Source organism: Aedes aegypti, chromosome 3 (assembly GCF_002204515.2).
Source record: "Aedes aegypti strain LVP_AGWG chromosome 3, AaegL5.0 Primary Assembly, whole genome shotgun sequence".
Classification (NCBI taxonomy): Eukaryota; Metazoa; Arthropoda; class Insecta; order Diptera; family Culicidae; genus Aedes; species Aedes aegypti.
In genome coordinates this window covers 77,674,246-77,746,334 of record NC_035109.1, presented here as the reverse complement: position 1 = coordinate 77,746,334, position 72,089 = coordinate 77,674,246, and the positions used below count along the sequence as shown (strand labels likewise).

Genomic DNA, 72,089 nt, shown 5'->3' with positions numbered 1-72,089 from the left:
GGAAATGCCTATTATGGACCCTCTTGCGTGGTTTCATTTACAAAACTGTTCAAATTTCTGTATTTTTGCACCTTAGACCAAATATTTTGCCTGAAACTGCTGACTAACAATGCAATCGAAGTTCCCCAGCACAGTGGTTCCATTTGGTCTACGAAGCGGTCATAAATCTTTTTACTCAATATCCGATGAAAAATACCATCAGAAATTGCCAAATTTATTATTTTTGACTGTTGAAACTCCATCGAGGTTGATGCCGTTATTGATATCACTTCAAAAATTCTAATTAGGATGTGGAGATCATATTGCGAATGCTCTGTTATATGAATTGTAATGCGTGTAAAAAAACTGACTTGCAATTATCTCTCTTTCCGTGTCCAAGATTAAAAATAGTATTTCATATTTTATTGATAAGTACCATTAAATCTATAGATTGAAAGCAATATATTAAGAACTACCGAAAAGCTAAACATTACATATAATTTGCAATTGGATTAGATGGACAAATTGATGTGAAGATTTGCGAAAAAGTTACACGTCTTCTCAGTGAGAATCGAACTCACGACTCCCCGATCTCTAGTTGGGGCGCGTTAACCACTACGCCATGAGAGGACTCATGAACGCAGAAGTTAACCTGAATTCGATTTCAGCTCAATAATCACGTGGTCCTCTTTCGCAAAGTGCACCTCTTTCGGAAGAATTAGATGCCCATCCAAACACAACGCTTTCTTCACAAATCTTCACATCAATTTGTCCATCTAATCCAATTGCAAATTATATGTAATGTTTAGCTTTTCGGTAGTTGTTAAACTTCCACTCGGCTGGTTGGCCGTAAACCACGATTCATAATTAAAACAAGTATTTATCGAGCAACGGACTCATGTTCCGTAACCGGTCGTTTGAGAACGTCGCGACCCATTGGAAGCCCACACAATAGAAACCTCAGCCAGCGCAGTTGCTGGCTAGTGTAGTGTGCTATTCCTATATCTAAAAAACAATGCGCTCTCGGGCTAGGCATTGGATATATATAGAAAGCGTTGTGTTTGGATGGGCATCTAATTCTTCCGAAAGAGGTGCACTTTGCGAAAGAGGACCACGTGATTATTGAGCTGAAATCGAATTCAGGTTAACTTCTGCGTTCATGAGTCCTCTCATGGCGTAGTGGTTAACGCGCCCCAACTAGAGATCGGGGAGTCGTGAGTTCGATTCTCACTGAGAAGACGTGTAACTTTTTCGCAAATCTTCACATCAATTTGTCCATCTAATCCAATTGCAAATTATATGTAATGTTTAGCTTTTCGGTAGTTGTTAAACTTCCACTCGGCTGGTTGGCCGTAAACCACGATTCATAATTAAAACAAGTATTTATCGAGCAACGGACTCATGTTCCGTAACCGGTCGTTTGAGAACGTCGCGACCCATTGGAAGCCCACACAATAGAAACCTCAGCCAGCGCAGTTGCTGGCTAGTGTAGTGTGCTATTCCTATATCTAAAAAACAATGCGCTCTCGGGCTAGGCATTGGATATATATAGAAAGCGTTGTGTTTGGATGGGCATCTAATTCTTCCGAAAGAGGTGCACTTTGCGAAAGAGGACCACGTGATTATTGAGCTGAAATCGAATTCAGGTTAACTTCTGCGTTCATGAGTCCTCTCATGGCGTAGTGGTTAACGCGCCCCAACTAGAGATCGGGGAGTCGTGAGTTCGATTCTCACTGAGAAGACGTGTAACTTTTTCGCAAATCTTCACATCAATTTGTCCATCTAATCCAATTGCAAATTATATGTAATGTTTAGCTTTTCGGTAGTTGTTAAACTTCCACTCGGCTGGTTGGCCGTAAACCACGATTCATAATTAAAACAAGTATTTATCGAGCAACGGACTCATGTTCCGTAACCGGTCGTTTGAGAACGTCGCGACCCATTGGAAGCCCACACAATAGAAACCTCAGCCAGCGCAGTTGCTGGCTAGTGTAGTGTGCTATTCCTATATCTAAAAAACAATGCGCTCTCGGGCTAGGCATTGGATATATATAGAAAGCGTTGTGTTTGGATGGGCATCTAATTCTTCCGAAAGAGGTGCACTTTGCGAAAGAGGACCACGTGATTATTGAGCTGAAATCGAATTCAGGTTAACTTCTGCGTTCATGAGTCCTCTCATGGCGTAGTGGTTAACGCGCCCCAACTAGAGATCGGGGAGTCGTGAGTTCGATTCTCACTGAGAAGACGTGTAACTTTTTCGCAAATCTTCACATCAATTTGTCCATCTAATCCAATTGCAAATTATATGTAATGTTTAGCTTTTCGGTAGTTGTTAAACTTCCACTCGGCTGGTTGGCCGTAAACCACGATTCATAATTAAAACAAGTATTTATCGAGCAACGGACTCATGTTCCGTAACCGGTCGTTTGAGAACGTCGCGACCCATTGGAAGCCCACACAATAGAAACCTCAGCCAGCGCAGTTGCTGGCTAGTGTAGTGTGCTATTCCTATATCTAAAAAACAATGCGCTCTCGGGCTAGGCATTGGATATATATAGAAAGCGTTGTGTTTGGATGGGCATCTAATTCTTCCGAAAGAGGTGCACTTTGCGAAAGAGGACCACGTGATTATTGAGCTGAAATCGAATTCAGGTTAACTTCTGCGTTCATGAGTCCTCTCATGGCGTAGTGGTTAACGCGCCCCAACTAGAGATCGGGGAGTCGTGAGTTCGATTCTCACTGAGAAGACGTGTAACTTTTTCGCAAATCTTCACATCAATTTGTCCATCTAATCCAATTGCAAATTATATGTAATGTTTAGCTTTTCGGTAGTTGTTAAACTTCCACTCGGCTGGTTGGCCGTAAACCACGATTCATAATTAAAACAAATATATTAAGATTATTCTTTGCGAACTTGAGAACCCAGTGAACCACGTATCGTATAAGAATGTGTGCCAAAAATCTCACATTCATACGTCAAAAATCAGAATTGCACAATATGCCAAATCAAAACGAATAAATGTTAACACAAATTGTATATAATTCTCCTCTACGATTCATTATCGACAAACTTTGTTGACAACAAACCATGCCGTATATAGTATTATCTAGAATCGCGTCAAGTTGTATAAACTGACAGATCATATATCAATGCAGACTAGCATCAAATGAAATCGCAATAACTTAGCAAAATTTGCCACCCGAGGTTGGTATCTCCTGGCGGTGGGCTTCAAAGAACAACAAAGCGTGTGTGTTGTAGAGCAAACTTCCTTTCATATTGGCAAATAATCACTCCCCTTTCATGAATTGGTCTGTGGTATAGTGGTATGGTACTGGATTAGGGATCCAAAGGTCTGATGTTCGAGTCTCACGTGAAACTGTTTTTTTTTAATTTATCGGAATTTTGTGGCATCGTATTGCTGACCATGGAAAGTCTGAAAAAGTCGTGGGATGTGCGTATATGGCCTCCACTTTGGTGTGTATATAGCGTTTTCATGCATTTTATACGAGTGATTTGATTCATATATAATGATGTATAGCAAAAAATATACCAGCCAAAATGTTAACTGGGAAGATTCCCCTTACAGAGTTGCTTTACATGCTCAGAAGCCTACTTTTTGGTATGTGAATGTAAAAAGCTAATGAACAGTTTTCTAAGTGCTTAGTTGTACATACCTAATAAATACTTGAAATACTTATTTATTGATAATGCCAATTTCACATCAAATATCGACCAAAACCAAGTAACGAACATGTCACTGAATGTAATTAACCTTTAGTTTCAAATATTTACAGCTAAAAAATAACTAATGAATTATTTGGTAATATTTTGTTGCTACTTAATATTTTTTATTTCTACAATTTTATTTTTTTTAGCACTAGTAGCAAGTATGGAAAACCACACCAAATCTTTTCCGATAATGCTACATGCTCAGTTTATATAGATGCTGGAATGTCGTGCAATATCTTGTTTTGATGCTCAAAATAAATACAAGAACAATTTTATGTCATTTCTCCCACACTTTGGGAAGTCATGTCATACATATCAGAATGGCTGTTATACCAATACTAATTTAAAAGGATTTTATTGTCTCAGCATCCTCACTAAAATTACAATGCTGCATGTGCATTCATATCGAATTGAAGTATGAGAAGTGAAAATTTCATTATTTTGTACACAGTTCGAACGAAACGTGTAAATTTCTGAGACATATAATGCACATAATTGGAGCGTGGAATATCATGGATATTTACGGTGGTAGGTCATTTGGCATAAAGTCGTTTGGCATAAAGCCGTTTGGCATAAAGTCGTTTGGCATAATGGTCATTTGGCATAAAGTCATTTGGCATAATGGTCGTTTGGCATAATGGTCGTTTGGCATAATGAGTCTGAAACCAAGAATTACTTAATATGACATTCGTGTTTACGTTTCTATTCAAACTTTCCGATGATCAGGCTTGTTTCGGAGTCAATGGATACAAAATCACACTTTAATCAATAATCATTCGCTCTTGAATAATCTTAAGCATATTAGGAAAGTTATTGCCAATATTATTTTATTATTTATCCAGAAATTACCCTTCTTTCAAATATTTGTTCTTCTTTTGAGTTTCACATTGGGATATTTTTTTGAACTGGAGGTTTTGATATATTCAGCACATATTTACCCTTTTTCAAACAATCTATGTGTTATTTTATTTTAATATGATGTAACAATAATTATAAACATAAAAACTGTTTACTTAAAATTTAAATAAATTGCACCTTCTTTTATACAAAGCAATTCTTATAACTATATTCTTTAGATAGTTTTTTTTTTTGTTTCCAACTCACCAAAAGGTGGCAATCAATAACATTGATCTGCTCTAGTTATCAGCGAAAAGAGAAATCAATTATTGCAGTTACTTCGAAGGGTTGTGCTACTTTTCCCCGAGTGTCGTTTTCCCGAACGCCAGTTTCTCGAAGTCAGTTTCTCGAAATCCAGTTCCCCGAATATCCCACTTTCCCGAAAAGTTTTTGGCATTCATAATTGTCGTAACTTTACACATTTCAGGGTGGTGAATGAACTGGCCATCTGATATGCATCCTTCTTTATTTAATTGGCGGTTCTTTCGAGTTTTACCGTCCTCATCATTTTTGCCAATATGTGTACAGACGAGAATGACAGAATATCTCCTTCTTTCGATTGCTTATCAATCTTTCGCGTTCACCATCAAGTCACTGAAGACTATTATAGCACCCATTTAAATTGCTCCCTTACGGGTCATTCGAGGAAATGGCATTTGGGGAAAAGGGTTATTCGGGGAACTGACATTCGGAGAAACGATATTCGGGGAAAAGTAGCACAATCACTACGATGATTCTAAACGCAATTTTTGATATCTCTCCGTTTTATTATGCCGCAACAAGTTTTGGCGTCCAATCTTCTATTGGTTTAATCATAAATTTTGCCTTCTTTTAAAAATAGGCTATTCTTTATATTTATACTGTTTCATCAATTCTTGCAAGACGTGCTGTTAGAATAATAATTATTTTAGAACCTGCCAACTTTTTTTTTGTAAACACATGGTCTACTTTCGAGATATGCTGGAAAAAAATCAATCACAACTTTTCCCTTCTTACGATAACAGACAGTGTTTAGATGTACACTTTATATTGAATTTATATTGAATCGTTATAACGTTTTGCCACAAATGTGTTATTCATTTGAGTTATGCTGCTAGACGATTTTGTTTTTGCGTTGGAGCTTTAAACATTTTATACGAGAAATTTGCAAACAAATTTTCCCATCTTTACCAAGTAATTTTCATCAAGTGTTACGTCTAAACTGGGACACAGCTTGATCTGCATCGAAATATTCTATGAGCGTTCTTTTCATTAATAACTGAGAACTTTCATTGTTCTTTCATTTTTTCTACTTCTTCTTCTTTCTTCTTCTTTCTGGCATTACGTCCCCACTGGGACAGAGCCTGCTTCTCAGCTTAGTGTGCTTATGAGCACTTCCACAGTTATTAACTAAGAGCTCACTGTGCCAATGACCATGTTTGCATTCGTATATCGTGTGGCAGGTACGAAGATATTCTATGCCCTGGGAAGTCGAGAAAATTTCCAACCCGTAAAGATCCTCGACCGGTGGGATTCGAACCCACGACCCTCAACTTGGTCTTGCTGAATAGCTGCGCGTTTACCGCTACGGCTATCTGGGACCCATTGTCAATTTACTATTTTCAAATATGTAAATCGCAACAAGCTCAAAAATACTCTATGTTTTGGGATGTAGAGAAAATTATTATTTCGAAAAGATCTTCCACCAGACTCGTCACGAGTTTTATTTAGTTATGCTCTCTAATGTCACAACAACTATTGACATTCATAGCTTGGAATATCTCTGAACAAACACCACGCTTGGTGAGAACCAAGCGTGGTGTTTGTACAAATTTTGATATGGGCTCGGTGGTGTTGATCTCGGTCAAAGCTTCGAAAATGACGATATCCGTTCATATCATTATGCCAAACGGCCATTATGCCAAACGACCATTATGCCAAATGACTTTATGCCAAACGGCTTTATGCCAAACGACCTTATGCCAAACGACTTTATGCCAAACGGGGTACAATCGATATTTACATGATATGGCATGTAAACTTCAATTATATGTCATGTAATCCAGCTGGATCCTGGGTGGTTACATGACATATAACACATTCTTACATGATTTCCGACTTAAATTTACATGACGACATGTTTACATCGCATGAATGAAGTTTACATGACGTGTAATCTTCATTATTTTGAACTGTGTATATTCATTTCATTTAGCTACAAATATACTGGAACGTAATCAATTCTATGAATATTTACCATTGACTTTATTGATAAAAACTCACAACTTTGAAGGCACGCTGCTAACTTATTTGCAAATATTTGCAGCTAGAACCTTCACATGATCATTTTCCTACTGAAACATGATCATTTGGTGGCAGAAGTTTGATTAAATGTGATTAAGAACGTATTTAAAAACATACTTCAAATAAAGTGATGTAGTTACGGAGTGAGTATATTTCTATCCTCATTACTCACACCAATTCTGACTCCTAGATGTCAAATAACACTCTAAAACGTATCGGAAGTGATAGATATACATCTGTAATAATGTTCTGTAATCTTAAATAAATGAAAAATCATTTGATTCTGATTTGCGAAGACAATAAACAAAGTGCTGAAATCGATTGATTTTTAACGTATTTTTCACATATGAAAAATACACTCAATCATTCATAGTAGTAAGGCTATACAGGAACGTATACAATGATTCTGTTTATACATTCTTGAGATAATTGATCCATGAAAAGGTAAAGGAGTGACAACCTAGACATTTTGTTTTTAGATTTATGACCTATGGGCGGTACTACTGTGCCCCGGTGGATTTTCATAGGAATAAGGTTGCTTTGAATGTTAATTTTATGTTTTTCTGTAGGGGGTCCACAATACGCACAGGGTCCATAACCGGCATCCACACTAAACTTAGATCTAAAATATTGAAAACAAGGGTTTCTTTTTGGACGAATTAAGCACAGTGTTGAAATCTGTTCAGTAATTCTGTACCCAATATTCTTTATAGATTTATCAAGCTTCCTTCATCGTTTCCTTTAAGAATTAATTTAGAAATTTTACTTAATTTTGTTTTTTTTTTCACAGTCCAAGACTTTCTACAACAAGAATGCCTCCAGGTAATCGACTCAGAATAAGGACTAATACTGGTGTTTTCCTAAAATCCTTCAGGAAACTAATTGGGAAAATAATCTGGCAATTCATGCAGAAGCAATTAGAACCATTTTTCCAGGAATAGCAGAAGTATTCATAAAGGATTCCTCATGTCCTTCAAAATTTTCTCCTGGAATTCCTAAAGAAAGTTTCCCCAAAATTGGGATGTTAAGCAATGAAAAAGTTATAGGTTTTAGTTCGAAAGAGCTAATTTTTCTAACATACACACTTTAAGCAGACTGGCGATCTCAGCTGTCCGTTAAAGTTCGTTTACTGACATCTCAGCGAAAGTGACGTTTTCTGCCAGCGGCACCCAAAGGTGCTGCAATAAACAAACTTGTTTTTTTTGGTGAAAAGGCATTCGAAACAAAGAAAAACAACCCGGATTAATCCACTTGAAAATTTCAGGTGGCTAAATTGATTTGCCTTCTCGTTTATGAAGGTTTCGTAGAAGAAGGATATATATAACAATCTTTTAAAGTATAACGAATTAGCATTTTGCAAATATGCAAATGGTTAGAAAAATATGCAACAGAGACTTACGTATCTGTAAAACGATTCCAATGGCTTTCAGTACTCATTAGTTTCAGCTGACTGCAACGAAAAAGAATCCACCAACGGAATTGAAAAAAAAAAACAAGTATTTTGGATGGAGGACTGGTACAAAATACTCTCATGGGATAAGCAGTTTATATTTTCATCTTTTCATTTTCAAGTGTAATAATATTTTTTTCTGAAATGAGCTAGCCTAGGGCTGAAATTCTCCTAGTTGAGATAATAATAATTATAAAAATAATAAAGATAATAATAAAAGCTACTTTCTGGAAGTTTTCTGATGAGGATGTAAAACATTTCGTGATCACCAGTGGCTTTCATTTCTTTTGAATATTTAATTATAAGTCTCATTTCTCGTGAATCAGTATCCCGATAAATGTCGAAAATGTTTTCTTGGTTGGAGATGCTTCAGAAATCCTGATCAACTCGATATTCAGTTGGACCAATGAGACCTTAATTAAAACTGTATAGCAAGCTATAGAGTTTTTAAAAAATTAAGCTATTGATTAAATATATGTTATTCTTCATCCTTAAAGCAGAATGGACTTCTATGTTTCACGAAAATATTCTATCCTTAAAGGTTTAGTTTCCAGTTGTGAGATTTTGTTCGATTTTTTTTTATTCATGGTAATAATTAACTTGTCATTTTTCATATTTTGAATGGCAAAAAATAGCCAATTTTACCCACTCTCCCCTTCCATCTTCTCCACTCAGACCCACCCGCAGCACACACAGTTCAACGAGAAAACAACTTACTGAGTGCATCAATGTGTGCGCCCAACAATTCAATTTTTATTAGCCTTTTTCACGGTAGAACGAAGGCCGCCTACGCGTCGATTGTCTCCTATTGTTCTCCGGAGAAAGGGAGAGTGTGAGTGCATCGAGAGAGCACCATAAACGGGAATGAAATCCATAAATAGTGACGGCATGGACATTGGCAAGAAGTTTTTTTTTGTCGCTGGTCTGCAAATGAATTCGTTCACTTTGGTTTATTTGGGTTTTCGTCCGCAGGAATAGTTTTGTGGCTGACCGATCAAACCGGCACTTGCAGGCATGGCGTTGTTCCCGTTTGTGTGTTGGAATGTGGTGACAATGCAATGGTTGAGTTCCTGATTTTAATTTGGTTTGTCATGTTGATTTTTAAAACAACACCAAGCATTCGGAGTGCAAGGAAACAAAAAGGGGGGAGGATTCTGATGCATTTTTAAATTTTAGCTTTAGATGTCGCGAACAACTGAGCTTATTCGGTTCGATAAAAACGGTATGTTGTTTGCTGGAAGCGTTGTTAAATCGATGAAACGATGGTCAATTTCTGGTGCATTTAGTCCCAAAATACGATGTTTCATGTGATTGATCTATTTAATCATTTTTTCCATATTTTTTTCATTTTTTTCTCGGGTGACCTTTATTAACTTATCAGAGTATATTTTAAGAATTTCTTCTGGTGATTTACACCAACAACACCATTTCGTCCACGTGGTAGTTGACCGCTGCTCGTCTCCGTCTATCGTAATATCTCTTCTGCTTGGCTTGATTCTCGCGCGTAGCGGTTTCCACACGATCACGTAACTCCTGTATTGATAGCTTTCTGCATGAACTTGACCTTCTCGTCCCATCGTCTATCCGCTTCATCGACCATCGTACGGAGAGCAGTGAGTATAGTGCGATTGCTTCTCTCGATCTTTCCATTTCCACGCGGTGTACCAGCGGCTACCAACACGTGCTCAACACTGTAATCTTCGCAAATCTTCGCGTTATTATTCAGACTGGGAGCCCGAACACACTGGATATCTCTTCCAACATTGTGCTAGTGGACTTCACCGGCTTGGCTAACAAGAATTTCGAGAACCCACAAATGATGGCCAGGATATGCTTATTTCCTTTAGACGACTTAGGAAAAGGCCCCAGATGGTCGATATGTACCGTATAGAACAGTATCGGTGTCTTCGGTATGTGATTTAGGAAACCTTCGGGTCTCCCCTGCTTCGCCTTGAAAAAGGCACATTTGGGGCAAGTAGCGCTGTAGGCTCGCACATATTTCCGTATTTTTGGGAACCAAAATATTTCGCCCATCATCGAAACCACCTTCTCTTCTCCAAAATGCCCCTTTTCATCATGATAGCTCCTCATCATTCTCCACCGTACGTTATTCGGTACCACCCAGCACTTTCCTCCTTCCACCTTGCGGTACAAGCGATGATTGTCCTACACATAGTTTCGTGAATCTTCTTATCTTCGTAACTTAGTGGATCACGAGAGAGTTTATTAACAATCTCCAATAACCGCTTATCTTGCCTCTGCATGCTCACTAGGAAGTCTGTATTCGAGATCTCCGCAACCGTTTTGATCTCGACTGGCTCCTCGATTGGCGATCGACTGAGAGCATCTACGTGCTGCATTTTAATTCCACTACGGTGCTCAATTTCGAAATCGTACTCCAACATCTTCAAAGAATATCGAGCAATTCTAAGGTTCATTTCCATCTTGGTGTAGATGTCACCACGTATTGCCGAACAATCCGTACGCAGTATGAAGAATCTCCCGATCAAATACTGCCAGAATCTCTCCACGCTCACACTTTTGCAGCAGTATTCCTGCCAACCCCACACTGGACGCATCGTTGTGGAGCTCGATCTGAGCCTTGGGATCATATAGTCGGCGTTAAGTCAGAGGGGACCAAGTACAAAACTTGAGAAAATTGAATTATTCTTTCATTAGATGCGACATTACCTTACCTCCATTTCACTTTGATCAGATTTGATGAATGCTGTAAACTGCGAGAGATATGTAATAAATTTATTTTGGATGATCAATAAAAATCGATAAAAGTATGCAGTCAGAGTGGACCAATTGCTTATTACCATAACAATGAACATGATTAGAGCGCTGAGGAATGCGAGGAAATGAAAAACATTTCAAGGCATTTGTCAGATATTTCGACATCGAATGATTCTTCTACTCATCCATCAATAGAAATTCATAAATATTGCTTAATTCGATGAATTAGATTCTTGTCCGTTTAACATATCTGGGTGGGTGAACAAAAATTGCAACAATTTCTGTGCAGACATAGCGGACCAAGTGTTGAAAAGCAATAAACTTGGCATTAACGTCCTTACTGGGACAGTGCCTGCTTCTCAGCTTAGTGTTCTTATGAGCACTTCCACACTTCGTATACATATCATGTGGCAGGTACGATTATACTAGTCAAAAAAATTTCCATTACGAAAAGTTCCTGGACCGACCGGGAATCGAACCCAGACGCCTTCAGCATGGCTTTGCCGCGGACTCTAACCACTCGGCTAAGGAAGGAATTTCGGACATGGGACCTTTAGTTGGAAGCATAATTGAACTCAAAAGTATAACCTTTGTTAACATTGCAACTCAAACGCACAAAGCTACTTTTTGAAGACTGATTCTGATACCAGATCAGAGTTTAAAGTGGACCAATTAACATATTGGTTTGAAGTGTCGATACGGCAAATGCAGCACTGACTGCTACGCAGTCCGAATCGATAATGAATGAGTAGTCCCGTTAATTTATTAAACATACATTCCATAACGAGTATTTATTCATCAAGTTGCATTTATGGATACGTAGAACGACCCCGCGGATGAACCACGCATTGAGGGTGGGAATGAGCCGACCAGCACAATATGTTGCATTGGCTGATGGCTACGAGTAAACCGGAAAATAATGCACCATATGAGCGTTTAATGACAAAACGAAGCACGTTTCGTAAATTAATTGAGCTCGCGGTAACACCTTTTCCAATGATTTACCTGATATTTAAGCCGTTTGAAGATTGTAGGAACATATAAAATCGGACAGTGTTACCAGAGTGTAACGAAGTTTTTATTAATTCCTTTATTAGTATAATTTCAAGTCTTACATCCTTCCTCATATCTTCCTTATATTCAGTGTTAACATAATACATTTCATTTGCCGTAGCGGTACAGAATTTTTACAGATGAGTTGATTTCATCTGCTTGTAAGAAAAAAAAAAACGCTTTCAACTAATTTAACCTGACCTAGCATTTTAAAACCTTAATATATAACGCATTTATCGTGACAATAGAAGGTGGCAACGATTTTGTCTAAAAATATTAATAATTTCATTCGAGATTTGTTCCAATGTTTCAACATTGGATATTCTATGTAACTCAATGATGCTATACCAGGCAAGAAGCTTCATAATCATTTTCATTTTTTTTTTTGGTTCATTAGCAAACCTTTCTTCCTGGTATTACAACAGCTAGTCCAGATCAAAGAAAAAGCTTGTTCTTAAGACATTTTCTGTTAATAAGTGGATTCAGATTTTTCACATATTTCTTACATTTTGGCTTGAATGCCCTCAATGTGATTTCCGAAAGTTAAATTATTATCTAGCATGAGTCCTAGATACTTAACTTCATCTGACCAATTTATTGGAACCCCTGACATCGTGACAACATCTACTTGAAGGTTTCAAATAAAGAGGTTACAAATGACACGCAGGCTTGTGTCATCCGCAAACAATGATTTTTGACATCCTTGAGGTAACTCATGTCAGCCAGATGTGAAAATATTGTATAATATTGCTCCCAAAATGCTGCCTTGAGGACCACCAGCTTCAGCACCAGGAAGTCTTCCAGACCTGGAGTTCTGTTAATTAACCTGAATTGTACGATTTTACAGATAACTTTGGATCATCCTAACTATGCGTGTTGGATAAATTAAGTTTTTTTTTATTTTACAATCAAGTCTTCATGACAAATGCTTTTTGTATGTCTAGAAGAGAAAGATCATTTGAATAGTTTTAAGATTTTTTTGAATGAACCATCATTCTGTTCATAATAACTTAGTAAAACTAAGAACTGTAGAAAGTAAACTGATTGGACGATAGCTAAAAGCTTCGTCAGAATTTTTGACATTTCTTCATCTTTCAGAAGGACTAACTTCCTTCGTTGATGTTCTGGATTCTGTGGAGGTCTATGTTTTTGCACTAAGCTCTTCGTGTATTATTGAAGCCATTTAAGGTGAAGATGAATCGAAGCCAAACCTCAAATTTTCAAGAGCACGGATCTGGAGAATCAAACATCCGTTTAAGCTGAAAACTTAATCCATTGGTCACTCGCTGGTGGTGACCAATCGATTAAGTTTTTAGCTTAAACGGGTGTTCGGTTCTTCAGATCCGTGCTATTGAAAATTTGAGGTTTGGCTTCGATTCATCTTCACCTTAACAATGATTCGTACATATTTACGCAACATTTTGAATTAAATTGTTTCTCTTCCCAATAATTTTCCCTTTCCTGTGATGTGTGCATAACTTGCCAGTTTTCATCCCGTAGAATGAAAACTATTCATACTCGTTAAGGTTATCTCACAAACAATTAAATGAATATCGGTGCCCCTGAAACCATTAACGAGCACTGGGATAAACTGTCGAAATCCCATATCGCATTTGACGCATTTTATGACCCGCCCCGAAGCATCCAGCCACATTAATACCACCCCCTCTCCCCACCACGAGGTGGGGATGGCAGATGGCCTTGCTCTCGGGTTCCATTTTCATTGTTTTAATCCACTTCATTGGCAAACAATTACACGTCGTGAATAAATAATAATCTGATTGGGGCAAACGAGAAACATTAATTCGATCCGGAACCGGGATTATTGCATTTGCCTAATAGGTTTGTAATGAAGGCGCGCCCATGTGCTGATCGGCACTTGTATGGCAGGGAGGGGATGGGATGGGAGGTACCAGCTGCTGAGTTTGGATGATGGAAGATGGGTAAGTGAGCCGCCTCCCACAAATTCGGTAACCGGTCAACCACGTCACAAACACACGTACACCGAAATGTCTATTTGCGTAATAAGTCGAGGGTACGCAAACAGAATTTTACGTAAATGGAATCATTACGTTGGTACATGTAATTTTTATTACGTAAATTTAATCCATGCTCTCGAAAGGCATTTTAAGTGAAATTTCTTAAATTAATATCAAATAGAATAAGAACATGACATATCTAATGAAGCTTGTGTAAAGCTATATCAGCTATGTACTAATTTGCCTTGATGTTATAGCTCAGCAAAGAACTCCATTGGAACCAGGCTATACATACCTAACATGATTTCAGTTCAACGAATGTTAGGTTATCCGAGAACTATTTAGAGTGCATATCAACAGACCACAAGCCGAGGAGTTCGTGATTTCAAGAAGACATACATTATATCATCACGGAGGATATAGCCACCAATATGCTTCCTTGACTCAGTACAAGGTTCAGTGTTCCGAGTATACAAAACATTCATAAGTATTTTCCAAACTAAAGTTTCGTTGTCTCAAATACATTAAAATTCCATTGTCCTTATATTTAAGTTTTAGTGTACAAACGCGAAAGAGGCCCCCGATGGAATCCTCTACATACAAGGCTACCATAAATATTTTATCACATGCAAATAATGCTATGCTAGTTACTTGCTTGGACAGCATTTCTCCTGACCGCACAAGGTACACAAACCGTTGTCACTGCTGATGGGATCCTGGTGCCGTCGTCCAGTATACCGTATGCTTGGCTTCTAACATAGGGATATTTGGTCATCAAAACTGCTGAAAATCAACTGTTTGAATTTTTATTTAAACTTATTTGATGTTAAATTAGTAGAGTAAGGCAGGACAAAAGTTCGTGTGGGGCAAAAGATTTTGCGAAATAACTCACCAACATTTTTACAACTATTTTTTTTCTTACTTTACAAAAACTTCCATGTTTCAGTATATGTATTACAATTAACTCTATTTAGGATTTTAATGCAAACCCCACTTTGTCGCAATATTTTGCGTTTCAATCTGAGAACTTTTGTCCCACCGGTGGGGTGAATATCGTTTTAAATAACCAATTGCGAAACTGCCTCGTTCAAAAACGAGGTATGAACTTAACGATGTCCTCAAATAAAGAAATAAAACACAATCCTCCATAATTTCGTTTCCGCAAAATTTGGCACAAAATATCCCGTTGTGTTTTAACAGCATGTAAGATTAGATGTAGAGTACACACCCAGTGATATCTAAAACAGGGGTTTTCACAAAATCTTAAACCAAAATGAATTGCGTCAAGGTGTTAAAATGAAGTTTTCATTATCCAAAACACAGGTGAATCATTTTGTTAGTCTTTAAAATGTAAAATCAATCATTTTTTAGTTGTTAGTTCACTTTTTAAGTTTCAGACTTTTCCTGTGGCAATTGATTAAATTTTTCATAAGGAAATAACTTTATACCTTATTCTTTTATGCGTTTGGTCTAAATATAGCTAAGTGTCTCATGAGCACTTCTTCAGTTGTTGACTGAGCGCAACCTTTTCTTTTTGGCCAATTTTTATATTAATAATAATTATAATTTTAATTTTATTTTTTTTTAATTTGATTAATTTTAATGGCCAACAACGATTCAAACACTCCTTTCTTAGCATGATATTGGTGGCTAAGGGTAAATACCAACCTCTAGAAAATTCTTCAATAAATTCCTTCTTTTGAAAAACTGCTTTGAGCTTGATTTGCCGTCCGTGGTCACTACTCCAGTATCGTCAGATCAGTTGCACTTACCCAAGGAAGCAACCGGATGATTGCTTGAGACTTACAGACACCCTCAGTGTATAAGTGCTGGTGATCTTCTATTTTTAGGCCACGGTGTGCCAGAAACCGTTATTAACGTAAAAGAATGTCCAAGAAGTTTGGCTACTACCTTTCGTTAGTTTGAGAAAACTATTTCAAAAGACAACATAACTGGAATACTTTGAAGTTTTGGAAAAGCAAATTTTGAATATTATTAATTATCACGTTCAATATTTTTACCATTACTAAATCCAACAAATTTCTGTCAATGTGATTAACCGCCCGCTGCTGCTTCTTTGTTAATATACAGTTGTGTTCAGAATAATAGTAGTGAAAGCCGATTTTCATACAAAATGCTCAACTTTAGCATGCTATAACTTTGTTTCCATATGAGCAATCGGCATGAAATTTTGGCAGTGAACTACAAATATACTCAATTTTATTATCACAAAATTTGAAAAAAATCACACTACCGGCTAAAAAGTTAAGCACCAGGTGAAATCGCTCAAAATAATAGTAGTTTTTCTTTTGTAAATTTTTGTTCAGCAACAATTTTATAAAAAAAATGGCTAATTTATACATTTATGGCTTGGGTGAAAATGGTTGAAACGATGAATAAAGAAAAGTTCAAAAACTCAAATTACAGAAGATATTTAAATTTTTAAAACTACTATTATTTTGAGCGATTTCACCTGGTGCTTAACTTTTTAGCCGGTTGTGTGAAAATTTTCAAATCTTGTGATAATAAAATTGAGTATATTTGTAGTTCACTGCCAACATTTCATGCCGATTGCTCATATGGAGACAAAGTTACAGCATGCCAAAGTTGAGCATTTTGTATGGAAATCGGCTTTCACTACTATTATTCTGAACACAACTGTAAGAGCAACTATTCCTACACAAGGAACCAATAGATGCTACTTAGGATTATCATTCCCTGTACTAAACAATTTCAGCACCGGCTGCGTCGGAATACAGGCCACTTTGAGTTATGGGTTATACATTTATTACGTGTTGCTATCGCTGAACTATCTACACCTCCCTTCAAACAAAATAAAGTCAACAAAATGATAAATAAAATAAAATAAACAGTAATTCTTTCACATGTACAATACTTGACTGAAGCCTCAATATGACGACACCTTTGATGACGAACCATTCAAAGATTTTGCATGATGCGAATCATGCTACATCAATCTAAAACGTAATCTATAATGCTAAACGTAATAAAGGAAAGTCGATATTTATAGTATTAGTAACAATTCAAGGATCTTGTGGTATTAGGTATAACTAAACCGAATATGAGGCTTGTTGCATTTAAATATTTGAAAAACATGAAACAAGGTCTATTTCGACAATAACCGATTGCGTACTATTATTTAAACGATCATTTAAACGTAGAGTAAGGTGGGGCAAAAGTTCGACCTTAGTGGTATAATCAAAGTTTCCAGAAAAATAATAGCAGATGAAACAAAACAAATACCATACAGCGAACCTTCATCATATTGGCTATGACTTTGCTGAACAAACTTGTGTCAAAATATTTACCCATTTTTAGTTATAACAGTTTCAAAATTGATTGTCTTATTTGAACTTTTGCCCCACCGGTGGGGCAAAAGTTCGAATCTAGTGTGGGGCAAAAGTTCGTTGGCTAAAACACAAAATATCAATACTTTTATGCCAGGCATACTTTCTACCAGCCGTAAACATATGTTTGCCGAAAAATACACACTAAATTTTCATCAAAAAATGCCCAAAACAGGGTTAATTGTAATACACCCAAAAAATAGCAGTTTTTCACAAAACTAAGGGAAATGTAAAATTTTTGTGACATTTTTCGTACGATCAGGCAAATTTCGCTTAATTTGAAGATAATATGTAGATTTTAGGAAATTTGAAAAAAAATTCCGTGGGTTTATACATGGGTCGAACTTTTGCCCCGCACATTCGAACTTTTGCCCCGCTATGGGCTAAAAATTGATTCCAACTATTTATGGAAAATCTAATCCACGTCAAAGCATCCTTATGATAGGCCTAGAAACGCCCTTACATAAAATATTGAAAAAGATTTTATCTTCATTTGGTTCCATGCATCGAAAGTTTGACCAAATATTACAATATTTACGTCGAAAAACAACAAATAGCCATAACTTTTCCAAATCTCAATCGATTTTTATGATATTTGGAGTGAAAGTCTCTTACTTGAATAGCATTCGAACCACCATGACATTTCTAAGTTTTGATTTGATTTGAGCTAGAAATCTTAAAAAGAATCTCTTGCCCCACTCGAACTTTTGCCCCACTTTACTCTATCCCCTTCGTTGTCCAAATAAATTCTGAACAACCTTATTTAGACCATTTAGAACAGTAGTATAAAACGATCTCACCAGTTGATAATCCATCCTCGACTGAGCAACAAGGAGCATCTTCCAAATTGTTCAGGTTCAACAATACGCTTATTCGGACCATATCGAATCACTGCTCAACAAAACGCCAAAAATAAAACAAAATAAAAAATAAACACAATTGCTTATGCTGTAACATTATTTTAGAGTATTGAAAACTTCAAAGTACTCCAGATATGTTGCCTATCGATAAAGTTTTATCAAACTAACTGCGAAGATGCTTGACTACTATATCTTTTGAATACCGAGTGTCAGTCTTACAAACATTCAAATTTGTAAATTATGTACTCTAATATAGAAAAGCCATATAAATTAGCTCTTATTTAAACTTCATAGAAATAATGGTAATTATACAAATCATTGTAACTTCTGATTTTCTCGAAGAAAATATCTCAAATTTTCAGAGAAGATGCTTTGATATCGTATGTTTTAAATGTTTAATGCAAAGCTGATGGTTACTTGGCTACTTTACAAATTGATAATGATTCACTGATGTGGAAAATTGTGAAGTATGTAAAAATCCCTTCCAAAATAGCTCAAAACCTTCAAGTCACGATAACTTTCGATTCCCTCGTTAAAATATTTTCAAATTCACGGACAAGTTGCTTGAATATTATATCTTTTGAATGGTAGGTGCCAAAGTTTTGGTCATTTTTTGCGTTAATAACGGTTTTAGGCACACCGTGTAGGTATTAATGGCGCCAACCACATCAGAATGCAGACCAATGAGGGGAAAAGGGAAGAATTGATGATGCATCTAAAACTGTCCCACAGTAGACCGGATCTGCTTCTACGCCGGTTCATGCGGGAAGGCCTAGGGGTGGTAATTTTATGGCAGAGTGGCTTGCTGTTTGGTAAGCAGACTGCCCTTGTATCAGGCATAAGGAAAGGCGTGATTTAATCATGGAAGATTGGAAGCGTAGGGAAACGATTTTTTTTTGTCTCTCTCTGGTTCTAGTAAGTACTTTGAACGAATGGAACGACTGTGATAGATTTACAGTGGAAGATAGAAGCAAGCGAAAGACATAATTACAAAGTACAAGTACAGGGTCTGGCCTGGGATTGAACCCATGACCTCCTGCTGGTGAAGCAGAAGCGGTAGTCATTAGACCACCACGATTTGAATAGACCACAATTTGAAATCAGCATATCACAAAATCCAGATAATTTCGAAACATGGGGTTTCAGTAAAGTTGTTGTGGAGGTGGAGCGTTGTCTGATGGTACCTCATTTTATTCGGAATTTTACCGCTAGGTGGCACTAGTGGGCATGGAACTTTTACTTTTATTTTGCAGATATTTCAGGATCCTGACCATTTAGAAGGAAAGCGTCTTCGGCAAAGTTATTCAATGAGTTAAAGACTATCATTCCTCCTGAAACAATAGTTTCATGCTCACTAGCGCCGCGTGATTGCAAAATTTTGAATCAACTATCTCTAACTATGATAGTCCTTGAATAACTGAACGACTTTGCCAAAGCCGACATCTTTCTAAGTGGTCAGGCTCTAGGGATATTCGCAAAACCAAGACTGTTGTACAAAGAGTGACTGTTGTTGCAACGCGACTACTCACCTTACAAAAATTCGCGCAACGATCGAAAGGTTAAGGAAGAAAATCATTTCAGATTGAAACTCGAGCGCACTTATGAAAAAAATGTCTTGGAAATTCAATGACATTTTTGTCGAAAAACAAAAAAACAATTTATTATTTCATAATGACATTTTCAAAATATACTCAAACATGGAGAATTTATGGTTTACTTCTATTATAAATTTATATCATAATTTTAATAAAGCAGAAACGGGCCGAAGTCTCTTGAAAAACTGATTATAAATATAAAGCGTTATTCTTTGGACAAAAAAATCCTGACAATACTGAGACTTAGTAATACAGAGATTATTTTCTTCAAGATACTCTAGAGAAATTCTTTAGAAGGATTTGTGACGTAGTACTTGAAAAAATCCTATGTGGCCATGTATGTAGAAATATTTAACATTTTCAATGTAATCTAAGAAGGCTTTTATGTGTGTCATCGAATCATTTGGATACAAATTGATTCATAGAGCACTTTTGAAAGGCGCGAAAACTCGTCGAAAATTTCATACAGACGGTTTGAAACAAATCAATGTTTCAATCATTAAAAAATCCAGAAACATTCTATCTGATCATTAAGTAATAGATTGTTTTTAAGATTTTGCGACTAAATTTGTCATTTAATAAAATTCATACGGAATTTGTGCAAATTATTTTAATTATTACAGAGAGTAATTCCCAATAACAATTTGGGTAGAACAATTTTACGTGTATTTGGCGAAATTTCCAGAAGATAATCTGGTAAAATTCCTAATGAAATATCAGATGTTTTTTTTTTTTTTTGAGAAATTTCTGAATGATTTTTTTCCATTGTTGTTATAGAAAATAAAATGAATTGTCCGTTAAAATTGGGGTCGTTAAATTTCGTTTTGATTTTTTTTTCTCATTTCGTATACAGTGGTTCTATTATGTGAAATAGATTGACTAATTGTCGTGACTAGGTGACCCACAATTGTGTGAGCAGTGTATAATATCATGAAATATTTCTGGGGGCTGCATAATTTTGGGGTCGCGGGAAGGTCTGGGCCACCTTATAAGTTTTCCGAGACAAGACAGGGAATAAATAAGCTCGATATTAGACTGGCCCTTAAACAAAAAAGTTGTAAAATTCAACGGGGCACTCCCTAGATATGTGCCTTAGAGTAAGAAAAAAGCTCTCTCAAAATTTCAACTCATTTGGTTGTTCCCCCAGCTGGCGCATTCAATTCAAAGTTTGTATGGAATATTCGTCTCAAATATATTGGAAATTCACCCTATGTCACTGTTTCGTCTTGTACACTAGTTAATCGCATTCAATTGAGCCCAGAATGACAAATTCACTAGTTGATACCTGAATGAACATAGTTGCCGAAGGTTGTATCTGGATTTAAGCTCATTTTTATTAAGCTTTCAGTTGTTGAAAGTTAGGCTTAGATCAGCAATCCCGTACAATCACACATGTGCATGCACTTTGTGCCGCAGCTCGCCCAGCGTCATAGGTGGCTATGATGCGCTTAGTGGCTACCACCCAGCTAAGTTGAAGGAATACTAAGTAATATCGCAAATCTACTTCAGATAGTTAAAACACCAACTTTATCAATTTCAATCATCATACAACCTTCTACAATATTGTTTGCTATAGTATCAAGTAGTGTTTTTGACATTCTGGGTTCAATTGAACGCGATCAACAATTTTTCCTGACTCAAACAGGAGATGATGTGCTGTTTCCTATATGTTGGAGCTGAAAATCCCATATCAACTTCAATTTAATTGCGCCAGCTCATGGAACGACCAAATGAGCTGAAACTTTCAGGAAGTCTTCCTCTAACCCTAAAGAATAATCCTGGCAGGTGCCCCGTGGAATTAAACAACTTTATTTTTCTCCCATACTAAAGTGGGCCAGTCTACTCGATATGCATCTGAATTTGAGTTTCCGATAATAGAAAATAGACTATCCTGCAGTTCATGTGGGGAAAGCTGTCGAAGAAAATGAATTTGCAAAATGTTTTCGAAGTTGATCGAAAGATTATTATACATAAATGTAAACAGACAGACACGTTGTTAGTTGGCTCATGTTACAAGAGAAATGTGCTATTCGGTTAGATAACTGAAGTCACCCAACTTTAATTTACTGGTTTTCTGTTTAAAATCATGTTTATCTTGTCCATATTTAAGGGGGTTAGAAGCAAGGGGTGTAAGTAACAAAAACCTGGTATTGATAAAAATCGACTTTGAAATTTTTTCAGCAAATGTTCAATTCATACGAATTGTATGGGAGCCAGCAGAACTAGCCAATCTTCTAGGAATTATGTATTTTTTTTCGATGGAAAAATAAAAAGAAAAAAAACCCTGGTGGGAAGCTTTAAAACAGTAGAATATTACAGTTTTCAGATCCCCCTCCCCCTCGTGTCTCTGCGTGGTCCTTGGCCAATACCACCCTCCCCTTATGGCCACGTGGTTTTTTTATAACCGAAATATAAAGTTGAAAATTCGTCAACAGAAATCAAAACTCACTAATTTGTACTGGTAGTTCCAATCACCAACTACCGTAGGATTGCACTACTCCAATATCCTCATGTAATAGGTCTCGTGTACCTATTTGACTGTTGGATTCTTTGGAAAATTGATAGATCCTTCTATTAATTTTTGAATTAAACATCAGATTTTTTCTGAGGGTTTATAAAAGATTTCTTATTGAAATTCGCGCTGAAAAACTATGAGAAAACCTTTCAGAGTATTTTCAATAAATGAAGATGTACCCAATTGATTGCAATTTTACTTTCTATAGCATGAGTTGGGAATTATGAATTACAGATATGCTTTCTGAATTATTGGCGACTTCAAGCAGAATATTTAGGGAATTTGAGACTGCCATAAGGAGAAAGTCTTATACCATTTCTGAATTGTTGGTTGAAGCTAATCACTTCAAAAATGTCAATTAAATGGAAAACTATAAATTTGTTTCGAAACTGCGAGTGAATAGGTGAAAATATTTCACAATGTCATAAATCATGCAAGCCAATGGAAAATAGAATAATTAGGTCAATTGACACAGTGGAAAAAATAGAATTTATGGTCTATTTATCGATAATTATAGATGTTTCCAACCATCTTGGATTTTAAAAAAATGTGAAATTATTTCTGAATAAATGATGAACTATTCAATAACTTTCCAATGAGATTCTCCGAATGTTTTTTTTTTAGAAATATCTTATACACAATTTTTCAGGGATTTATCCACCAATATGTAACACGATTCTTGTGAAGATTTTTCGAATTAAAAAAAAATCTCTGGGGACTACGTTGAATTGAGATGATTATAGAGGTTCCAGTGAAAGCAAAATATAGCTCAATGCACTTTTTTACAATTACATACCTTAGTTCATCAACAAATATTGAACAGAATGAAAAAAATATATTTTTCTCGAAGTTAAATGATGAGTTCGTAATGTTAGACATAAGACATGCTTTTATTTTTATTTTTTTATTCTTTCAGGTGGCTTTTCGTAATCATGCTGCGTGCTCTAGAGCAGTGAGCTCGATTTTGCGCACGGGGTCACCTACGCCTAATACCAAAGTTTCCCCTGATTTTTTTCTTACCAAAACGAGCACTATATACGAACTTATAACATTTCGCATTTTCGAAAAATAAGGGACGGCCTAGTATGAGTGCATGGAATACGTCGAGATGATCTGATGCAAAAAAATAAAGTTTCTTCACGCTTTTTCTGCACTCTACAATCTGTGCGATAGTTCAACTTGGGCTGACGTGCGCAATAAATCTATGATCTTTTACTGTGTATGGCAATCGTGGTTATCGTTGTTCATAGAACCGGTGTTGAAAAACTGTGTATGCTCCGTCAAGTAGAAATCTTGAGAACGTCCGATCCGAAACTTACAAGAGCACCAATTGTTTCCACTGCGGATGGGGGGCGGCAGTCCTCAACAGTCCAAACCGGAAACTGACCATCCCGAATCCATGCGCCAGTACACTTAGCAAAATAATGGCACTTGGGAGGTACCCGATGCACACCATCTTTCCTTAATTAAAGGATATTTGCTCCAACTGATGCAGCACAAGCTTGAGAGAGCCACCTGTACAACCCACACGCTAGGGTAACTAAAATAATTTTGTCCCCTCTGAATTTTGAAGCCCCAGGGCCGTTTTACAAAAAAAAATTGCCAGCTTAAATAAAAAAACAAACTCAAGTCATTTGTAAAGATAAGACTGTTTCACACATCAAATTTTTGCATATAGAAAAAAAAAACTCAATTTTAACTGAAACCAACACTACCCAAAACTTTATGGGTTATTCTTAACGTACTTTGACTATGCAATATCATGTGCGCAATTTTATCTCACGGAGGAAGTTTTCCACTACATTTTGGCATGTTGCAATGCAATTGAGTGATTGGGGCAAAACCGCACTTAAAGGGTCCAAAATACTTCCTTAAAGGGTCCAAAATACGTCCGCCACCTTACCCGTGTGGACAAGAAACCAGCGAGGGTACATTCCAGGGCTGCTTAGGAAAACACAGCGTAATGTTTGTGTTGTTCCACTTTGTTCATGTTTCGGAAATTTACAAGAGTATTTTGCTGGTGCAACTGGGCCAAGAGGTTTGCCGTATTGTGTGGACCATTTTCCAGAAGAGAAGATTTAGCAAATTTACTTAGGCTCAAACTGCTGCTGGAACATCAACCTGGCGTTGTTAGTGGAACGACGTACGTTTTGCGCCTCTGCACATGTTCCTTTGTAGGTGGTCAGCGTGTCTTAGGGTGAAGCTTGGAAAGTTTAGCGGAGTAATGATTCCAGAGATAGATAATTCCAAAAAGTCGAAAGACAACAGGTCAAAAGGACAAAAAGTCGAAAGGGGCGAAAGGACAAAAGTTCGAAAATTATTTGCTTAAGGGTAAAATTTTCTTCTTTGAAAAAAATCGGTCTTTTGTCCCTTCCTCTTTTTTCCGAGCTTCTCTCCTTTCAACGTTTTGTTTTTGAACCTTTTATTTGTTTATTTGTTTTTTTTTTCTAGTTACATGCATCAATACAGAAGTTCCATTTATCATTTGATGATGGGTTCATATGTTGACTGTTGTCTACCTGTCGATAATGTTATGTGATTGTTTACAAAATCTTCATGAAACATTTCTTATTTCTTCCAGAACTCTATAAATTACAAACCACACCCTAATATAATGACATCCAAGACAAGCATTGTTTTGCTGAAGAAGCTTTAATACTCTTCTACGAAATAGTGTCTAGAAGATAACAAGAGCATGCATGACTACCAACATGCTTTTGCTGTAAGGAAACACATGAATTATACTCATTGAGCTGATTTATCATAACATAGCTGTTGTGTGATGCAGGTGAACCAGAATTTATAGTTTATTTCCCGGAAGAATCGATTCAATTAGACCAAAACTTCTTCTTCTCACACGATTCAACTTTGAAATCTTCCATTTTTGTAAGTATGAAGAAAAAATATCTAAACTCTTTTGCAATCGACTACAGATGACACGCAGCCTTCGTCCTTTGGCGGAGAGGCTTGTGTCATCCGTAAACTAAGATTTTTGACATCCCTGAGGTAACTCAGGTAAGTCGGGTGTGAAATTATTGTATAATATTGGTTCCAAAATGCTGCCTTGAGGAACACCAGCTTTTACAGGAAGTCTTTCAAACCGGGAGTTCTGATAATTAACCTGAAGTGTACGATTTGACAGATAACTTTGGATTATTCTAACAATGAATGTTGGAACATTAAAGTTTTTAATTTTACAATCAAGCCTTCATGCCAAACACTGTCGAATGCTTTTTCCTATAGAAGAGCAAGACCACTACACAGATAAAAATATTTAAATTTTAATGTAGCGTAAACAGAAGAGTATAGTAAAAGTAAATCAAATTCATCTTCTGTTACAGCATCAGGTTTAATTTTCAATTAAAGATGCTTGAATGTTACATGATCAGTGTTGACCAGACTCATTTCCCCGAAATTCGAATAGTTGTCAATGATTTTTTCAAGAATTTTTATATTATTTTATGTATTGATTCCAACTAGGGCTCTTTCAGATTTGCTTTCATGGTACATGCAGGCTTGATAGAAACTCCTCTGCGAGGCAAAAAGGATGCGATTTTGCCGTTTTTCTGAGGAGAAAAAACTGAACTTAAAATTTTCAACACAGATCCACAACACGCTAAACTTCATCCGCTCAAAAATAAGTGCCGAGTACACAAAATTGGCCTCATGCAGCACAGATTCTGTGCAAAGGGGCTGTACACAGTTTTGTGCAAACGGTGGTAAACAAACCGAATGAGTGAAATGCGCACAGGGGCGGAACGCTTGGAATGCGTAATTCGCTTCCATGTTTGTTTTGCTTCTGAAAACATTAAAAAAACATTCCGATTTTAAAGTTTTTCAGAGATTTTTTCATTCGAATAGCCGAAGTGGAAGCAAATGGGGAAAAAACTTTCTCATTTGCGACCATCTTCCGGCTTTTCGCTGAGAAAATCCCAGAAAACTACCCATCTTACCAACGGCCAACTGTTTGCTGCCGCGCGGGAGATGACTGACAGTTCCATTTCCATCGATCCGCGCACAGCCAATGGCCAACACATCGGTTACACATAGCATGAGTGCGACTTACACAGAATTTTCACTCAGCCAGAGAGTCCTGCATTGGTTGCCGCATTCTGTGTAGTTTTAACTTATGGGCTGCGTTGAGCAGGCTTAGCGTGAACTCTAATGATGTTGAGGAGCATTATCAAGCCTGGGTACATGCAGTTAATTCTTGAGTTATACCTGCGCCTTCCAAATTCATTAGAAAAATAACGCTTCTCTAATCCATGTTAAATTGACCATTCGAATTAAATACAATAGTAATGCACATAGAGATCTTCATATCATTTCTTCTAAAGATACCCGAAGGAACTCTTCTGTATATTTCGTTTAAAACATCTCCATCTAGTTATTTCGAAAATTATTCCAATAGTTCCTTGGAAAACGTTTCCAATAAAACCCTTTACAAATTCCTGTGAGTATTCTTCAGATTATTCTATAATTTTTAAACGAACTTTCGAAGAAAATTTCCAAGAATTACCAAAAAAAATCGTCCAAGTATTACTTTATGCTGGAACTCCTGAAAGAGTTCATTGAAAAAAAAAATTCAGATATTCCTCAAAGGAATAACTTTATTAAATCCTTCCTTGATTTTTCAAAGTAAATCTTCTTGAGAGCTCTCAGGTTTTCAGATTTTCAGGGTTTACTGTAAAAATTTCAGAAGAGTGATCATGCTCACATCATGTGTGACTTAATTTGTGTAACATCCCAGTGATTTTTTTTTTCAAAAATCTCATGAAGCATGTTCGAGAAATTCTTACAAGGATACTCAACGGATTTGATAGTCAACTTAAATCGTCGTATTGTTTTCAATATATTTCAATTGAAAATGCTTTTGTTCATAATAGTTTTCATCAATTTTGTTTGAACATTTTTATGTTTCATTTCATCCACGTCGATTACGCCACCTCCAGTGCAAAAATGATCTGACGCCGCCGCTGAGTAAAAATAATTCGGCGCTCAGGTCTACTGCCAATGGTTTGTGTGAGCCACTGTGTTGTAAGTCGTGGGGAATGTATCACATCCGAACAGTTAAAATCGTCGACGAGCTTGCGGTGCTCATAGTCAGGATAAAGGCTTGCAAGTACTTTTTGGAACATATAACAGCAGCGGCAGATTACTTGTGTCATTTGAAAACGTGGGAACTCTCGAAAATGTTGCCAAGAATACCATCGATATGATGCCAAAGTTCCAAATAGTATGCTCTCCAATTTACACTTTTTCATAAACAGGTGGTAGGTAATTTAACATAAAGTCGTTTGGCATAATGAGTCTGAAACCAAAAAATTTTAAAGATAATATTCATTTTTACATTTCTATTGATTCCCTCTGACGACATCAGGCTTATTTTGGAGTCAATTGATACAAAATGACACTTTATTCAACAATCATATGCTCTTGAATAAGCTAAAGCATAATAGTATTGCCAATAGTATTTTATTATTTATCTAGAAATTACCCTTTTTTCACAAATTAATTTTTCTTTTGAGTCTCGCTATTGGAATAAATTTTTGCACTGGAGATAAATTTAGCAAAAATTTGCGTTGGATGTTCTTTTTAAATATGATGTCAATATAATAATAGGCATAAAAACTGTGGATTTTAAATTCAAATAAATTTTACCTTCTTTTATACAAAGGCTTTTCTTTGGAGCTATAATAATTAATCAATAAAATTGATCTGCTCAAGATATCAGTGAAAAGAGAAATCGATTGATGTAGTTACTTCAATGATTCTGAACGCAAAAGGCATCAAGCCTTTTCGTTTTAGTACGCTGCAATAATTTTTGGCGTCCAATCTGCTACAGTTTGAATCATACGTTTTGCCTTCTTTTAATAACAGGCTGTTCTTTATATTTATACTGTTATAAGATTAAGTTTAGTAAGGCTCACTGTTACCCATTTTTATATTTTGCAGTTTTATCAATTTTTGCAAGCACGGCTCGAATTATTATTACTTCAGAACCTTCTAATATTTATAGTAGTTTTCTACATATTATAAAAGTTTCGCCCCGGTACAATCTCGAGCGGCTGAAACAACCGGATGTCGCCAATGCGTACGCGCAGCATCTTGAGGCAGCGTTGCCGGATGAGGGCGAGCTCGATAGGGCCCCTCTTGAGGACTGCTGGAGGACAGTCAAAGCAGCCATTAACGACGCTGCCGAAAGCGTTGTCGGATATGTGGAACGGAGCTCAAGAAACGATTGGTTCGACGAGGAGTGCCAGGAGGTTTTAGAGGAGAAGAATGCAGCGCGGGCTGCAATGCTGCAGCATGGTACGCGGCAAAACGTGGAACGATACAGACAGAAGCGGAAACAGCAAACCCGCCTATTCCGGGACAAAAAGCGCCGCCTGGAAGAGGTGGAATGCCAAGAGATGGAGTTGCTGTACCGTTCTCAAGAAACGCGGAAGTTCTATCAGAAGCTCAACACATCCCGCAAAGGCTTCGTGCCGCGAGCTGAGATGTGCCGGGATAAAGATGGGAGCATCTTGACGGACGGACGCGAGGTGATTGAAAGGTGGAAGCAGCACTACGATGAACACCTGAATGGCGCAGAGAACACAGGCACAGAAGGTCAGGACAGCGAAGGCGATGGCTACGTCAGCACAGCGGACAGCGGAAATCAACCAGCTCCCACGATGGGGGAAGTTAAGGATGCCATTCAACAGCTCAAGAACAACAAAGCCGCTGGCAAGGATGGTATCGGAGCCGAACTCATCAAGATGGGCCCGGACAGGTTGGCCGCTTGTCTGCATCGGCTGATAGTCAGAATCTGGGAAACGGAACAGCTACCGGAGGAGTGGAAGCAAGGCGTTATATGCCCTATCTACGAAAAGGGCGACAAACTGGAGTGTGAAAATTATCGTGCAATCACCATCCTAAACGCCGCCTATAAAGTGCTATCCCAGATTCTCTACCGTCGTCTATCACCTATAGCAAACGAGTTCGTGGGAAGTTATCAAGCAGGTTTCATCGACGGCCGCTCGACAACGGACCAGATCTTTTCCGTGCGGCAAATCCTCCAGAAATGCCGTGAGTACCAGGTCCCTACGCACCATTTGTTCATCGATTTCAAGGCGGCATACGATAGTATCGACCGCATAGAGCTATGGAAAATCATGGACGAGAACAGCTTTCCCGGGAAGCTCACAAGATTGATCAGAGCAACGATGGACGGTGTGCAAAACTGCGTGAAGATCTCGGGCGAACACTCCAGTTCGTTCGAGTCTCGGCGGGGACTACGACAGGGCGACGGACTTTCGTGCCTGTTGTTCAATATTGCGCTTGAAGGTGTCATGCGGAGAGCCGGACTTAACAGTCGAGGCACGATTTTTACGAGATCCGGACAATTTGTTTGCTTCGCGGACGACATGGATATTATTGGGAGAAAATTTGAAACGGTGGCAGATTTGTTCACCCGCTTGAAACGCGAAGCAACAAGAGTCGGGCTAATGGTGAATGCGTCGAAAACAAAGTACATGCTGGTTGGCGGAACTGAGCGCGACAGGGCCCGCCTAGGAAGCAGTGTTACGATAGACGGGGATACCTTCGAGGTGGTGGACGAGTTCGTCTACCTTGGATCCTTGCTGACGGCTGACAACAATGTTAGTCGGGAAATACGAAGGCGCATCATCAGCGGAAGTCGTGCCTACTATGGGCTCCAGAAGAAACTGCGGTCAAGAAAGATTCACCCCCGCACCAAATGCACGATGTACAAAACGCTCATAAGACCGGTAGTCCTCTATGGGCATGAGGCGTGGACTATGCTCGAGGAGGACTCGCAAGCTCTTGGGGTTTTCGAACGCCGAGTGCTAAGGACGATCTTCGGCGGCGTGCAGGAGAACGGCGTGTGGCGGCGAAGGATGAACCACGAGCTCGCTCAACTCTACGGCGAACCCAGTATCGTGAAGGTAGCTAAAGCTGGAAGGATACGCTGGGCAGGGCATGTTGCAAGAATGCCGGACAACAACCCTGTAAAGATGGTGTTCGCCACGAATCCGGTCGGAACAAGAAGGCGTGGGGCGCAGCGAGCTAGGTGGATTGACCAGGTACACCAGGACCTGGAGAGCGTGGGTCACAGTCGAGGATGGAGAGAAGCGGCCATGAACCGAGGGAATTGGCGAAATATTGTTGGCGAGGCTTTATCAAGATAATTGATGTAAAGCCAAATAAGTAAGTAAGTACATATTATAAAAGCAAACACAAAATCTGGATGATTTCGAGAAATGCTGGGAAAATTTTTTTCCAATCACAAATTTTTCCTTCTTTCGATAATAGACTGTGTTTTTGACGTACACTTCCGAAATTAAAATTATTTTCGTTCAAAAGTTTTGCCATAAATATTTTCTTTTAAAAATGTGTTGCTCATTTGAGTTATGCTGTGAGATTTTTTTTGCGTTTAGACCTTAAACATTTTAAAGGAAAAAATCTGCTCCCGTATATAGGCTATTTTTGCTCTAGATTTTAGATTAGGCAGCGTCCATTTATTACGTAACGCTAAAATTGGAAAATTTTGAACATCTCCCCCCCCCCCCTCCGTAACGCTTTTTGTATAAAAAATTCAAAATTGTTGTATGAGCCGTAACGCTTGAGCATACTCCCCCCTCCCCCTAGAGCGTTACGTAATTTGTGGATGCCGCCTTAGAGCTCTCAATATTTGGCAAATTAATTTTCCCTTCTTTTACCAAGTAATTTTCATCAAGTGTTACGTCCCAACAGGGACAGAGCTTACGATCAAGTGAAAATGTTCTATGAGCGTTTCTTTTATTGTTACCCGCGAATTTTTTTTGCCAATTTGATATTTTCAAATATGCTCAAAGCTCAAGCTCAAAGATAATCTATGTTCTGGGATGTAGGGAAAATTATTATCTCGAAAAGATCTTACACCAGACCCGTCACGAGTTTTATTAAGTTATGCTCTCTAATGCCACAACAATTTTTGAAATCCATAGCTTGGAAAATCTTTGAACGAACACCACGCTTGTTGAGATCCTAACAAAAAATTTTGGTATGGGCTTGTTGGTGTTGATCTCGCTTAAAGCTTCTTGAAATGCTCATATTCATTCTAAGTCACTCATTATGCCAAACGACCATTATGCCAAACGGGGTACAATCAGGATAAACTACTACATTCAAAGGGCTCAAACGCTAGCATGAGCATGAGCATGATTGACCGCCCGCAGATGCTACTCCGTTAAGGAGTGTATCGAAAAGTAGTCGCAAACTTTCAAAACAGTCTCAAAAATAATGGGTTGAACATACAAACAATGTTTTGATCAGAAATGCTTTACAATGTATTTAAAAATGATGATGCGGTGATATTGTTTCAATAAAGTGGCATTTTGCCTGATAATTTTGAAAATTACTAACAGATGTCGATGAAAATCTTGCACACCTCTGAAAAAATTGATATGTTAATAAATGTGTTAATTTTTAAGAAAAAATGATTTTTGTTTATGCTAATATATTCTGTGCCACAACTCTCATGACATAGTGTAAAAAATATTTTGAAAAATTCATCAACAAGCATTTAAGAGCAAATACAAAAATCAATAAAAGTCGATTTTCAAGGACCTCGTTTTTTTATTTTTTCTTTCTACACGTGAATGCTAATATCGAACGATTGTAATGAAGAAAAAGTTGTTTTTTGATTGGAAAAGTTTCTTTGCACATTTATGAAGTAACGTTAGCAAAAAATGTTATTCCATATAATTACCGCTGTATATGACAGAGCTTCAAAAGTTGATTAAACAAAAGTGACTTTCTAAAACCGACCTTGTTCCAATAATTGAGCTTTTTAGAGCAATAATTTATTTTCTTGAATTTCTTTTACGTGCTGTGTGAAGTAAACATATTTTCCGATAGAATAAGCTTTTCATCCTATTTTGTTTGATATACATTTTGTTCAATATAAATCATCGAATTTTCAGAAGACACTTCAAAAATGTAATTTTGTGCAAGATTTTATTTTCCATGCTTTATAAACCTTGTTGTATTTATATTAAGACTGCATATTATTCAATATTTTTTTAGCTGCTTCAATTTTTGATGACATGATGAAGATTTGCGTGAAACAAGCTTTCAAAAAGATGAACTATGCTCTGAGATATACCGTTTTGAATGTTTGCGACTACTTTTCGATACACTCCTTATTGCAAGAACAGCTGTACTTACACAGGGAACCAACGGACACTACTCGGGATCAGTAGCATCCTCAATATGTAAGTACTGGTGCTCTTATTATTATAACAAACAATAACGGCGCCGGCTGCGTCCGAATGCAGGTCAATTTAGGGATGGGAGGGAAATGTTGACGTATTACTTGCTTTATGGAAGCCGAGGAGTCCTCTGCACTTCCACAAGTAGACACTGGGAGTTTGGATTTGGGGAAGGGACTCGTTTTGGTAAACTATAAATATATAATTTGAAATAAGTGTACCGTAAAACGGGGTAACTTTGATAATGCGGGTAACTTTGATAGTGCGTAACCCACCACATACAAAACGAAATATCATAATTTCTGTTAATCACTTAAGCAAAACGAATGCAAAACTAAACAATATTAGTATGATACTTCATGTAAGAGCGGTTTTCATTTGAATCAAAAACATATTAGGCTTTTTATACGAATTTAAAAAAAATACACAATTTTAGCATTTTTGAATCGCTTACAAACAATCTGTTCTACGATCACTATTTGATGTAGTTTTGAATAGTTGGCCACTTATCTTTGACAGCCCAGTTATCATAGAACTTGAAATCGGTCTCAAATCTCTTAGCGAAAAGCAGTTTCACAAACTGGGACCATTTTTGTAATCTAAGTCACAAATTTCCATATGACGTTAAACGCCTAGAGGTATGCAATGCACTACAAATGTTCGTTATTCATTCAATTTTGTTCGAATCATACTCCATTATCAAAGTTATCCCAAAACAGAAAACCAACTTTCGATTATATGAAAAATTATATATCCATTCATAATAAATCTTTTGCTAATCTATCGACTGTAATCGATAGCTAGGATGCCAGTACTTGTTTTAAAAATATAAATTGTACATCTTTGAAACAGCATGCATAAATATTCAAGTTTTCTTCGAAAAAAACTATCAAAGTTACCCCGTTTTACGGTACCTAACCAGATTCGCGATATTACTCAATAAACACATTGAACGCCGAACATGTGTTCATCCCTCGCCCCCATAGGAGCAAGCGACAAGATCAAAGGATCAAACACTACTAACGCGTTCTGCGACCCGCGACTCTATTCCACCGTGCTTCGCAAGCGGAGCGCGACATGTTTGATCCTGCCCTCATCGCTCTCCCCCGCAGGAGCAAGCGTCAAGGTCGAAAGATCAAACACTACTCTATTTAAAGGGCTCAAACGCTAAGGGGCGTAAGTGACATTTTGGATGGTTTTGAGTTGAGTTGACTTGAACAAATTCTACTGTTTCCAAACGTTCTGTATAGGACCTCTTGCCATAACAAGACCAAACAGGAACCAAGAAAACAAAACGAAACCTAATAGGATCCAGGTTTAATGCTTCATAGCATTAATGCAGACAGTCTTCTAAGATTTAAAACTTTTTTAGGAATTTCTCGTGACATTGTGACAAGGTTTACTGAATATGTTTTTTTTTCTAATTTTATCCAAGAATTACTTCAGAAATTTATTCAGGAACCGTAAGAAGGGGTTACATTTGATTCCGGAGGCTACTTTGGAGATTAACGTTTTAGTTGCTACTCACATGCTGGGAGTGAATCGATTAACATACATATTGTATAACAAGCAAATGTGAGTATTTATTGCATGTTTACTTCATGTCAAAATTTGATTTTCAGACAAACTTTACTTGGTGCGGTGTGGCTGGACGAAATTTCAAAGAAAGTAGATCAACGTCAAAGAAACAAGTCAATTGCTGCCCAATTTCAGTGAGCTCTGTTTCTATGAGTTGCTTGGAATGAATAAATTGAAGGGATATAAAAGGAAATTTGAAAAATCTAGCTGTATATCTGAAAAATGAATTCTCTCTGATGACGTGCGTTGGATTATGGCTGAACAAATTACAGTTTTACGTGTCCTTCCAAAGAAAATTTGTGATCTGAGATAACAAGGGACTGTTCAAATTACTCGATATTTTTATGGTAGAAAGTTTATGATGATTGTGAAAAAATGGCAAAAAATGGTGCGGTTTAGCAGAACCCCGATCATATAATTTCTGGAATCGGCTTTAATGTGGCCACTATATCATGGAATTTTATAAAAACGCATCAGCGTAAACGTTTTGAGAAATGATTAAATTGGATATCCTTGCGTCCTGTATTTGATTGACCCTACCGATTACCATTTCGGGTCCCCGGAACGCTTCAAATTCGCGATAAAGTGACCAATTTATATCTAAACATCTGTGCCAAGCTCATGGGAACGCATTTCAGTGAAATATTATGTTAGATAACTAGTTTTCAAGAATTGGAAAAAATAGTATCCATCAGAACTATAGTCGGTTCTTCAGGGCATTATGTCCGAATGGCCACATCTGGTACATTCTAAATGATGCAAATCTCTTCATTTATAATGTTAAATATCAGATCTCATCTCAATGATTTATGCAAATTTAAACTTATGTTATTGCAAATAAATAAAGATAACATGGCATGTCTCAAAAAATAACTCTTTTTTACCTGACTTGACCCAGTGACTCACCAGACTCTGGTTACAGGAATAATCATGAGTTCCTCTGGCCACTTTTGGAAACTATGTGTGCCAGTATACTGACAAAACATTATTTGAATCCGTTAAGTATTCGCTGAGCGGTGAGAGTTTTAGCATTTTTGTTTTCACTCAGACCTATACGGGTTAAGGATATCTTCAGCAATTGCTCCAAGGATTCCATCTACTGAAATTCGTCCAGTAATATTTTGAGATTTTCTCTAGTAACTCTTAAAAGTTTTTTTTTCGGGAATTCTGCCATTATTCACAGTACTTTGATAGGCCGAAATCGTAAACTTAATTCAGTAGCACTCTTAAACGTGATTTCTCTGGAATGGTGTCTTCAAACGAAAATTTTCTAAAAATTTAACGCATATATTGAATTGAAAATTTCTTCTAGTAATCATAACAGTTCATTTCCCTTATCAGGATTTATTTACATTGAAGATATTTTCAATCGTTCTTCTAACGAGCCAGAACTTTTAAGGGTCATGCACAAAACATATCACACTTTACTAGGCATGAGAATAGCATGATAAACCTTATCGTGTCTTACATCCTCCATAAGAATAAGTACGACGTTGGTCGAGTTTGTATGTATATTGAACAGATGATAAATCATAAAGGATTTTGCGTACCACGAATGGCGCAGTTTCACCGGAGGAACGTATTCAAACACTAAAGCTTTCGGATTGCAATGCATTGTCAATGGTGCAAAGCAAAAGCACCCAATGTATGTTTTGTGGCCAACGAATGTTCAGAAGCCATCCGGAAGAAGTCGCCGTCAAAGGATATGTGAACAGCCCCCAAAGAGATGTTTGCAACTAATACGATCGTAATGCGACACCTGATTCAGAAGCAGCTCAGCTCATCGAACTGAATCTGACGGGAGGAGAACCGATGAGACCGCATCTGCTGGCGTTCAACGATTTGCTCAGGCAGATGAAGACGGCTAGAGCGAAGGTTGGCGAAGCTGACCTGGTAGAACATGGGACGTCAAGACCGAAATGACAAGTTTCGAAAGGGCAGCTTTTTCCGGTGACAAAACGTTGGAATCACGAAGCTACAAGCTTGAAATACTTCCCCGGACGTTGTTTTTGAGTTTATTTGGATTAAGCTGAGTACAATTTTTATTTTCTTTATTTCTATAATTTTACGGTAAGATACTTTAATAACACTATATATGATATATTACTATATATTGGGTATTGGGGAGGGGTAGCCTAAGGGAGTTAATTGAACTGTTGACTGGATGAAAGTGCGTGGGGTCGCCAGCCTTTTGTCATGAGAAAACAGCCTTAGTGTTGTCTTCCAAAGGTCTTCAAAGATATTAACTAGCCCTGCTACAACAAACCATCAGGTAGATCATACCATCCCGGTATGATTCTGCAGCCATAGGTAATCCTTGCGCTGATGGTGGCTAAATAATCATCATCATCGTCATATTGAACAGATGATAAATAGTTTAATTTAATTTTCAAGCTTTCTGCTTCTTCTGGCGCTATTGCCAGTTAATAAATTCAATCATGATCCGATGAATCTTCAACTACCGAGCAACCCCAGACAACCTGAATGTACGTACAACCAAATCACCTTTTGCGTTATGCGATTCTTATATGTGCAAAGTTTCACGTATAAGATGTCGCGAAAATGCCTTATACGTACAAAAGTGGAGGCGATATACGTGTATATATTATATGATGAAACATAACATGCTATGCGAGTGTGTAGATTTTCTTGCGAATTAGTATGTACTCTTATGCGACTTCATTTATGATAACAAAATTTTTTTGACAGCTGCTATGGATTGATCCGACTTATTTTGTACAATTATACGGGACGAAATGGAATGTATATATGAACTCATAAAATAGCGTTTTATGCGAGGAAACTCATCGATCAAACGATTGTATCCACCATGTAGTGCGGGAATGATGCAGTCTGTACAAATAAGCGACTTTGTTCGTATACTGCTATGAGACTTCTGGTTGTGTGGGACATTGTCAAATTGTAGTATCGATGCCTATCCAGGACCCTTATGAATCATGAGTTATGCCATTGTTCCAAACGACTTTATGACAAATGGCCATAATGAGAGTCTATCCTATGCCAGACGTACAGGGCTTAAATGATTTTATGCTAAATCACCCACCATCCTTCCTTAATAGCAGTTTCAAAGACGCCGACTTTTCACAATTCACGAACCAAAGAGCTCGCAGGTCTAGTTCCATTTAGTGTTCCGATCCAACATTCCTGACCTAGTTACCCATCGTAGTCTTTACTATGGAGAAACTATCTGTGGCTGGATTTTCCATTCTAAAATGATACAAGCAATGATTCTACCATGACCATAAAAAACCTAGTTAGTAGGCAAAAACAAAGTACAGTATATCCAAAAGTTGTTACAGAATTGGTAATTGAAAAAAATCGTGGAAATTTTACAAGTTCTAGTCGTAACTCGTTGAATGATTTCAGTGGTAACTCAAGAGGTGTATTGTATAAGTAGTATATTGAACATTGCTGGTGTAAATCTGGGGATCCGTGGCAGTATTCTTAGAAAATCATAAGACTATCCATCTATTAATACAAAAACATCATTCGTTTATTTCGTTTTTTTTCTGATCTGAAGTACTACAATACAGATTATCGTTTCCCTAGGATGGTACCGTTAAAATGGCATTCGGGATGATACAGTTCTAGTGCTAGGCGAAGATAATAAATATGGCTGGAAGTCATCTCTCCCCTTTTGGCTGCTGTTGACTATGCAGCTTATCCCTTGGCACCGGTTTTCTTCTGCGAATGTTGAAAAAATATCGAAATTATTCTTCAGATCAACTTGATTCAAACTAGCTCAACTTACCGATGGTGGTAGGTACCTAGTTTCTTTAGCCTCACAAGACTCTTCCGCGTGCAAGCCGTTCCGTAGCTTACACACGCAGTCGCTGCTGACTTCCGTTCGCGCAATGTGTTCTCCAAGGGCCGACGCTACGACCGACACGAACGACTTCTTGTCCTTGGGTTGCTTCAGTCCGCTGAAGTTCTGCAACACGAACACGAATCCGTCGTTCTTGTTGACCATGTCGACTAACAGGTCCGAATCGTACTTCAAGGTGTTCTTCAGCTCAGTCGAGCCAATGTTGGTACGTTTCTTACTGTCAGCCAAAGTGAATGCTTGCTTGGAGTTGAAACCTGTTTTACAAAAAGAACATTCTTGTTTAAATATATGTTTTTGAAGGCATAAGTTTTCGCATACATACCAACAAGATCCTTGACCTTCTTTGAGTCCTTGCTGCTGGTGATGCCCAAGTTCTTCACTGGAGTTACAACGTGCAGGCCAATACCCTTAACCTTCAAATCGAGAGTAGCCAAAACAGACTTGATTGCACGAGCCTATGATAAAAATAAAAATTAATTCAGATTACTCTGCTCTCAGCATAAATCAACGAAGCAAACTTACTGGATTGGGTACTTTCTCCGTATCGTCCGAGTGCACAATAACGATGTGCTTGCTAGCAGTGGCGCGGAATGGATACTGCAGAGCTTCAACGAAAGCACGTGCATCCGGAGTAACTCCCAAGTCTTCAGCAGCCTTCTCCGACAGATCGTAGAGAATCTTGAAGAACTCGTCGACGTTCTTGTTTCCAGTTACCAATGGTTTGCAATTTTCAGGTCCACTGAGGTCAGCCTGTCCCAGCTTGCCAGTGTAGTCTAATTTGCCACCGCTGGTGAACAAGCTCACGTACGTCTTGTTCCTGTCGAAGCCAAGAACAACCACGTTCACATCAGTAAGGCCGTTGGCCTTCAACTCCTTGCGCAGATCGTTGATCGTAGCCTGAACCAGTTCACCGAGTAACGTACTCTTAGAGGTATCCACAACGAACACAACATCAGCTTGCTTCTGCGGTGACTTGACACTGAACTGATCGCCAACATCAACTGATTTGCCTCCAACCGAGCACATCTGGCACTGAGATGGCACGCTCACGGGGATCATTTCCAAGCGACAAGCCGAAGCATAGGCGAAAGCAATAGAGCAACCGGCTTCCTCAGGCTTAGCAGCACCGTGGACGGCATGCTCGCAAGCTTCGCGGTAGTTAGTCTGATCCTTGAAGAAATAGCAGTATCTCAACGAGCTATCCGAGCCAAACAGTTTAGCACAAACTGGGCTGCTGTGCTCATGCTTGGTATGTCCTGGATCAGCAACGGCAGCACATGATTTAGCGACCTTGTAGGTATTGGCAAAGTCAGTAGAGCTTTCGGAGATCTTTCCGTTTGGCAGAGTGAAATCATCGTAGGGCTCGTTGTTTCCGTTACCCAGCAGACCACGGACCTTTCCTAGATAGAATCCAGAAACGGTGAAGTGGCAAACCTTCAGATCGGTAGTACACATAATGTTTGCTCCATAGGTGGTCAACAGGTTAACGGTATAATAGCGTCTCCAAGCGTGCACATCATTCTTGTGCAGTGGCAAATCAGTGGCTTTTCCATTGAAGGTGACAACGCCTTGATCATTCAGTTCGATCACATCCTTATCAACCAAAGAAACCGACTTCAGTTTACCATCCTGGATGTTTGCTACGATGCTGAAGTTTCCATCAACAAAGTCCGAAGCGAGAACGTACTGGCAGCTTCCTGGGAAGGTGAAGTGCTGTCCATCGAAGGTGAAGAAGTGGCTACCATCGGCAATTTCTCCATGCATGGTGAATGGTGGTACAACTGCAAACGGATTCCAGGCGTATGGGCGGAACTGATACAAGAAGTCACGGAGTGAATAGAACTTCTCGTTGCGAAGATAGTTGAATGGACTGAACTTGACACTGCTGACGTATGGGAAGACCTTGAACGTCATGAATGATGGCAGTCCACCAGCGAATCCTGGTTCTTCAAGAGATGTGGACAAAGTGGTTGACAGCCTATCGAACAGCATGGACATAGCCTTGACAAAGTGTACGAAAATGTTCTTGAGCTCTTCAATATCATTGACTTTCTTATTTTCCAGCTTGCTGGTAACATACTGGTTAACGGAAGAAGTGAAAGTCTTAATTTCTGGCACTGGGTACAAGTCTTCAATAAGAGTCAGCAATTCCTTCAGCAGCTGGAAGGCATATTTGTCTGCACCTTCGAAGTATTCCTTGAAAGTTTCCTTGATCACCTTGAATTCATCGAACGAGTCGAAGTATTCCTGGACCAGTTTGTACAGCTCTCTGAATTCCTTATCAAGTGTAGCGATAGCCTTGTTGAAGGTTTGTGCAAAGTTTCTGAACAATTCCGAAACGTTCTTGGCCACCTTGTTGAAATCTTCCTCGAAGGCCTTCAGTGATTTGATGGTACGTTCAAACACAGCCACAACCAGTTTAACAGTTTCTTCGTAGATTCCGTACACAAGCGATTCAGTCTTTCCATAAAGCTCCTTCAGAACCGGAAGCACCTTGGTGTTGAATGTTTCCGATAGCTTTCCAACGACGTCGGTTACAATAGCTGATACCTTCTTGAAGTTTTCGGCGTAAACTTGAGACAGTTGGGCAACAACTTCGTTGACGGCAGCTAAGACCTTCGTGAAGAATTCGAAGAACTGCTTGATGGTTGGGTCTTGGAGTACTTCTTCCTGAATCTTCTTGAACTGCTCAGTGTAATCGGCTTGGAACTTGCTGAAATCAGGCAGAGCTACAATGACGTTGTTAACAACCTTGTTGACATCAGCTGTAAGTTTAGTGTATTTCTTTTCGAATTCGGCCTTTGAAATTTCCAGATCGGCCTGGAGCTGTTTGTTGAAAGCTTGCAAGAAGCTCTTGGCGTTTTCTTCGTTAACCTTGTAGTCAGTTGATAGGAAATGTGTTGCGTCCAATGCAACCTTGGCGTTCAGCAATTCCTTGTCGTTTCCAAGAACCTTTAAAGTAGCGGTCTTATCGACAGTGAATGTACCATCAACAAAGAAGAATTTGTCCTGAGTCAATGAGAACTTGGCGGAAGAGAGACCATTCACAGTGGTTTGCAGCACAACTGGACGAGTTGGCACGAATTTGAAGGTAGAGGTAAGGTCAGCCTTGTGTTTCTTGACGTCGTAGGTACCATGGGCACGGACCAATTCGTCATTGAACCTCTTGAGCAGGAAATCGAATTCTTCTGGGCTGGCGAACAGGTAAGTTCCAAATCGGAAATCTTCAAATGGAAGATCGACAAATGCAGCGGTACTCAACTGCTTAGTGGCAAACGAAAGAGCAGAGTGTCCGTTGAAGCCGCAGTTGAAGCCGAGGCCTTTACTGTACACGGTGACTTCCGAGCTAACGTTGTAGCCCTTGAAGCTCGTGTCGCTGTTGATGTACTTGGCATGGGCTACGAGTTTATCATTGGCATTTTTGAAGATATCCAGTTCAACCTTTCCGTCGACAGTTTGTTTCTCTCCGTCCACGAGACCAGATACGCTCACAACCAGGTCCTTAACAGTTGGGTGCGAGAATTTCAGGGAGCCAGTTCCACTAACTCCTGCAGAGCCAATCAACTTAGTTTCTCCGGTAAATCCAAAGGTAGCCTTGTTGGCTGGGGCATTCTTCTTGTCCAGGTAGAATGATACGGTGCTGTCGTATTGGCCAAATTTGTCCTTCGGGTAATTGAACACTCCTTCGACGACAAGTGAGCGAGTTGGGAGGACCAAACTAGCTCCAGCGCTGTGTGGGTGAAGGTACAGGTGGTATTGGTACTTGGGCTGTTGCTTCTCCTTCAACTCAACATCGGTAGTGTGATCAAGAGTGAATCCATTTCCGCTGGTCTTAGAGTTCAATCCAAACTCATAGACGTATCCGAGCTGTTGCAGATCAACCGAGATCAAAGCTTCATGATTGAATTTTTCTCCAACGCGCTCCAACTTGGACTGTACTTCAACATTAGTGCACTTCTTCTTTTCGTCACAAACAGTGTGCTTCAGTTTGAAATCATTTGGTTTAACACGAACCTCCGTTGAGACGCTATTCTTGCCAACAGATCCAGACAGAGTGAAAGCGTAACCGGCTTCTTGCAGTTTCTCACGGACTAACTTGAACGATGCAGTTTGTTGTTTGTCGTACAGCTTGACATTGCCTTGTCCTTCAATAACGGTACTCTTACCCTGCTCCTTGACAGAATAATCAGCGAATCCACTCAAAACATTCTTTCCATCAGATGAGGCCTTGAACTCTACACCCTTACCGCTGTTTCCTGGCTTAGAGTTGATTTCGACTGTGATCTTCTTGGCATCCAACTTGGGAGCATCCAAGTACAATTTGGCGTAGAATGCTTCGTAGCTCTGGAAGTTGGCTTCAACGTTGGCGTCCAGGTTGAAATCGCCGAAGTTTTGAACTTTAGCATCAGCCTTGAAAGCACGATCACTCAGCAGTTTATATCCGCCGTAAACCTTGACAGTCTTGTCTGGGTATCCGAGGGTGAAATCGACAGATGGAGAAGTCTCAGATAGAACAACAGCGTTATCAACGCTGTACGCTTTGCCATCGGCAACCAAATTCAGTTTAGTATGGTAACCGTTCTCTCCCGATTTGACATGCTTGAAGGTAAGTTCAACGTTCTTTACTTGATCGAAGTCCGATTTGATAGTAGCATGAAGCGAGACATCCTCAGCTCCAACTGCCTTGGCATCGCCGGTGAATTCCAGAGTTTTACCCTTTCCATAGCTAACCTTGAGAGATCCCTTGGTTGAGATTGGTCCATCTTCCTTGCCTTCATAGTTGTACGAAGCTTCAGCAGCGAAAGGATCAGCATCTGGAAGGTTGAGCTTGACGCTTCCAGTTCCATGATTGACGTTACCTTTTGCTGTAGTAGCTAGTTCAACCTTCTTGTCTCCATATCCGAAGGTTCCAGTGTATTCAAATTCGTAAAGCCCAGCATCACTTTCGGGTTCCAGATAGCTGCCCTTAGATTCAACAGACAAACTCTTAACTGGAGCCTGAGGAATGTTCAAAGATGCCTTCAATTCATGAGTATAAGGTTTTCCTGGCTTTCCAACATGGTAGTTTCCGCTAACGGTGCCATCGAAGTCAGAACCATACTTTCCACCAACTCGGTAGACGGCATGGTTTTCGCAATACTCATCCAGATCGAAGTTAAATTCTCCAGCCTGAGGAACCAGCGAACCTTGCACCTTGGCATGGAAGGCAGCGTTCTTGAAGTGGCCAACCGGCAGATGCTTAGTTTCAAGCTGCACATCCAAATCCTTTCCATCAAAGTTTGTGTATTTCAGATTGTGTACCATATCGAAGAAGCGGGCCTTGAAATCGCCGTCCTTGAGAGATCCAGTTAATGAAGCGGTCTGCTGTTTACCTCCTGGCAACTTATCTGTCAACTTGGCAGTAATGCTTCCGACGACCTTCTTGTCATCCTTGCTGTTCATCTCACGCTTAAAGTCTCCAGAAAGCTGTCGTCCAGTGGGTAGGGTCAAGGAGAACTTTCCATTGGTCGTGCCATCATTAACTTGGCCGCTCTGTTGGCCTTGAACGTTGAACTCGTATTTCTCAGAGAACACTTCCAATTTATTCTTGCTATCAAAGCTGCTCTTGGTGACCTTGTTCTTGGTGTCGAAGTGTACTTTCTTGGTGTTGTCCTTCTCGAAGTCATAGTAGAAGTCAGTCACGATATCAAACACCGGTGCGTTGACCTTGAATTTGGTATCGAGCTTGAGTTTGCGATCTTGCTTCAGGAAATTCACCAAAGCCGTTCCGTCACCTTGACCCTTGTTGGCCTTGAATTCTCCGTTTCCATCCAAGAAGTCCTTGACAACAAACTGTGAATGGGGAGAGATATGATTATTATGTGCTCTGGATCTAACTGAATTGCAAACTTACGGTGAATTTTCCATTGGCATTTTCAGTGCGGTCAAGCTTAAGGTCGTACGTGGCAAATTCGTCCTTTCCAACGAGAACCTTAGCATTCGACAGTACAGTGGATGGGCTCAGTTGGAGGACCAGGTTTAGCCTAATTCAGAAGAAATCACAAGTCAGTAGAGAAGCTCAGGTTTATCTTTTAAAAAACAACTTACTTATAGGGATCAGCCTTATCAACGGCAACGAACAAACCCTCCAGGTTGAGTTCACCATCCTGATCGCTGAACTTGTTGGTGGCAACGCCGTTCACTTGGATTTTGGTACCAGTGCTGGCCGTCAGTTGGTTCTGGAATCGGCTCTTGGTCGAATCCATTGTGCGTTTTGAGACGAACTTGAAGAAATGTTTGTTCAGCGATCCTCCAACAGTCCAATCGTAATCGCCGGCAGTCTTTTCGTTGTACTTGGCATCAACGTTAGCGGCAATCTTGTACTTATCGTAACCGTATTCTCCATCTACCTTGAACTGGTTCTTGCTGGTGGCAAAATCAAATCGGACCATCTGCTTAGGCAACTGCAGCTTGTTGTCCATTTTGAGCGATTGCAGTTTCTTGTCCTCGAATTCGAACTCAGCGTTTTGGTTCAGTTCGTAACGATGTGTCGGGTGAGTGAAGTCCTTTCCGGACAAGAAGACGAAAACATTCTTGAACTGTAAGAAAAAATCAAATCATTAGAACTTCTGTTAACATGTTGACTTGACATTTCAAACCTTACCGAGTTTTCTGTGTACGCGAGAGCCATGTTCACCTTGAAGTTCTTATCGGCATCACCGTCAGATTTCTTCTCGAGGTCAAAGTTGACGTGCTTGGGGCTGAAGTCCAGATGTCCCTTGACGTTGTTCTTGCTGGCACCGACAACGACAGCCAGATCGGTATCGAAGCTTGGTCCATTTTGGAGTACAAATCCGTTCACAGTTGTCTTGGGAGCATACGGGCTAGTCCATTCTACGTTCTCCAGGTTGTACTTGGTAGCACCACCATCGGCCTTTTCGACGACAATTTTACCAGTAGTTTGAACAAGCTTAGAGACTTGGGCATCTCCAGTTGGGGATCTCACGGTGAAGATTGGCACATACTCCTGACGAGCAGCGGATCCGCCCTTTTCAAATCCAACCTTGGCCAGATACTCATCGGGTCCATTGTGGGCCAATGCGTATAGAGATGCTTCCTTGTCGTTGTTGTTCAATCCGAAGGTTAGATCGACATTTCTCAAAGGAGACAACAAAGTGGCCTTTACGTAAGCATCGCCCTTGAAATAGCTTTCCAGCTTAAGGCTGGTGGCACGTTTCTTGTCAGATCCAGGAGTATCGAACGTCATCAGCAAACTCTGATGTTGCTTATCCGAATCGTCGTACTTTCCGGTGAAGTGATACTTGGGGTCAACTTCAAGGTAAAGTTCTGCATGGTATTCTCCATCCAAGGGCACCATAGCTTTTCCAGGAACCTGCTTCTGTCCAGCGGAAGCGCAGAGAGTAACGCCGATGACATGGTATAGATTATCGAAACATTCCTTGAACTCCTTAACCTGCTGATTCATCTTCAGCGGGAGAGAGATCAGTTGATTACCACGTTCGCGAGTCACAAAGACAAGCTTGCTGTTGAAGCTGAACAGTTCCTGTTTCTTCAGCAGGGAATCGACCGTGAGCTCGTATGACTTTCCGCCATCCAGCAGTGCAAAGTTGACGGCGCTTCCAGTAGAAGAGTGAACTGTGCTAGAGAGCTGAAGGCCGGTGGTCACAGTGAATGCATCGACGCTAAGAGTTCCAGTAAATTCGTAGCTTCCGCTGGGAACCAGCTTAACATTGAACTTGGTGTTCTTGTAGTCCTTGACAATATCCTTGACATCGATTTCTACGCTTGTTTCCAAACGGGCCACACCGGTTCCCTCGTACGACAGAGTCAGGGGCAGACCAACTGCAGTTGGGTACACCAGATCCGAATCCAAGAACAAAGCATGCTGTTCAAATACACGGTCGTATTTCTTGGCTCCCTCCAGGAACTTGTCGAAACATTCCAGCAGCTTGTCCAGGAACTCTTCAGGAGTGCTTGGGACATGCTCTCCAGAGCTCAAGAAGAATAGTTCAGATCCGAAGAACTTGACCGAGACATCCAGGTTGAAGTCTTCCAGAGCATCGTTGCGCATATTCACTCCCTTGGCAAACGCTCTAACATCTTCCTTAAGTCCACGACGGAAGCGACTTTGAGCTTTCTCGGACAGTTTTGTGTATTGATCGCGAAGAGTATTAAAAGCAGTTTGCAGATCCATTCCACGGAAGAATCCCTTAGGGCCGAAGTAGTGTTCAACCACGCGGTCCAAGTTGTCCTGACGACCTTCGACTTCGAAAACGTTGAATGAGTTACCAAACACTTCAGTGCTAACGTTGAATGCAACTGACTTTGGCAAGAAGCTCTTTTGCGAGTAGATAACGCTGGTATCGGCACTGGCACCCAAACCAAGAGATTCAACAGCATACGAGAACTCGCGGTTGAACGAGTAGCGACGGAAGTCGAATGGGAATTTGTTGGTGGTACGAATGTTGGCAAAGTGTTGACGAGCAGCATCTCGTGTTGGATCAGCAGATGCACGGAGACTAGCAAGGTGGGTAGTGAGGAAGGAACCAACTTGGTACACCTTCTCATTGTCCAGCAGAGCCTTGATCTCATTTGCCACCGCAGCCGATGGGCACTCCACCAGCGAGAGGTAAGCTTGAATACGGATTTCAGAATCTTCATTGACGTTCTTCAGGAAGTTCAGGGCGGAGTTGACAATCTTCTTGTTGCAAGACGCTGCTGGATAGGCTTGGAAGGCAGCTACTCGAACGCGAGCAGAGGACTTATCAGAGGCACAACCCACGACTTTGTCCAAAAGTTGAGCAACCAGTGTGTTTGAGTTCTTAATACCCTTCAGAACAGCGACGATAGTATCCTCTTCTTGGCGGGTGGTCGGTTGGCACTTGCCAAGCTTTGCAGAGAACTTGTCAGAGATTTCTTTAACATCGGCTGATTCACATCCGAACTTCTGGCAGTACTTGTTGACTAAGCTTCCGACGCTGAGGTAAGCTTCACGAGATGGGTTTCCGTCGAGCAGCAGCTTGGCGGCTTTCAATGCTGGTTTAGTCATAGAAGTGACCAGGTTGAGAGAAACGAAGAGAAGCTTCTGTTCCTTTGCGTCAGATACCTCCTTGTTCTTGTATAGATTGGCCAAAGCTTCAACGGAGGCACCGGTTCCAGCTCGGAACAAGGCATCGAAATAGACCTTACGTGCGAGCAACTTGTTCTTGTGAGCATTGCCGGCCTTAACTTGCTGGTACAGCGACAATAGATCATCCTTCTTGGAGAAGCGCATCAGGTGAACCAGCTCGGTGAAGTGGCTCGCGGTGAGCTTACCCACATTGTTCTGGCTGTAAGAATCCACAACGGTTTTCAGTTCCTGCTTGATTGTTTCCAGATTTCCCTGGGAGTCGGTCTGAGGGTTCTCGAAGATGACCGATCGTGGAGCACCGGCAGTCAAAGCTGGAGCGGCACCGGCTTTAGTTCCGGTGTACGTCAGTTTGGTGGTCACCTTGGCCTGAGCGCCAGAGTTGAGCTTAGCGAACGGCACATACTTGTACTCTTCTCCGAGTTTGACCGATTCCAGCACGCCATTTTTGAATGTTTGCTGGCTGTTGTAGTTGCTCGTCAGCAGTGGAGTGGATTTCAAGCCCTGTTGAGGAAAGTAATGCTTTCAATAATGGAACATTTATATAAGTACAATTCATCACTCACAGCTTTAGAGTTGACAATGCTGCTAACAAGGCTGTTACTCAGAGACTCGCGGTATCCACAGCCGGCCAGATCGCGAACTTTGTTCACGACGGTAGCACCTCCAGTGGCAAAGCTTGAGAACGATGTTGGACACACACCGAAGACGTCCGTTTCGAAGGACTTGCTTTCGGCGGATTGCAACAGCGAAACGATACCACGCTTGACGTTCAGCGAAAAGTCTGAATCGCTTTCCTCGGCGCAGAGCTCCGGCGAGAGTTCATCGTTGGACAAGGTGAACTGGACGGGTTTGGTGATGTCACCGCCGAAGTTGGACTTCTTGCCATCGGGCGCGAAGGTCGTCAGCGAGAGGACCTTCAGCGTGTATTGGCAGTTGTCGCCGGCGTAGACCTCAACCTTTCCGTCTACCTTCAGCGTCGTTTGCTGGGCGTCAACATCTTCCGATGTCAGCTGCACTTGGACAAAACTGTCCAGATCGTAGGTGTAGACATTTCCCGGTTGGAATTGGTACTTGGTAGATTTGTTTGCTGCGGAAGGGGAAGAGTGTGATGAGGAAAACGGGTATGAGTTGGCAGTTTCGCAAAGGGTGACTTACGTGTTGGGCAGCCGGTTTTGCAGGATGCTGTAGAAAGAAGAAGGAACAAAGGAGAAAAGAAAATTGTTATCACTTGTTATACTTTGAGTTGTCAGACGAATACGACTGCAACGGCTGCTGCTCTACTGCGGATTAGGGATTATATAATTCTGCACTGTTTGTCTTTACGGTTGAGTCATTATCAGTTCACTTGCCCATGACGGCTATCGCAATCGCAACGGTTGAAGTTCATGGGGTCAAACAGTCTAACGCCACTGACTTGGGAACGAGAGACGCGTTGCGAGCTGTGATAAGCAGTTTTTGAGATGAATGTTATGCCACATAGCACAAACTTGAACTTGAATTGATCGTATCGCTGAATTATGATAGCAGAAAGTATTTATTTATTATTGTGATTAGTGGAATATCAACTTATGTTGGTCCTAGAGGGAACCACACATTTGAAAAGTACAGTAATGAGTCACATACAACGGCCAACGAGGTTAACTGAAAGAAAAGCTTCGCCAGAGTAGAATTATTGCATCCATATATGATCTAGAACTAAGACACCTTTATCAAGGCATTGCGTTATAGTCGCGGATGCAATAACAATCGTTTATTGAATCCTCGGTAAATTTGTCATGGAAGTCACCTAAAAACTGTTGAAGATCATAATCTGTAAATGATTCAAACAAATCTTTAGATACCCTCGTAAAAAACTCCCCTAAAATTATTCAAGAATTAGCACAAGTCAAAGCATTCTACAGTAAAATCCCTAGATGTCTATCAAGGATCTCACAAGAAGCCATGATAGGTCTAGTGATTTCACTAGATATGAAACTCAACAGGAATTTGAAGGTATTGAAAGTCCGCCATCTCAGAAATCGACATCAAATCACTCTTTGAATTCGTCAGAAATCACTTTAATACTTCAGTAAAGATCACAATTTTTAAATACTGAACTACAAAAACCTGTCATGCCATGATATTGCAAAAAAAAAAACAGTTAAATGGTATCGTCAGATATTAACTATACACAAATACCATAAAACGGAGAAACTTTGACAAGGCATCCCCAGTTATTCTGAAGAAGCGCTTTTTCAACACTAACATGGGAAGCAGGCTCTATGTTGTGTGTAGAAGAAGAATTCTCACTGAATAACAAATCATAACATCAGTGATTTGGAACTACTCCGAAAGAGTGTCACCTTCCTAAGGCGGCATCCACAAATTACGTAACGCTAAAGGGGAGGGAGGGGAGTAGGCTCAAGCGTTACGGCTCATACAAATATTTGAAATTTTCATACATAAAGCGCTACGGAGGGGTGGGGAGGGGGTCAAAAATATCCATGTTTAGCGTTACGTAATAAATGGGTGCTGCCTAAGGTAATAGCTTTTCTAGTCATTATCTTGCGTATTCCACGTTTGCTTTAAATTAAAAAAAAAGAATGGTGAAATGGTTATGAAAACTCATCTATGTTTATCTTTCTCCTAATACTTTCCGAAAGTATCTTAAATAAAAAAGGATTGAATCTTCTCGAACAGTAAATTGAATAATCAGGTTAAATTTGTAGTAAGCCATTCTGAAAAAAAATTTCTTTGTAAACAAAATGTAATAATAATATATCTTCGAGCTGTTTGGTGGAGCACCCATAAGTAAATTAAAAGACCGAATTGAGTACTATACCATTTAATTCCGATAGAGTTTGTATCCTTTGACAGCTACGCGTATTTTGACCTCAACTGTAAGGCCGTCTTCAGTGTCGAGTCTTGTACGAAGACGACCTTACAGTTGACGTCAAAATAGGCGTGTTTGTCAAAGGATACAAACTCTATCGGAATTAAATGGTATAGTACTAAATTCGGTTTTTCATTTACTTAAAATATAATCAATAATTCAAAAATCTTGAACACCGAAAAAAAATAACGCTAAGAATTGCTTTTCAAACCTCTTCAGTTCGTACAAATATTAACGTTGAACGCCGATGCGATCATTTGATTCAAAATCAAATAAATATAGAAACACTATTCTAATATAAGCCAGAAACTGTCCGGCCATTGAAAGTCTATTTTGACAAACAAGAACCTTATCAGATCCCCACTCAGAACTGTTGATTTAAACTTCGAAAACGGTCAGCAGTAATCTACTCAATCTTTCTAGATTTTTCTTTCCCATAATCACACAAATTCCTCTTCGCACTAGTTGATTCCAACTGGCACCGGTTGTTTCTTCCAGTACATGTCAATCATAATTGAAGTCGTTATTGCATCGGAGTCCAAAAACAAACGCTCAAAAATATTCCACCGCCTTCCGGCAAATCAAAGTCCACGTGGCAAAACTGGGCAAACGTAAATATATGTATCTCCCGGCCTATTCCGGTAGCGGCTATTACACTTCATCAACTGTCATTATCCAAGCTTGGGTCGGAATCAAAACAAATGAAACTCAAGTGGGACGTCTTCGTTTGAGAATGGGCACTGGGTGCAACAATCTCCACAGTAGCGTAGCTAGGGGGTGCAGTCTGCTCTGCCCATAATCGCATAGATGACGTAAAAGTCAATATAATCGAAATGTTTTAGATTAATATGTATTTTGTACCTAGTAATACATACGTTGAACATACGAAAAGCACTCATTAATTTTTAAGTATTGGAATTATAAGAGGATAACGGATTGATGTTTGCACATTTATCAACTTATCCAAAGAAACACCCGGTTTGCCTAGTATTTATACCGACGGTTTAGCGTATAAACCAGGTTGTTATGACAGTGACCTGGTGTTTACGTCAATTCAACCTTATGCTGTAAACTATGGACATTCCTAGCGAGGTTCGTTTCGCTTCCATGGTCAGCAGTCAATTAATCTCTCTACACTCATACGTTACCGTCAACTCTTCCAAGCAGCACGAGCGATGGACTGAACATCGTGATACACAAAATTCTGTCAACTGAATGTCGTCTGACATTGACATGTTGAAATTTTCATAAATAATAAGTTTTACACAATGCCAAATTTTCGAGGTCAATTCTGATTTAAAATCCTGACAGATCAGTTCGGGCATCTGTACCAGTGATAGAGGCAATAGTAACAGGTTGAGGAATAAAAAAAATCGCCAAAAAATAACGGAAGCTCATTTTTCATATCTGATTACGTCATTCGAAAAGTTTTCTATTCTACTTCACGTAAAAAATAATCTTAGATTGATAAAATCATCCAATCGTTCAAAAAAGCATTACCTCCATTACTGGAACATACTTTTGGGAACTTATAATCAGAAGGCACAGTGTGTTTGTTTAACAAATTGAGACATGAATTTGCGAAAAAAATACGCATTCTACTTACGACTCCGTGTATGCTAGTATTCGGCTTATAGGTATGCGGCTGTAGAGCGTAAGAACTCAGCATCTATAAACAATTCGCTCTCACATGAAAAGAGTCGTGTTAATGGTCAATACTCGGACTCAGTTTGGCTTTCTATTTCGCGGAATCATAAGGTGTTTTGGAGGTTAGTTGGTTAAAGCGCCGGCCTAGCGTACACGGAGTCGTTAGTTCGAGTCTCACGTATTTTTTTTTTCTCAAATTCATGTCTCAATTTGTCAAACAAACACACTGTGTCTTCTGATTATAAATTCTCAAAAGTATGTTTCAGACATACCAGCAAATCTGGTATATGCCAGTAAAGGGTAAACATTTATAAATGTACTGGAACATGTTCCAGAAATAGTGGTATTTGCTGGACTCATTATCATAAGAACGCCCCACTATAACTGGTGCAAAGCAGCAAAAAAGTTAAGTTTTTAATTGATTCTCAATTTCAAGATTTTTTATACACATCAATATTATTTTAACAAGGACCATGTTAGAAAAATTCAGCAAAAAAAAAAAAATTGCGTGTAATACGCTTGAAATCGCATTACCACTATTATTGGGACAGTACCATTGGATCAGCCACCTTGCTACCAAAATCCTATTTGGGGTTTCAATGTTGATTCTACCCCCTTACCCCGAATGCCATTACCCCGAAAGTACCATTACCCCGAATTCCATCATCAATTATCTCGATAACATTGATGACATTCCCTCATGATATTGGAATTTGGGGTAATGTCATTCGGGGTTTTGGAATTCGGGGTAATGGCTTTCGGGTTGATGGCATTCGGGGTAATGGGGTAGAATCTTGAATGTTTTATTCCTTTCAATTTTCAGCTCGATTTTTCCTGAATAATGTTCCGATTTTATCACCTTCCTATTTTGTCAACAAATCATTCCGTTTTTATTAACACACAAAATACATTTTTAATGCTTATAATATACCGTTTTGCTTCGAATTGCTGAACGCTTCGAAAGCCGGACACTATGACTATTTAAACATTTTTAATAATATAAATTCAAATTTTTCTATGATATTCATTTACAACACTGTTCTTTAACTTTAATTGCATGTCATAGTTGTTAATGTATCGCAGTAGGCTGCAGTATGTTAAAAATAAAAATAAAAAACAAAATGCGTTTCGATAGTCCCCACATTTCAGTCCTTGTCAGACTGCACCTTCCAGTTACCGTTGAAGGAAGATTAGATTCAAAATGAATTGAAAACAGTGTTATTGTACCAATTTACGTTTCAAATGAAGAGCCAACTATTGTGTCCTATTGCTGTGAAGTGGAAATAACCGAAAATGCTCGAATTAATGGTTAAATGTGATAAATTCTCCGTGTCCGGATTAAGAAACAAATCATTTGACTGCTTCAAAAGCCGGACGCACACGAATATTTGAAGAAAATTAAGCTTAATTCAGATCATCAGGAGCTGTCGTGTCTTGCTAACCAACGAACAGTAAGTTTTGAACATTATAAAGGAGAAATAGTGTTACATTTGTGTCTGGTGCAAGAGTGTTACAATTAATCAAACTAAAGGTGGGGTGTTGCATTGTGAATCCAGGCGCAAGTATAAGGTGAGTGAAGAAATTTTGCCAAAACTTTCTGTACCTTTCTAGCAGCTTCAGCGTTATTTCAGACTTGAGACTTTTGTGATAACATATAATAATCTGTTCATAATTATGAAATTTGGAGTTGGTATGTTGAATTTTGTTAAAAATATGTGAATATTTCGTCAAAAAGAAGTGTCCGGAATTAGAAGCAAAAGTGTCCGGAATTCGAAGCAACCTGTTAATAGTGTCCGGATTTCGAATCAAGACACATCTCATATTTTTGCATTTTTAAACGTTTTCTGCATAATAATTCGTTATTTTTATTACACCCTTTCATTGAATAAACATTTAACTTCACGATCGGCCACAGGAAATCAAATAAAAATATGTAATAAATTATAAAAATGGTGCTTGAAGTTAACCCGGTGCTTAAGTGTCCGGATTTCGAGTCAAAACGGTAAACTAAAAATACATTTTGAAGTAATTTAAATGTTTTCAAATAGCTTTAGGATTCAATTTTCGACATAAGGTTAAAGTTGAGCACCTACTATACATGGTAGGTGTCAAGTCATATACGATTCAATAAGGTTTAACTTCTTCCTGCCCGGTAATCAATGAGATTTTTCAAACTAAACATGGACTGTTAGACAACATTGACGCATCTATCAACAACCGAGAGTTGCTGTCGCCACGTCCTAGCTACATCTGCAATTTGTGATTAATTGAATACGTTACTTAATAATGTTTCAGATACCGCTGCATTTTCTTATAAAACATGGCATCATAGAATTTTCGATGAAAGTGATAGATATGCATGATCAATTCTTTGTTATATAATTAGTCTTTTGCAGCGATTTATGTTCTTCCATGATATTTTCTTAATCGCATTGGTAATCATCAAACTAAATAAGTTGATTCCATAACACTGTTTGTGGCATTTCCACGATAATTGAGAGTTTGCCAAGCGATCATTTTAGCATTCGAATATTGAGAGGTCGAGGAAATTTTCAACCCGAAAAGGTCCTCAACCGGCAGGATTAGAACCCACGATCCAGAGCATGGTATTGCTGAACAGCTTCGTCAAATGAATTTTGATGGAAATAACCTGCATGCGTTTAATACAGCAGTGCTAATTTGCTTCCTTGCAATTACGCGTGAAAAGTAGAAAATAATAACATAGAATTGCACTGCATTTAAAACGTCTACTGTAAAGTGACCAGATGTGTTTTGCTACAAAGTGGGACAAAATTTCACATTTTCGATTATGTTCATGGAACAAACAAAAACGATTGTAATTTATTCTAAATTTAAATAATTTCTATAAAGCTACGAACTCACAGTTTATTTTACAATTTAGGTTGAAACAAGCAAGCTCAAAGATTCATGATCACAATATTTTAATATCTTCAATAGGTTTCCCGTAATATCTCCTTCTACATCTATAAGTAAGCAAAGCTAACCACAAATTAATTTGTTTACGATAAGAATATACAATGTTGTAGTGATCAGAGTCCGTAGAATCTATGGAAAGAATTAAGAATTCAAACAAAAATTCATACATAAATCTCAAAAGGTTCATGACAGAGTTAGGAGATAGGTATTCAGAAAATCCTAGGCATTTTCGAAGAACGAGATTTTTATGTAAACCTTGACCTAATCTAACAAGATCCTGAGTATGATTATTACAAAACCTTGGAGGAATTCCTTCGTCATCTTGAGAAGGATTCTTAGAGAATTCTCAAAAAGTGAAGTGAGGACGTGAGCAAACGCTTTAGAACTGATGTTCAAAATATTTAAATTTCAACGTAAAATTTTCTCCATGAATTTTTTTTCACTGATTTACAAGCGTTAGATTTAACGTTTGGTTTTAATTGATCACTGTAGGTCAATTAAATCCTCCCGACAAGATTGATTCTGTTGTAAATGCATAGTCTTCATCATTATTATCATTAACGCCATAGTTTTCCAAAAAATGGTATTGTTTTATGGCTCAAGATTTCATCATTCAACCTTCAACAATAATCAGAAATTAAAAACCAGTTGGTTCGTTTTAATTTGAACAAACTTCATTACAAATTATTTCACTGCAATCCAGATAGCAAGTGTAATGCAATGGCAGAATTTCATCATAGTCACTATAGATATGAGGGACATTTTCATGATTTGAGTGAAATGCAGGACGTTCTGCGGGACACTTTTCAACGCGGGATAAATGTTTAAAAGGCGAGATTGTACCGCAAAAGAACTTTCAGTAGAGAGCTTAATGTCAGTGAAGCTTTGTGTGTAAGAAATGCTTCCTAGAAGATCATAGCACATCATACGTCTCTATCATAAGAGGATTTAGTTTACTAGTCGCTGCATTTGTTCCTTTGAAACTGCTCTACAATAAGAACAATAACATCTACTCAAATATCCGATCATATAAACCATTCCATTACTGGATCGACTGCTTTCATTGTTTGATTGCATCGATTGTACATCTTTTGACATAAAGTTGTTTGGCATAAAGTCGTTTGGCATGATGGTCGTTTAGCATAATGGCCTTTTGGCATAATAGCCGTTTGGCATAATCAATGATTTAGAATGATTATCATCATGTTTTGTAACTTTTACCGAGATCAACACCAACGAGCCCATTGCAAACATTTTTGGTTGGTACTCAACAAGTGTAGTGTTCATTCAGTGATTTGCCGAGCCACGGATGTCAAGAATTGTTGTAACATTAGAGAGTTATTATTATTAGCCAAATATATTAATTCGTTTGAAATGTTCGAGCTTTGCGCGCAAAAGAAGATCATCTCACAGTGAGACTGATATTTGGAAAGATGTGGGGTTTCTACGTCTTTTGGAGACTGGCCACAATTTTTCTTAGTGTTAACCTAAAGAAACTTTTCCCCACTTCTATCTTCATTAAGACAAAAGTCAAGTGAAGAAAATAAAATAAATAAATAACTTTCCTAAAGTTAAGTCTATTCAAGAGCATATGATTATTGAATAAAGTGCTAGTTTTGGATCAATTGACTCCAAAATAAGCCTGATGTTGTCAGGGGTTCAGTCAAAATTTTGCCATTCTAATAAAAAAAAGTATACAAATTTGCGCTCGTGTCATTAATGGGATAACGTTTATTGCATAGTTCATTTTTGCCAAAATTTCTAATGAGCCTATGTACGCGCCATAAATTCTTTTGTTCTGATGACTTTAACTGTGCGCCGTGTGTTGGTGCTGTCTCGCTCTCTCTCACGGGCAACTTTAAAACAGGGCGCACAGTAAAAGTCAAACGTTTTAAAGCATGCATAGGCCCATAACTTTCCTATTGACATCATTGAGCTATAAAACGTCTATAATGGAAGCACTGTATGGTACGACTCTTAAAACAGCTTTTTAAAGATTTGTAAGCATTCATTTATTACGTAACACATAAATTACGGTATGCGTTTGTGAATGTTTTCCATACAATTATACACAGATATATATGATTCAGAGGCATCGTTCAAAACTATGAGTAGCACAAAAGATGGCGATACATTCAAACTTCACTAAAGCAGAGATTGAATCTCAATATAATGCTTGGAATCCATATTGAAGATTATTTTCTCTTCAAAGTATTATTTACATAATGTATTTGAATAATTCATTATTTAATAGAGCTAACATGCATCGAAGCATACCTCAATACCTAAAGGACATAAATCTGGAGATCCGGACAACTGCTTAGACTGAAAACTTGATCGAATGGTCACTCGCAGGCGGTGACCAATTGATCAATTTCTTAGCGTGCGCTAGAGCGTGAATGGTATTCTAGTCCCCGATATTAGCCCTCTTTAAACTTGAAGCTTTGGTTTTGATACATCTTCAGAGTTTTATAACCTAGAAGTGTTCTAATTATTTTCGCGCATTTTGACGTTTTTTGTTATTTTAAATTTAATAAAATACATTTTGATATCCGCACGTAACTACAGAAATTCATAATACAAGGATAACTCAAAAAAAAAAAAAAACTCCACAGGTATCCTCTTGAACTTAGCAAGGGTTTGTTCAAAGAGTGCTCAAAGAATACTTTAACGAAATGTTCCATAGAACTTATAGAGACTTTCTTAAGTTATTTGGTTTACTTTTGCATTTTTCTCAGGTTCTACAAAGATTACTAAACATTCTTAGATTTTTTTCTGGTGTTCTTTCACGAATTTCTAATTTATTTGCCGTTACATTGCTGGGATTCCTGAAAAATTCTCTCCAAGTTCAAAGATAAAACCTTAAATATTTCACAAACATCTAAGTTTATTACCTTATAAATTTTGTTACAGATCAAGAGAGACAGTTAAATGATCATGAATTCAAGACAATCCATGGACAAATATTTTGGAGCTAATCTAAGAACATTCACCAAAGGATTCCGTGGAAATGATTCACAATAATTCAGGGAAACTTAAAACGTCGGTATAAAATATAGGAAAATTAAAGAAGCATCACATTAAAATATAAATTTCAGAGTTGCACTTTTTTTACCCAAGTGTTACAAGAAACAACGATGTATCAATTAACGATTCTCGATGAAATTCCAATTCAACGTTATATGATTCTCAAGTGTCTAGATTATTAGGGAAGAAACGATAGTGGTCTTATACAAACTTGCAAGTTTGTTGAAAATTTACATCTAATAGTCTTATTTGGTGCGCAATATGTTGCCTGAAACAAGAATATCGCCGGTACTGATTAAGTTCCTTATGCTTCCTAATGTTATTGTTTGAGTTCCTATTACTATACCACATTCTTAATTTATTCACCAAAAACTATTCTGTTTCAGAATAAGCCAGTATGATTAAATATTGGACAATTGTTTTGACAAACGGAATTCAGATGTGGTACGAGGAATCTGTTAAAGAAATCCAAATGGACTTTTGAACTATTCTATAGTTCAATAAGTATTCATATAAAATCATGCGTAGAACAATTCTTTGACTGTCCTACCCAGGTATTATTGTTCGTCGGACATCTGTCCTACCTACTTCTCGTGCCACTGGATTAAATATTTGTTACTCTAGAAACTTTATGAACTAAAAATCTACAATAGTTGCGCATCGGCTCACACTCCTATTTTGGGGGCCTCAAAACTTGACTCCACACCGGGCCCCGAAAATCCTAGCTACGCAACTGAATCCCCCCATAAAACTCCATTAGCTGAATTATTCTAAATTGGTTCACACATTATGTGCCACAATTCTCCACAACTGTCTTTGTCTTTCTTGTGTGCCGCAATATCCGTTAGATTTACATTCGCGAGAACTTTGTATCCGATCATCCTTTGTATCCGAGAGCCGCAGCAGTCGCAGCCTCCCACACCTGAGCTCGCTGCCTCAATATGCTTCACATACCTGCAGAAACACTTTGGCACAGCACTAGCGATATCACAAAGCTGCAGAGCAGATTCCTCCTGTTTAGGACCCACATGGTTGGAGGAAAACCCCTATCTCCTCTCACACAATCACACCGTCAGTCTTCTCGGTTACCAGGATCACGATCACAAATATCTTAAACAAAAAAAGTCCTTTCTGCTGCCGCACAGGACCACAGTGAAGTTGCGGCACAGCTTCACCTCTATAACGGCACACTCCTTCAGAAGGCCGCTTCTTACGCCCTAATTCACGCCACAGTGATGGACTGGTCCCTAGGAGGGTTCTTTGGCAGAATGACTGTCTCAATTTATAGCCGGACAGACTTATATAGAATCCTCCCGTCCCGTATCGCACTTTCCCCCACCACCGGCCATTTCGATTGATCTCCCAGTGCAAACACTCACACTCTCGCCGTTGTTGCCTGCAGGCCAGAATGTGAAAGACTACACAGTGTGGATGAACGGTAAACTGCTGATAACAGGGATGATCGTGCGCACACCCGGAGAAAGATCAAGCCTAGAGTGTCCGTCCCGGGACATCCCGGGACAAAAAGTCCCGGGATTTGACAAATTTCGGGATTTCCCGTTTCCCGGTATTTTATTTCTGACATCCCGGGATTCCCGAAATGTATGTAGAATTTGATGAAAACCACTAAATTTAAATGAAAAACAATGACATTTTTCCTCAATGAAAAAAAGAATAAACGCGTAATTATTTTCATGCAAAGATCAATTTAACAAGTAAGAAACATATATTTTTATTTGTCTAGTTGTAATTTGTCTAGTTTGTAATGCTTTTCTTTCCAACATTAGCCGTTTTAATAAGCCTATGCTGAGATAACAAATTTGAAAGTACATCTGAACTGCCGCAAATCGCAAGTCAGTACCATGTGTAAAAAGTAGATATTGAGAATATTGAGAGAGAAGTTTTCAATATCATTTTACACACAAATATTCTAAAAAAAATCCAGAAGATTCAAACATTTTTCGATCTCAATTAAACTTTCATAATTTGCTTTTCACTCCGTTACGTTTCCAAGAAAAATATAAAGATGAGCAAATAACGATTCATTTTTGTGTTACACGATGCGAAAATCTGCAGTGGGAATGACATGCATTTATTTTTATGATGGGACAATTCGACTTGGTGTTTTCTTTCCTGATTTTAATGAACAAAAAGTGATTTCTCTTTTATTAATGTCATTGTGGATACGAGTAACTGACATTGAAGGGATTTCTCGTTAGTGCAGCTGAAAGATCATAAGAAGATATAATGATAACTGATATTTTGAAACTCAATTTTGACCAAAATGCAGATGGGACTGACTTGCGATTCACGGCAGTAAACTTCAGTCAATAATTTTCAGTATTTAACTTTTAACATGATCTGCAATACCTTCAATGATCTTAATTCGTTTCTTTTATTCAAAAATTTCTATGCTTTTCAAATGTTCGAAGCAAATTGCTTTAAAATTATGACTTAAGTTTTTATCATACTTCCATTCATAAGTGTTATAGAGAATTTTCATAGCAAACCCGTACGTAATTAGTCAAGCTAAGTTTTGATTTTTGTTAGGTTACTTAATCAGAATAAGAAAGTCTTATCTGAAATGTGATTTGCTATAATTAACATATTATTTTGAAAAATTACATTATCTGTTTATTTCGTTGAAAAAAAAACTGTGAATTTGTACTTCCATTTCAACCGAAATTTTATTGAAAATTTGATAAATCCCGGGATCCCGGGATTTCCCGGGACAAGCATAGATTTTTGTCCCGAATCCCGGGACGAGCAAAATGGCCGGGAAATGGACACTCTAATCAAGCCACTTTCCTATGCTTGTTTGCACAGAACAGCATACGAAGATAGGGCGCTCTGCAGATAGCTTAGTCCGGGCCGTTCACGAAGCTTGTCGTGTTTGATAAATTGGTTGGAAATTTCAAATATTACACCTTTATTGGTGTAAGAAGTGTAGGAAAATTATCAATCTTCCTTGTAAACGTATGCCTATTTCGTTACAGGAATTGACTTTATTCACTTATGCAGTGGTTTTCCTTTTCCTTGCTTTACCTAGCTTCCTCGGTTGGTTGTTAAGATTAGTGTTGCATGTGCCTTTAAACTGTTATTACCTGAAATATGCATGATAATCGAAGACGAAACTTGCGCCTTTGTGAGAATACTCAGAACTGTTATCTTATCATTAGATGATATCCTATGTACTTCAAATTTTGAATCTCAAATTACTTTTTGAACCTTACAATCGTTCCCTATGTATCTTAAGATCAAATCTGATCTTTCTGTATAGTGGTAAATTTATGTGGTGAGACATTTTGCATAAAGACGCTTCGTATAAATCTTTGCGTGGGTTTACATTATGTCAGTCAAGGATCTTTTCGTTAGGTAAGTTATCTAGATTTCCCGAGCATACCCAGAGAACCATGAGAACGTATGAGAATTTACGTCGGTCATTGTTTACGTGTACAAATTACATCACATCCGTAAAACACGGTGAACGCAATCGCTTCCTCGTGTAAAACGCTATTGTATAAGTTCTTCAGTGCATTTTGTTTCACTTCGTATATACGTACTCAGAAAGTTGAATGAATCCGTAGTAGTGCCCTATATTGTTATACACCGTTTAACATAGAAAATAGGCATAACACGTTTCGTGTTTGGTATAACACATTCACTTGCGAGAGCTACATTCATTTATTCGTTCAAATTTATTAGAAAAATAAGGAAAACAATAATTTTCCCTATAACTTTTATAAATTGGGAATTTTGAGTAATTCGGCCAATCTCAGATGAAATCAATGTGGTTGGCCAATTTAGAAATCGAAAATAAGAATGTGGCCAAAACTGGTTGAGGTGGCTTATATTGACCAACACGGTTTTCAATGCGAAAATGCTCATTTCCAACATTTTTCATACGTAATATGGGTTGAAAGCTTTCTTTCGACGTATTTGCAGTACATGTAGGGCTTTCCATATAATGTTTACAGATATCTTCTCTTAGGCTGACAAAAACCAGTGCTTCTAACCTATGGAAACTTTGCACATAAAAGCATGAGCATGATCATGATTGACCGCCCGCAGTTGCTACTCCTTTATTGCAAGAACAGCTGTACTTACACAGGGAACCAGAACAGACGCTAAATTAGGATCAGTTGCATATTCAATGTGTATGTACTATTACTTTCATTATTATTACAAACAGTAACGGTGTCGTATACGTCAGAATGCAGGTCAATTTGAGGTAGAGAGGGAAATGTTGACGTATTACCGGCTCAAAGAAGCTTAGCAGTCCAGTAAACACTGTGAGTTTTTATATGGGAAGGAATTTGTAAACGATAAAGATATAATTTTAAATTAATACGTGAGCATATACATGGACGATCGGTACCGATAGTGCGGTTACTACGCAAACCGGACACGATCCGGATTCTGTCGCTCGCCCACAAAGGGGCATGCAACAGATTGAACGGATCAAACACTACTCACGGAAACCATAGGCGTAAATAGCCATCACACTAGAGGGGGTACGGCTCCATCTCATGAGAGGTAAAAGTCGTAAAGGTTTTACATAGCTTTACAATGCTTCTTACCATAATATTTATGAACCGATTATAGTGGCGCAGTTTCTTAGATGGATCAAAACCAGATAATTGTCCAAAATCGATTGATCAACTTGCTTTGACATTGAATGTCACTTTTATGGAAAAAAACGTATTTTTTTTCGTTTCATATTGCTAATTTGAGGTTGAATTAATTGGATTAAAAAACCGTATGATAATCTTAAATGAAATACAAAAATTTAAAAGGTTACTAAAATCAAGAAACAAATCTCGCATTACCTGTGATCTCTCCCCAAAAGGCATTGGTGACCGAGTGTGAAGCTTGTTGTTACCGAGAAAACGAGTGGATTTACAAGTTATTCAACAATGCTACAGTGGAGAGAAGATCCTCCTCTATCTCCCAGTGGTTATAGTTTTCATCCTGAGCCATTCATTGGCTTAGAAACAATGAGCTAAACACTTGGTTACCAATGGCTTTCAGGGCGAGATCACAAGTTATGCGAGAAATTTACCATTCCAATTCGATTTGAACTAGAATTTTAGCAGAGTTATAAAACAAGATGAAGTTTTAAAATGTTGAATCAATTGAATTAAGGTTCAAAATCAAAAAAATTCTAATCTCTTGTTCATGGATTTAATGAAATCCAATTGTAGTTCAGTTTTGGGCTACCGTAAAACGGGGTAACTTTTTGCAAGAAAATCTGGGTATTCCTGAATTTTATTAGATTTTTATTTTATTATTTATTACTTGTTTTAATACTGGTATATCAGGTAACGTTTCATTTTCATTGAACTAATAATTTTCCATATTATACAGCGTAACCAAAATGTCAGTTTAGTGTGTCTCAAGGATCGAATTTTGCGCCTCTTGTAAATTTGGTATTGCTGTGTCTGATGCTGTTCTCAGATATATTACAACACGTCACAATTTTTAGCCACAGTTTGCAAAAGTTGTATAAAACACAGATTTGATAGATGGTTACATGAAATTTAAGGTACACACTCAATCAGACTACGAGCGTTCGGTAAATTAAAATACTAGCGATTGGAAGCTCGGTACGTGGAACTGTAAATCTCTCAACTGCATCGGGAGCACACGCATACTCGCCGACGTGCTGAAGAACCGTGGATTCGGCATCGTAGCGTTGCAGGAAGTGCGATGGAAGGGATCAATGGTGCGAACGTTTAGAGGTAATCATACCATCTACCAGAGCTGCGGCAACACACACGAGTTGGGAACAGCTTTTATAGTGATGGGTGATATGCAGAGGCGCGTGATCTAGTTGTGGCCGATCAATGAGAGAATGTGCAAGTTGAAACTCAAAGGCCGGTTCTTCTCTGACATTATCGACGTCAGGACCTATTGTGGTGCTAACATCGACTCCGACTACTATCTAGTGATGATTAAACTGCGCCCAAAACTCTCCGTCGTCTACAACGTACGGTACCGCCGGCCGCCCCGGTACGATCTAGAGCGGCTCAAGCAACCGGATGTCGCAGCGGCATACGCGTAGCACTTCGAGGCTGCATTACCGGAAGAGGGTGAGCTGGATGAAGCCCCTCTTGAGGACTTCTGGAGAACAATGAAGGCAGCTATCAACAATGCAGCTGAGAGCTACGTCGGGTACGTGGGATGGAATCCACGGAACGATTGGTTTAACGAGGAATGTAGGCAGATTCTGAAGGAGAAGAACGCAGCGCGGGCGGTCATGCTGCAGCAAGGAACTCGACAGAACGTGGAGCGTTATAGACGGAAACGGCAACAGCAGACCCGCCTCTTTCAGGAGAAAAAACGCCGCCTGGCGAAGACGGAGTGTGAGGAAATGGAACAGCTGTGCCGTTCTCAAGAACCACGCAAGTTCTATCAGAAGCTCAACACATCCCTCAACGGCTTCGCACCGCTAGTCGAGATGTGCAGGGATAAGAATGGGAGCATTGCAACGGACGAGCGTGAGGTGATCGAAAGGTGGAAGCAGCACTACGACGAACATCTGAATGGTGCTGAGAGCACAGTGAATGAAGGTCGAGACAACGGAGAAAATGCCTTCGTCGGTACTGCGGAGGATGGAAGCCAACCATCCCCCTTCTTGAAGGAGGTTAAGGATGCCATTCATTAGCTCAAGAACAATAAAGCTGCTGGTAAGGATGGTATCGGAGCTGAACTCATGAAGTTGGGCCCGGAGAGGCTGATCTGGTGATATGCCCCATCTACAAGAAAGGCGACAAGTTAGATTGTGAGAACTTTCGAGCGATTACCAATCTAAATGCGGCCTACAAAGTATTATCCCAGATCATCTTCCGTCGTCTGAGTTCGTGGGAAGTTATCAAGCCGGCTTCGTTGACGGCCGATCGACAACGGACCAGATCTTTACTGTACGGCAAATCGTTCAAAAATGTCGGGAATACTAGGTTCCAACGCATCAGCTTTTCATCGAATTCAAGGCGGCATACGATAGTATCGACCGCGTAGAGCTATGGAAAATCATGGACGAGAACAGCTTTCCCGGGAAGCTCACGAGACTGATAAGAGCGACGATGGAAGGTGTGCAAAATTGTGTGAAAGTTTCAGACGAACATTCCAGTTCATTTGGATCCCGCCGGGGACTACGACAAGGTGATGGACTTTCGTGCCTGTTGTTCAATATTGCGCTAGAAGGTGTTATGCGGAGAGCCGGGGTACGATTTTTACGAGATCCAGTCAATTTGTGTGCTTCGCGGATGACATGGACATTGTCGGCCGAACATTTTAAAATTTGGCAGAACTGTACACCCGCCTGAAACGCGAGGCAGCAAAGGTTGGACTGGTGGTGAATGCGGCCAAGACAAAGTACATGCTAGCAGGTGGGGCCGAGCGCGATAGACGGGGATACCATCGAGGAGGTCGACGAGTTCGGCTAGCTTGGATCCTTGCTGACGGCTGACAATAACGTGAAATACGGAGGCACATCATCAGTGGAAGTCGGGCCTACTATGGCCTCCACAAGAAGCTGCGGTCAAAAAAAGATTCACATCCGCACCAAATGTTTCATTTACAAATCGCTCATAAGTCCGGTAGTCCTCTAAGGGCATGAAACGTGGACGATGCTCGAGGAGGACTTGCAAGCACTTGGAGTCTTCGAACGTCGGGTGCTTAGGACGATCTTCGGCGGTGTGCAGGAAAACGGTGTGTGGCGGCGAAGGATGAACCACGAGCTCGCCCAACTCTACGGCGAACCCAGTATCCAGAAGGTGGCCAAAGCTGGATGGATACGATGGGCAGGGCATGCTGCAAGAATGCCAGACTACAGCCCTGCAAAGATGGTGTTCGCTTCGGATTCGGTTGGTACAAGAAGGCGTGGAGCGCAGCGAGCTTGGTGAGCGGATCAAGTGCGTATCGATTTGGCGAGCGTGGGCAGCACCAAGGATGGAGAGATGCGGCCACAAATCGAGTATTGCCGCGCGCCCTCCAAATCGGAACGCGCGTTAGAGACACGCGACGTGTGACTCGTTCCCGACATAACTGTCATTATGACATGTGTGGCGCTGCATTCTTACGATGTTTATGAACACAGCACACTATTCAAATATCAGTCGCGACGCCTGGAGATTGAGAAAAAATATATTTAAAAAATATGTTTGTCCTTATTTCTGTCGGATCCATAATATTGTGGCGTGAAATTGTTGATTCAGTGTTATATGTTTAGATGTTAACTAAATAATGACACCGGATTTACCTGATTCGTTCACAGTTAGGTTCTTCAAGTGTTCCGACGTGTTCTGCGTGTTTACGCATAATTGTCCCATGTTCCAGAATATGAAACCGAGAAAAACGCAATTAAAGATTTTGGCACATTTATGCTCCGTATTGATGAACGCTATGACAAATTTGAATAATTTCTTTATAATAATATGAAGCAATGGGTGTTCTTTATAGTCAAGAAATGCTTTTGGCAACGGAATTTGAAATTTGCTATTAAATTCAAATTGGGACGGTTACGCCTAGAAATACCGCGTTTTGCTGGAATTTCTACGCATAAGAGTCCCACTAATTCTAGCAGACCGATTTTTGCCATGCACTAATTACTAGTGATGGTAGCTTTGCCGTGAATTTTAAACCGATAGTGAAAGATGTGTATTATAAAGCCTATGTTGAGGGTCCAATCGAAGGCTCATGTGGCATGTAACAAAGTGAAGCCGTATGTCAATAAATGCGGTTAGACAGGATGCAAAGGCACTTGAGTGCAAAGTTGAGGGAAAAGTCGAATATGAGATGGAGAAAAAGTTGGATGTACAAAGAGAACAAGAGAGAAAGGACCTTTAAAACAATTTTTATTGGAAAATCTTGAATTATGATTGAGTTTGGCAATACAAACATGACTAATCATATTTTGCGAAACCAGTTTTAAGGAGGTGCCCATATTTCGGAAGATGTCGCACGACCCATAATGCGTCCATCGACATTCAATTTTTAATGGGCTGTAACAAATTGCTGAAACTAGATAAAATTTGCCGTCGAATATCTCCGGATACATCCAATTTCATCCTTTATTTTAAGTATCGAACAATTTAGGCAAAATAACTCTATGATTTTGTCTATTCCTTCAACAGTCTCAGAGCAAGACGGGGTTGGTGGTCTGATGGCTACCGCTTCTGCTTCATAAGCAGAAGGTCATGGGTTCAATCCCAGGCCCGTCCCTTCCCTCGTACTTGTACTCTCACTTGCTTCTGTCTTCCATTCTAAATCTATCACAACCAACCCGGTGCTAGGCAGTCATGTTTTCGTAGTCAGCATCAAACTCAAGAGCAACAACGTACATTGCCCTAATCATATTAGCGAAATTTTCCTCCAATTCTAAACTGTATTTCTAGCTAATCACATCAACCCAAATAGACTTGCTGTATTGCAATCCAATAGTTTGCAACCGTTTGTTTGTTCGAATAACTGTTGTTATGCGGGAAAAGACATTTTTCGGAGAAAAAGATTTCGCCATCATCGATTGTTAGTCCTCAAACGGTTATTTGTTTACAAACATTGAGCTATCAGTAGGAACCACTTCCCAGTAGGAACCAGAGATGTTTGCTCGTTATTTTTCAATGGGGTTGTATGGTCGGTGTCAGGAGGCTGATCACTACCAGAGACCAGAGACGGACAAGAAACCGTTTCCATAACGCTTCCATTCTTCCACGCGCATGCTTTTCCTTACGCCTGATACATAGGCAGTCTGCTAACCACAAAAGCAAACCTCTCTGCCATGCCTTTCCCCCAATCCATACACTCAGCATGAACTGGCGTAGATGCAGTCGGACTCCACGGTCTACAGTGGGCTAGTATAAGTGCAACATCATTTCCTCCCCCTTCCTCACATTGGTCTGCATTCTGACGTGGCAGGCGCCATTATAGCCTAAAAATAGAAGATCACCAGCACTTATACACTGAGGGTGTCTGTTGGTACCAAGCAGTCATTCGGTTGGTTCCTTGTGTAAGTGCAGCTGATCTGGCGATACAGGAGTAGCATCCACGGGCGGCCAATCAAGCTCAAGCTCCTTCAACAGTCTCAGAGCATTGTTGTATAAAACAGGCAATGTTCCACATGGAATGTAAAGTCAAAGTAAGAAGAACGATTTTACGCAGCTCAATGAATCCTTTAAGTTTAGCACTTTATTTGAAACTGGTGCAGAGAAATACATAGTGGGACAGTTATGCGTAGAAATTCAACAGTGGGACAAATTGACTTGGGATGCTTTTCATGGAGTCTTCGAGCGAAGTATATTTTTTGAAATTGTTTTTCAATAATATAGGTAAAAATAGACTTTTTGGCTACAAAAACTAAAAAATGTCAAGAAAGTAACATGGGACAATTATGCGTATAACGGCAGCTGTTGGTGTGTACAAAAAGTCGAAAAACTTCACGGGAAAATTCAGAAAACCAGGGGAGGAAATTGACGCTTTTTAGTAGTATTTTGCTTCACATTATCAAACAGCCTACTACGGGACAAAACAAGGTTTGTCGGGTCATCAAGTTCCTAATATAAATAACTTTGAAAACAAAAATTACGTTATATGTAAATAACCCCTTCTGAAACAATAAAAACGCCAAATAACATATTCAGATTACATATTTCATCGATTATGGCGATAAAACTTGTTTTGGCAAACTTCGTTTTTTTCCGACCATTGTGCATTGATAACAATTTCGGAACTTAGGCACACTAGTGGGATACCTTGGACGTTGACGGGTTATCTCAATGATTTAAATAATCGACAAAATTATCTTTGGAAACAGGCTATATATCTGCTGACGATACATGTAAAGACATAGGCGGTAGATGCCGGTTATGGACCCTTTGCGTATTATGGACCCCCTACAGAAACACATAAAATTAACACACAAAGCAATTTTATTCCGGGGGACCCTCCATTGCATTGTTAGCCAGCAGTTTCAGACAAAATATTTGGTTGAAGGTGCATAAATACAGATATTTGAACGGTTTTGTAAACGAAATCACACAAGATGTTCCTTAATTAGCATTTCAATGTGGGTCCAGAATAGGCTCGTCGGCAGCGAGCCGGATTACATGAGAATCAAATTGAGGGTCTATAATAGGGAACGTAAAATTTGTAAACATTCTTATTATGGACACAGGTTGCATCCGAAAAATGCATAAGAACAACAGTTTTACAATTGAGTTTTTAACGGGCTAAATATAATGGTTTTGTGTGTTTTGGAGGCGCACTATGAAGTAAGAATATGGAACTTGTTGATAAGCTGAATGAAAAGCAAATCCATATAAGATATCATTGCAGAAATGCATCGAGAATTAATCTTAGCAACTAAGGGGTGCATTACTAGCATTGAAACCCTACAATTACATTAACCTTTGGGCTGTCGCGCTGTTGTGCTTTGTACAACAGTTGTGATTTATATGCTATCATTTTGCAACAAAGATATCTATCGACACCAAACCAAAATTTATTCCTCAAGAATCTTCTTAAGAACAGTACTCGACAGTTTTTATTTACAGTATGGACCTTTATAATACGGTAAAATCAACAAATGTACATGGAAGTAGCATAATAATGAACGCACTATATACGGTTCGAGTAAACCACAGTTTGAAATCGGTATATCTCAAAATCCAGATAATAAAGAAACTTGGGGTATTTAGTAAAGTTGTTCTGGAGGTGAAGTGCTATCTGATGGTACCCCATTTAATTCGGAATTCGACCGCTAGGTGGCACTAGTGGGCATGGAAATTTTCCTTTTGTTTTGCAGATATTTCAGGATCCTGACCATTTAGAAAGATGGCGTCTTCGGCAAAGTTGTTTAGTAAGTTAAGGACTACAGTCGACTCTCCACATCTCGATGTTCTACATCTCGATATCTCTCCCTATGTCGATGATTTCATAAGTCCCTTCAGTCTGCATACATTTTCACTCTCCATATCTCGATATCCTCATTATCTCGATATCTCCATATCGCGATGTGTTTCTGTTGATTTTTCGTTCTCAATTTTCTCTCCGTATGTCGATATGAGCAATTTCGAAGGTTACTAGACCAAAGTTTTGGGATACAAAACAAATTAGGAGCGCGAAATGACGTCTGTTTGTGAATTACTTTCTTGGCAACGGAGTGTTTTTCAATCTAGAATTCATCAAAAATTTGTTCTTTGTTTCGATCTCTCCCTATCTCGATGGTCCCTTCGATATCGAGATGTGGAGAGGCGACTGTATTATAATTCGAGCTAGTTGATTCAAAATTATGCCAATAGGCGGCGTGTGTGTGCATGAAACTATTTTTTTGCAGATATTTCAGGAGCCTGATCACTTAGAAAGATAATATTTTCGGCAAAGTAGTTCAGTAGCTTAAGGGCTATCATTGTTTGAACCAAGAAATAGGATATTTTGCCATCAGGCGGCGCTAGTGAGCATGATTTTTGTTTTGTTTTGAGGATACTGCAGGATCTTGACTTTTTAGACAGTAACCTTCGGCAAAGTTGTTCAGAAGTTCAGGAACTATCATTATTTTACAAAATCTCGAACTTTAAGAATTAAACAAAGAAAGAATTTGAGCTACTGAACAACTCTGCCGAAGACGCCAGCTTTTTAAGTGATCAGGCTCCTGATATATTCGCGAAACAAATGTTTTAAGCTCACTAGCACCACTTGGTGGCAACATTTTGAATAAACTAGCTCAAACAATGATAGTCCTTGAGTTACCGAACAACTTTGTCGAAGACGCCGTCTTTCTAAGTGGTCAGGATCCTGGGATCTGCGAAACAAAAGATTCATGCTCACTAGCGCCGCCTAGTGGAAAAATCCCAAATTTCTTGGCAAATATAATGGTAGCCCTTGAGCTACTGAACAATTTTGCCGAATACGTCATCTTTCTAAATGGACAGACTCCTGGGATATTCGCAAAACTAAGGGTGTTGTATAAAGTACAACGTGCTACTACTCGCGTTACAAAAATTCGCGCGACGACCGAAAGGTTAAAAATTGTTGTTTACGGAACAAGTTGCAGAATGAAGATTTTAACAGCACGAGTCGTAATTTTATCCTACGAGGCTTGTCGAGTGGGATAATTGCGACGAGTGCTGTAAAAATCGAGTTCTGCAACGAATTACGTACAACATTTTTTGCAATTTCGTTAAAGACTACTTGAGGGTATCAGATATTATATCGGAACGCATTCACCTTTATTTTTAAATTTCTGAAAAATTGTTGTGTAATGATGATTCATTACGCATCTCAAAACAGTTGCGTAATGAGAAAGCGTTGCGTAATGAATCAATACAGCACTGGTTTCAGTTGCGTAATGGCTATTCCCACACTGCATACTTCAGTGCAGGAAAGTAGGCCGTTTCATGACAGATTGGCATGATGAAAAACAGCCTATTACGATGAAAAATTGCAAAAAAACACCAACTATTACTGTTCATATGGTCGGGGTTCTGCTAAACCGCACCAAACGCCATTTTTTCAAAAATGAGTTATTTACACTAGAGGATTCAGATTATCATAACCTATCTACATTTAAGATACCGAATAATTTGAGCCATCCCTCGTTGAGTAAATTCAAAATTTTTCTCTAGCAGGATATGTAAAACTGAAATTGTATCCAACCAGAGCGAACCATAAACCTTAGCTTGTCATTGGAGGTTATTTAGTATTCTGATTAAAGACGGCATTTTTTTTTTAAATTCTTCCTCAAATATTGCTAAGTGGCCATTCCGGACAACATACAGTAACAACACCAAAGGATTTTAGTATGTCATGTAAGTTAACCGCTTTGTGAAATACAGTATTGTTTCGGTGGTGCTGATTTAATATCATTGAAATTTTGTTCAGACACCGCACCAAGTACCATTTATATAAAAATCGTGTTTTTGTATGAAGAAAAGATATCAACATTTGCAAGACGCTTACCTTCGCTTTATATATAATATATCGATGGGTCCATGCAGGAGCCGTGATGAAATAACAAGATATTTAAATTTGATGTTTTCTGAATAATATGGAAGCACTTGGTGCACTTTAGCTGTTCAGAAAATGACGTTTTCACCTGTTTTCATCAGGGAGTGAAATTATCGGTCACGGCGATTATCATAAGCCTATCGCTCAAGCCATTTTTCCGGCGAAAAGAGACGTGCGATAATATCCTACCCGTCCAGTACTGCGAGAGTGTGCTCTCACTAGATCTGCAGCAGCGAATTTATATTATCACCAGCAACGAAAAGTTGGCTTCCTTCTTTTCTTCTCTTGTTTCGTCGTTTTGAGTGTTCTTCGCTTTCGCATGTAGCTTTTATAAATCAAATTT

At 39.0% G+C, this 72,089-nt stretch overlaps 1 protein-coding gene across 1 annotated transcript; it reads right to left on the bottom strand.

Moving 5' to 3' along the window:
* Positions 1-37,772: 37,772 nt before the first annotated feature.
* LOC5572681 (apolipophorins) lies at positions 37,773-59,031 on the bottom strand. Its single transcript, XM_021851458.1, has 10 exons — positions 58,697-59,031; positions 48,415-48,441; positions 47,823-48,346; positions 44,773-47,760; positions 44,217-44,707; positions 44,023-44,152; positions 38,652-43,961; positions 38,452-38,584; positions 38,055-38,383; positions 37,773-37,987 (listed from the first exon to the last, which is right to left on the bottom strand). The coding sequence occupies exons 1-10, from the start codon at positions 58,770-58,772 to the stop codon at positions 37,964-37,966; spliced, it is 10,032 nt and encodes a 3,343-aa protein (XP_021707150.1). The 5' UTR covers positions 58,773-59,031; the 3' UTR covers positions 37,773-37,963.
* Between the last annotated feature and the right edge of the window lie 13,058 nt (positions 59,032-72,089).

What these genes read in the sequence shown, in the direction of transcription:
- LOC5572681 (XM_021851458.1), bottom strand. Translation starts at nt 58,772, where the DNA reads ATGTGGGTCCTAAACAGGAGGAATCTGCTCTGCAGCTTTGTGATATCG. An exon ending in GATAAGGCTGATCCCTATAA is followed by an intron (nt 44,153 to 44,216) that starts GTAAGTTGTTTT and finishes CTTCTGAATTAG; the next exon opens with GCTAAACCTGGTCCTCCAAC. An exon ending in GAAGGTCAAGGATCTTGTTG is followed by an intron (nt 38,384 to 38,451) that starts GTATGTATGCGA and finishes TTTGTAAAACAG; the next exon opens with GTTTCAACTCCAAGCAAGCA.